At 37.8% G+C, this 72,089-nt stretch overlaps 1 protein-coding gene across 6 annotated transcripts; it reads left to right on the top strand.

Annotated features, from left to right (window-relative positions):
* The first annotated feature begins 20,921 nt into the window (after window positions 1-20,921).
* On the top strand, window positions 20,922-49,360 carry LOC149007803 (zinc finger BED domain-containing protein RICESLEEPER 2-like). Of its 6 annotated transcripts, XR_016175201.1 has the most exons (5): window positions 20,922-21,110; window positions 22,720-24,809; window positions 24,907-24,971; window positions 25,503-25,565; window positions 48,041-49,359. XR_016175201.1 is itself a non-coding variant. In XM_089166569.1 (3 exons), exons 1-2 carry the CDS (start codon window positions 22,598-22,600, stop codon window positions 24,924-24,926), a joined length of 2,232 nt encoding a protein of 743 aa, XP_089022695.1. In that variant the 5' UTR covers window positions 21,125-22,597; the 3' UTR covers window positions 24,927-24,971; window positions 48,041-49,359. The 6 variants fall into 6 exon arrangements, 1 of the variants encoding a protein (XP_089022695.1); XR_016175199.1 differs by lacking the exon at window positions 20,922-21,110 and having other exon boundaries at window positions 21,125-24,809; window positions 48,026-49,360; XR_016175198.1 differs by lacking the exon at window positions 20,922-21,110 and having other exon boundaries at window positions 21,125-24,809; window positions 25,391-25,565; window positions 48,041-49,360.
* Window positions 49,361-72,089: the final 22,729 nt, after the last annotated feature.

Raw genomic sequence — 72,089 nt, 5'->3', positions numbered from 1 at the left:
TTACCCAAGAAGAACTAGTCTCCCAAAACAATGACGTTACCAAGCACATATCAAAAATAGATTCACCCCCTTTCTCCTTTTAAGCTATTGGATGATCATTTTGAAGTGGACACTTATATTCAAATAGGACCAAGTAACCACTCAAAAACCCGTCTCATTTTGTCATTACTTTGTCAACTAAAAATGGAGAAAATCATTTGAGAGAAAACACTAAGAGTCTCATGATCACAACATTGTAGTGACCTCAAATCATAGATTTGCTAGTATCACTGGTTACTGAAAAAGGCTTCTTACGTGTGAATCTGATCAAAGTTGTGTCTGGTGCTGAAAGTATTGAAACAAAAACGAAGGATACATGGAACCTCTTAGGGAGCTTTATTCATTTTTAATTGATAAGCTTGTTCCACCAGTACTACTGTAGTTAAAAAGTTGAGAGCTCTACACAAAGAGAATTCCATCGACGCTTCAAAATCCATTGCTCACCACCAAAATGTTAGGAAGCTCTCTTTGTGCTCTCCATGTTGTTTCCCAAAATCAAATGTTTTTGATGCTAGACTTCTCCCAAGAGAGAGATGCGTTCAGGATAAAAAAAACATAGAAAGAGAGAGTTTTGTGTGTGTCCCAGTGATCCATAATGATAATCAAATAAATATAGTTTAACAATCCACTAAGACAAATCAAGGGAAATTATGAAACAATAACAACGATCTTTTTGATAACTCACCAATTGTTTTTGTTTTGAGAAACACCTAAGGGCCTGTTTGGTTACATGAATCCAAAGATTTCAAATCTCTGGATTCATGAATTTGAGAATTATACCCATTTGGTTGTAAAAATCTCTAGATTCATGAAATTTAGAGATTCACCTTTTTACTCTAAAAACGTGAATCTGTAGATTTATGGGTAAGGGGTGAAATCCAAAGATTTCAAAAAAGCTATACATTTGCACATCATCACAAAAATCACGTCGATCAAATAGTTTTTTGGGATGAATCCACAAATTTCATTCCACAACCAAACATCTAATTTTATAAATTATAACTCCATAGATTTGAAATCTATTATAGATTTGAAATCTCTAGATATTTGAAATCTCTAGAATCATGTAACCAAACAGCCCTAAAGAAACTTTGAACATTTTCAATATCTGAAATCTTTAGCCATTTAATAAAACTTGCTTCTAAAAGCAGAACCAATGTTAACAGGCATTTTAGAAGTAACTAGAGATAGAGATGATGAAGAATAGGACCCCTTTTGTTGATTGGAGCTAGAAATTCACAAGAGATAGAGAATACAAAGAGGAGCTTCAATCACTAGAAATGGAAAAGACGAAGCAAAAGATCCCTATTATTAAGGTTGACAAAGCAATAAATGGAAGAGGTCCATCCCAATATTAGAGGATTTTAACATTATAATGTTTAGGATGTCAAATTCCATCTTTCTAAAATTGTTTCACTGAAACCTAGCATATACCTAACTTTTGCTTTGAAATTGGCACAATAACAATTTGTGGTTGTGTAAAAACTGGTTCTTAAAATAAAATGTTTCATAAATTTCAATTTATGTTATAGAAATCACTAGAAATGAAGCAGTGTCATAAAACGATTTTCTATCATTCTTTTTGGTTTCTCGAAGCAAGAAACATTACAAACTTTTTTTCAATATGTTATCAAATGGGTCCTACATTTAATATGGAAATCTTTTGGGAGAAAAATTTTAACAATAATAAAAAATACGGGGGTTGGTCCAAGTGGTAAGCAGCTTGGTCCGCTTAAGCAAGGTTCCGGTATCGAAACCTTGTGGATGCAAAAAACCCCCGCTGGGAGACTCACCCACCACAGCCAGGTGTGCGACCTGGGTCGAACACTGGATTAGTCAGGGGAAAGCCTTGGAAACCGGGGTTGGCAAACCAAAAAAAAAAAAAAAAAAAAACCTACAGGATAAAAGTTGTAACCATACTAATGGGAGAGGTTATCGCTATGTAATAAATGTGGCTCCCAAGATCAGCTCTGAAATATAGACCCCCTTTTGGATCAGCTATACTCGGATTCAGACATCTATGTGATGCCGGGTCCAGAGAGAAAGTCTACCCGTCTGCTTTAGTCCATTCGAAGCTCCTTTCCGAGCACGATGACATAATGCAGTTAATACAAGCAAGGAAGAATCATAGGGTTGTACAAAGAACGTTATCAAACTAAAAGTGTTACAGGGAAGAGTACTCTTGCGTTCAAAGTAAGCGTCTAGCTGCGAAAGTTTGACCTTTAGGTATTTCCCCAATGGAGTCGCCATTGTAGGCATCCACGGCCGATTTGGGGCACCGGGGTGTGCGTGCCCTTCTCTCGCCGCCTTCTTCTGTGGCCAAGTGGAAGCAGGCCTACCATCTTTCTTTTTCAAGGTTGAGTCCTTTTATGTTTTTTTCGCGTTGAACCGTAGCATTGGAGGGGCCCTTTTTTGGCCCTGGTTTACATTAAAGCTAAACTATCACTGAGGTGGCCGGCTCTAATCTCCAAAATAGTTGTATAGTAAGACTGGCCATTCATCCGATATGAGAATGGAACATCGTAACCATACTAATGGGAGAGGTTATAATTTTTATCTCTAGCATGGTTCAAGTTTTGGTTGAAACTTCTCAAGATCTCAGTAAAATCTCAATTTCTTGAGAAACTGATGAAACCTAAGGATAAGCAAAACCTAGTCTTTAAGTTACTAAGTCACTTGTCTTGTCCAAGAATCGAGATATCTCACTGGCAAGGGCATTGCTTCATAGGGGCCGGGGGGACCCTAGCCCCCTTGGATTTCTTAAAAATTATTCTTCGCTTCTTCATTTCTTCCATATTTTTCTATATTTAAAATATCACTATTTGCCCCTCCTCCCCTCAAATATTGAAAATAATTTCTAAAGATAAGGATAACAGGTAAAAATGTCATTCTCAATAATTATCCAATAGTTATAATTCGAATCCTATTTTTAAAGAAGAAACAATTACATTTCAATTAAAAACTAACTCATGAATCTTTAAAATCACTCCCTATTTATTCTTTCATATCTCCTTCTGGCTACGGAAATTGAAAAAGCTAAAATGTAAGAATTTATTCATAAATTTTCACCACAATCAATTCTCGCAAGAAATTGAAAATGTTAAAATGCAAGAGTTTATTCCTAAATCTTCTCCACAATCATCTCTTTCTTTCTCAATTTCTCCCTATTTATTCTTTCATATCTCCTTATGGCTAAGGAAATTGAAAAAGCTAAAATGTAAGAGTTTTTTCATAAATCTTCTCCACAATCAATTATGGCAGGAAATTGAAAATGTTAAAATGCAAGAGTTTATTTCTGAATCTTCTCTACAATCATCTCTCTCTCGCAATTTTTATTTGATTTTCTATTGCGAATAATATTTGTAATTTGTAGAGTAACAAACTACCATGATTTGATTGGTTTGTATATAGCTTCTTTTTTTTTGGGTAGAAATAACGGGATCACACAGGACCCAATAGAAAACAAAACAAAGAAAAAACTAATTTGGCCCAACCAACATATCAGCCTGATGAAATTCCTCTAATTTCGAAGGTAGCTTTTGTAGGATTTTCAACATTTCATTTCATCACAGAACATCCTTGAACACCAATCGGCTACTTGGTTTCATTCCCTTCTAATGTGAGTGAAACAAACATGTCCATTTGATATGAATCTTGATTGATATCATTAATAATGTTCCCAAACTTTCCTTGAATCTTCGAGTAAGGATGACGAAGCAGGATAGCCTGGCGGGAGTCGGATTCCATTTCAATAGATCATGCTCCTATAGTGAGAGCAATGTTCAATCCTTCCTTCAATGCCCAAAGTTCAGCTTCTAGAACTTCCTTACATCGCACATTTTTTGTGAATCTGCGTCAGAAAGCTCCACTATGGTCTCTAATAACTCTTCTCACTTAAGCAATTTGACCTTGTTTCATAATGGAGCGTTAGTATTGCATTTAAACCAACCCTTTTGTGGTTTAGACCAATTACAATTCTTTGTAATACTTGGTGGATTATGTACTTTTGCATTGCAGGATTCTCATGTTTCCTTTACTATGGTGAAATAATCATCAATTATTAACTTCTCATTTCCAGGTCGGACATAATCGATATCATGCACATCTTTATTATCCAGTTCCACAAAAAATAAATCACACAGATGAATTTCTCTGACCATCTTCCTACCATTTAGAAGCTTCTCCACAAATGTTAAGTTCATACCAAGAGGTTCGATCACAAATATAAAATGAATTTCAACGAGTCGGGTGGACTATAGATGATTCCATATACCTGTAGCAATCATATGCTTTTTTTTTCTTTCTTTTTGATAATATTGATTTCGTAAAACTTTTTTTTCTTTCTTTCTTTCTTTGGTTAACGATCAACATGCTTTAATTCACCTATATTTTGTAAGGGTAATGTCATTCTTAATAATTTACTTATATTATTAATATATGTGAGTCTACATCCGAAGATAAAATAATTCAAAGATAGGACCCCAATGGATTCCATATGGGCCCTACACACAATGCATGGTAAGCCTGACATAGATCAGGGGTGATTTGGACTCCAGCCCCTCCTCCTCCCATGTTAAATTTTGGCTTCACCCTGATCACTGATTTGAAAATTTCGAGTCCTCGGTTTCAACATATACTTGCCCCCATTTTGATGATTTTGTTGGGATTTTGTCGAAAACAATGATTTTTTATAATTTTAGTTGATCTTTAACTCAAGTACTCTAGTTCGGAGAAGACTTACCAATCAAATAACAAAGGTTACTATGTCCATCTGTTTACATTGTTGTATTAAAGTATATCAGACTCCTTATTTGTCTAACCTAGTAATCTGAACTCCACCAAACAATGGTAGAGTCTAGTCAAGAATCATATCAATCATTTTAAGAAGATAACTCATCCATTAAGTGTAGATGCTTTCAAATAATGTGTACACTAAGAGTCAGATGAAAAACCATGAATTAGGTGCCATATGTCGAGATGGATTAGGAAGACTCCCTGATTTGACTACAAGATCTCTGCCAAATCTTGAGTAGATCTTGGTTTCTAGTTGATTGAACCAGCTTCACAGCAAGATTTTGAACCATACTCTCTAAATCACAACATTAGAAGCAATGAAACATCAATCTAGGAGAATATTTACCTCTTTATAATGCAATTCATCAAACAAACATGCCTCTTTTTCTTTTCTCTTTTTTTGGGTAAAATCAAACAAACATGACTAATACATGAAAAATGTCAATTTCTTCCATTCTTCTCTTTAGCAACAAAAACCCTCCATGAGGTTTGAGTCCAAATTTTACCCCAAAAAGAAATGTTTTGAATCGAAATCATTGCAAAATTATACAATCAATCAAGATGAAATAAATTAGAAAAAATACCGAACGAAAACTAAGGAAAACAGCTGGCATGAAAAAGTATATCCTAACAACGGGTTTTGATCCTCTTCTTGAAGAAATATCCCAATGAGTGCCTAATGAAGGTGAAATTCAATGCCAATGAAGGTGAAATTCACACTTGTATACGATATCTTTATATGCTTTCATTGACTTCACCAAGTGTGTACAGTGCCATGGGCCACACTCCAAAATGAGAACACCAATTAATTATAGAAGTACTCCATTTGTCAAAATGATAACCCACCAAGGGGAGTAGCGTAAGAGGACAATGGTTGAACCTTGCGACTCGAGCAATCTTTTTATTTTGTTTATATTATGATAATTAAAGGTAATAGAATCAAATGCCTTTCCTACACAATTCACCATTGGATTTAAATTTGAATTAAAATTTAATCAAAACCCCACCAGAAAGGATTCCGTTCAATCATTAAAAAAACTCAATTTAAACAGGGCAAGATATAGCTACAATCGATAAATAGATTATCTATATCATTGCGGGGTTGGCAAGACCGACACCTCTTATTGAAGAGGTCGTAGGTTCGATTATGCCTGATAGTATATTATGTAATACCCTCTTCCCTAATATATTAAAATTATATGTTCTAAATAATAATAATAATAATAAATTATCATCATATTTTTCATAATAAAATAAATAAATAAAATTATTAGCAACTCTATGGTTTAATAATTAAGCACCCATTTTAGTTTACTAATTTTCATGCCCAAATATTTTATTCTAAAATAAATTTTATTTCGATCTCAGAGTTTTGATTAAAGTCATTTTTAATTACTTTATTCCCAAAAAAACAAAAAGTATTTAATAAGAAAAAACATATATATATATATATTATATATATAAAGACTATATCATATATAGATCTATATATATATATATCTATATATATATATATATATATATATATATATATATATATATATATATATATATATATAAAAAAAAAAAAAAAATCAATCTTTTTAGGACCAAAATGCATTTATGTCTTCTTGATTTTTTTTCTTGTAGTAAATTCAGTTTGTCAGTACCTAATACTAAATTGTCAGTACCTCATACCTCTCTATTCATGATCTAGGCAAGTTGAAGATAGGAATTGAAAGGATATAAATACATTTTGATCATAAAAACAATAATATATTCTTGGTTTTTTGGATATCATACAAGAGGCAAATACAAATTGTCATTTTTTAAAATAAAAATTTATTTAAGCAAAAAACACTTAGGAAATTATGATTGGGAAGATGAAAAACATTAAAAACACTTAGTCTGTGCATGGTTCTATGCATGGTTCAACTTCTCCAAGGTTGTTTTCTTCAAAGAAAACCTTCCCCTCCTTAATTAACAGCAAATTATGATTGGGAAGATGAAAATGCTTGACCCTTGTTGGATTACTTTTTGGATAACCATTAGCATTAGTCCACCAAATTGTTCTAGAAACTTAAAATGAATAATAAACTAAAGAAGAGATTATTGATACCTAAGATCAACACCAAAAGTTAAAGGCAGCTGCAAATTGATATAATTAATTAACCCTTCTTTATTTCTTAGTATTCATTATAAGTGCAAATGATTAATATTTGTTTATTTAAAAAGTGGGTGATTTGACACTAGCACCAATGGAACCTTAGTGGTGCTTCTTGATCATCACACAAAGCATGATGTTGAGTGGCTAGTTTGTATGTAATAGACTCTCTATAATTGATGATTATGGTGAAAATATAATTTATTATGCAACTTGTGTCCAGCTTGCATTCTAGAAATTGAAAAGAAAAAGAAAGAAAGGAAAATCGTTTGGCATATGATCTAAGGAAGCAAAGGAAAGAAGTGATGGGTTGAAAGGAGACAAGGGATATCAAGAATAAAGAAGACTAGCCCCTAAGTTTTTGTTTGTCTTATTACCATTTTATAAACACCATTTTCACAATAAAGCCATTCTTGTAGAGTTAGAAATCAAAAGCAAATCGAATTTTTAGTTACTAAGGTTTTTTTACAAGTAGAATCAGAGAAGGAAAACACAATTTTTCTACATAGTCTTACTCTAATAATCAAACTACTAAACTATTATTTTAGGGAAATCTATATAATAAAGTGAGAGAAAGAAAAGAAAGCATAAAAAAGATGTGTCGGATCAAGACAGAACCATCATTTCCCCTTGAAATAGGGATTCCACCTGGGTTACCTCACTTAGAAGTGAGGGATGTCATTAAAGTCTGCTAGATCATGTAATCAGTGCAATAAAGAACCTTTGAATGCCTTAAACTTTATTGTGATTTGACAATTCACTTTAATTTCTCTTCTTTCTGTTGTAGGCTATAAAACATCAAAGTGGGAGTAGCTCATCTAATAAATTCATCAAATCTAACTTTAAAGTGATTTTGTTCTGATCCCAATCCTGATTCCAGGTTTGTTTTTTGTAACCCTAGCTAGCCATAGATCGATTTCAGTGCATATATATATGAACTTGTTATTTGTTCCTATGATTGATAAACTTCAAAAAAGGGTTTGTTGGAGATGTTTATAAACTGTTCCAAAACTATATTGTGAAGTGTGACTAACCAAATCTTAGTCATCTTTGATACTTTTTGGAGGTTTAATATGGATGGCGAGAAAAGAATGATTTCTTATCAACATGGATGGCGGGAGGAAAAAATGCTGACAAATGAGTTTGGATTCTATTCGTACAGGATAAAGAAATGTGTTCCCTTCCTTACCACACATTTAAGAGGAGGACCCACTTCTAAGTACCGACAGGTGCTCAGGAGGTGGCGCTCCTCTTAAATATGTGACTACGAAATGTGAGGAAAACACAATCATTTATCTGATTCCACTAATTCACTACTGAGATCCCCCACCCCTAAAGTTAATTTTCGGACCAAATCATGAACACTATTAACTGGATCACAGCCATGAATTACTTCAAAACAGATAGGGTTGACATGGGCCAGTTTGAGGTTAAGCCCAGATACAAGCCCATCCTAGATTTGTGTTAGGTTATACTTTACAATTGATAGTTAAATTTCATAATCTTGGTATAAAATGTCTAATTGTATATTGATTTCCTCTATGATAATTTATATTAGAGTTTGATTAAGTATTAGAAATTTTTACAAGCACACCTTTGAGTTGGGCGTGAAACCAATAACCCCCCCCCAATTTATTGTGCTATAAACTATAGGGGTCCATTGTGTCAAAAACCATTAGTGAAATTCAAATTAAATTATTCTCAATTTAAAAGCTATATCTGAAAGATATTAGACTTTAACGCAAGCGAATCAAAAAGAAAGTAGGAAAGAACTTAGTTCTTGAAACCTTGTCATACAACGTGGAAAAGTAAAGGGTGTGTTTGGTCACGTTCTTAAAAAACGTTGTTTGCGTTCTTCTGTTCTTTGAGAATGGTAGAACAGGTTAAAGGGATTTTGTTAACACAGTGAGTTCTTCTTTTCTTTAAGAACGGAATGGTCATAAAAGTATTCTAAAGAACGGCTTTTGCAGAACATCAAAAAGATGTTTTTACCAACGAACAGAAATGGAAGTGATAAAATTGGTTCAATTTTTATTAATTTATTATTTTTATAGTAAAATAAAAGCTTAATATTAAGATAGAAATCTGTAGTGCTGGGGATTTAAAGTTACCAAAAGATGATCTAGGGTAATTCAATAAGATCTTAACAAAAAGATGTGTTAAGGGCCTGTTTGGTTACATGAGTCTGGAGATTTCAAATATCTAGAGATTTCAAATCTATAGCCTTCAAATCTATGGAGTTCTACTTTATAAAATTAAGGGTTTGGTTGTGGAATGAATTCTAAGAAGCTTCATCCTCAAAAGATTTATTTCGATCGACATGATTTTTGTGAATGTACAATTGGTTAATAGCTTTTTTTTTTCGGATAAAGCTTCACCTTTAGATAGAAATCCAGATTGGCCTTTTACACTACAAACGTGATCAGCTGATTTCATGAATCTAGAGATTTCCACAACCAAATGGGTATAATTCTCACATTCATGAATCCAGAGATCTGGGTAATTCAATAAGATTCATGTAACAAAAAGATGTGTTAAATGTATCTGCCAAGCAGAATACGAAGTCTTCAATTGGTTCAGCACTGCCTTTTGGTTACACCAAATTTCATGTATAGTAATTTGGTGTTTCTTCGCATATTCCTGTCCAATCGTAATGGCCTTAAGTAGTGCTTCCATTTCTCCACCATCAGCTATTTGTCCCGTATCCAAGTAGCAGAGACGCCCTTCCAAAACTATCCCCACGCACCACCCTGCTTTCTTTAATAGTTCATGATTTACCCCTGCACATAACATAGTGGTTAGTTGGATCGTTGCATAACTATTAAAAACAACATTATTATTACACCATCTACTAAGTACACTTCCACAAGTGGCTTTAGTGTTATATTCCATATTTACATGTGGCATGGGATCCAATTGTAAATTATTGGCCCATCGATCTATATTATGCATAACCCTATGTGGATTAGGCTGTTCATTTGAAAAACATATTTTGTTCCTTTCCATCCATATAAAATAACATGTTATAATGAAGTAGGAAAATCCACCGTTTTGTCTATTTTGGTGTTGGCATATTTAATATAGCATTTCTACACCAGTCAAGGATTGATTCCCGAGTAATAGACTCAATTCGCAATCCTAGCGTTCCAGCAGCCCATATTCGTTTCGTCCATTCACAAGAGAAGAATAGATGCCAGATCGTTTCTTCTTCCTTTCTGCAGAGGACACACCCCATGTCATTCTCCGCCCAAAGTCCCATTACTCTTTTGACCGGTATACCTGCATTTACCAAATGCCAGAAAAAAACATTAAATCTTGGATGTAATGAGAGCTTCCAAAAGAAATTCCACCACCTTTTTTCCTTGGAGTCAACATGTTGATGGTGTTGATTCCTCACAAATTCTCCCACTAGCTTTGTTGAAAATTCACTAGAGCTTGATAGCAATGAAACCCATCTATCATATTCATGAGTTTGTGAGAGATTGGGCAATTGTGATAACACCAAATTGGAGTTGTTTAGCCCTTGCAGCACTCCCTGTTATATCTGAAAATGTTGATGATGTCAGCTACCGTAGCTTTTGATAACCAACAATCCATACCGGGTTCTCTTTTGCTATTGTTGGGCAATTCTTTCTCCATGGGTCAAACCAGAATGAGGTTTGATTTCCATTTCAAACTTCTTTGAATGTCATCTTTTCAAGAATATGAAACACATTGCACAAACTTTTCCAGGTCCACGATCCACCTTTCCGCTTGACCTTTGTCTCAAAGATCGAAGTATGGGGAAAGTATTTATCTCGAAGTACCTTGACCCATAACATATCAGGTTTACTGATAAGTCTCCATCCTTGTTTTAAAAGAAGAGCCGTGTTGATTTCTTCCATACTTCGGAATCCTAGAGCACCATGACTCTTTGGCTTTGCACAAGATCACCAAGGGATTAGAGTTAATTGTTTGGTTTTCTCTGGATGTCCTTGCTAGAATCTTTGACCAAGCGAATCTATCTGTTTGCAGATTGATTTGGGAAATCGAAAGCATTGCATTTTGTATTGCGCTACCGGTTGGAGGGCCGATTTTATAAGAACTTCCCTTCCTGCAAAAGATAGATTAGCCGCTTTCCAATTAGCAAGTCGATTTCTTACCTTAGTTAACACGCCTTGAAGATTTTTTTATCTTGCTCTTCCACACCACAGATTCATACCTAGATAAACCATATGATCCTTGCCTTCCTTAATCCCTAAAACCTGAGTCAGTTGTGCTCTTAGTTGTTTATTGACATTCCTACTAAAGAAGGCTTCACTTTTCTCAAGATTGATTTCTTGCCTTGTTAGATCAGAGAAAATCTCCAAAATAGCTTTAATGGATAGTAAATCTTCTTTAACTACGTGACAAAAGAGAAACGTGTTGTCAACAAAGAAGAGATGTGACACTTCCGGAGCATTCCGAGAAACTTTAATTCCTTTGAACAAATTCAAGACCCGGTATTCAGTAGGAGGCGAGACAAAACCTCCATTACGATAAGAAAAAGGTAAGGACTTAGTGGACACCCTTGCCTAAGTCCCCTAGATCCATGGAACTAGAGGTACGGCTTCCCATTCAACTTAATTGAAAACGAGGCAATGGAAATAAGTTTATGTACAAGCCGACACCAGTGTTGATTAAAGCCTAGCTTAGAGAATAGGTGAGAAATAATGTTCCACTCTACTCTATCATAGGCTTTAGACATGTCAAGTTTAAGAGCAACATAGCCCATCTTGCCTCGAGTATTTTTCAAAAAATGAAAATTTTCATTGGCCAAAAAGATATTATCCGTAATTTGACAACCAGGAACAAAAGCACCCTGAAGGGGAGAAATGATCTTATTAAGGAGAGGTTTGAGTCGACCAGCTAAAATCTTGGCAAGGATTTTGTAGGTCACATTTACATAGACTAATAGGCCGATAATCCGATACCCCCCTAGGATTGTCTTTTTTTGGAATGAAGCAAATCAAAGTGTGATTGAAATCCGGCGGCAGAACCAAATCAATGAAAAACTGGTTCACAAAACCACCGAGATCTGATTTAATTAGATCCCAATGATTTTGAAAGAAAAAAGCGTTGAAGCCATCTAACCCTCGACGCCTTGTACGGACCCAACGAAAAAACCCACATGCTTGATTTCATCCAAGGAGGGTGGACTACTAATATACTCCAGCTCCGAAAAATTGTCAAGGCAGGGGAAAAGAGGATCAACAAAGGAAGGATCTAAAGGGTTAGACGAAGTATAAAGCTTCATCATGAAGGAAGCGAAGACCTTCGCAATCCCTTGGGGTTCAAGAATCAACATTCCATCATCCTCAACAAACTCTATTTTCCTCTTGTGGTTATGGACCCTGGTGGTTAAATGGTAGAACCTAGTGTTACGGTCACCTTTAACAAGAAATTCACTTCTAGACTTTTGAAACCAAAAGACTTCTTCAGCGTTAAGGGCCCAAGTGAGAATTTCTTTTTTTTCATTGATAAGATTCCAATCCGGATTTCCCTCAACCTCTAGAACTTCAATTTCCATAGAGATATTCTCAAAAAGCCTATTAATGTTTCCAAACACAAACCTGTTCCAACCAACTAAAAAACGAGATAGATTGGCCAATTTCCCGGCCATCCCACTCGTATTAGAATTCCAAACCTCCGAAACGGTGCTGGGAAACTTAGGATGGAGATGCCATGCAAGCTTGTAATGAAATAATTTTTTCCCCGACTGAGGGTTTGAGCATAGCTTAACGAGAAGCGGATTGTGATCGGAGCAAACCGCCGGTAATTTATTAACCTTTACAGAAGGGAAAAGGGAGAGCCAAGCTAGGTTCCCAAACACATGATCCAACTTTTCTTTGATTAAAAAAGGCGGTTTGTTTATTCGTCCAGGTGAAATAATTCCCCGGACCCGATACCTCACAAAGGGCATGATTTGAGGCTAACGACATAAAAGATTGGGTGGATGGAGACAGTTTGAAATGGGCCCCAAATTTACCTTCCGAGCTCAATACTTCATTGAAGTCACCCACAAGAACAAAAGGTTCATGAATGTTAATCAAGAAAGAAGAGAGAGAAACCCGGCAGTCCCGCCTATCCGTATAGGCCGAAGGACCATAAATAAAAATAACAAGCCAAGGACAATCCCCATTACAATAGATGGCTATAAAGAATTGATTAACACAAATAGTGGAAACAGAAAAAGAACGAAGATTTAAAACCAAAAGCCCCCCTTTTAACCCTCTTGACCCCAAACTATTAAAATGAGCAGTCAAATTAAACTCCTTCAGCAAATGCTTTTTCTTATTAAAGAAGTTAATATGGTCAGGGCATTTGGTTTCACAAAGAAACAGGAGTTTCGGTCTATGATTTTCCAACAATTTCTTTAAACATTGGAGGGAGAATTTTCCATTCATCCCTCTAATATTCCAGGAAATAATCTTCATATTCCCACAACTTGTCAAGAATAAAACAAGAAAAAAAAACTAGAGACCCTATCACAGGGGGGCAATCTAGAAGTGCAGAAGAACTAAAATTATCCAGAACCTAATTCCCCAAAGCGATCACTAAACAAGAAGAAAATAAATGAAACCGACAATCTCACACCAATGGTTAACTACAAGCTTTAAAGAATAAAAGTCATAAAAAACTCATAAGCTCATAAGCTAGCTTACCTGTTACAAATCAGAGCAACCTGGAAAAATCCCCAGAAATAACATAAAGCAGGGCAACTAACTTATTAGAAATCCGATAATTTAAACTAGGGATAATACCCCCCCCTTGCACTTTGATTTTATTATACTTATCCCCCGACTTTAAATTACTATTCCAACCTTAACGTCACAATTACTAAGCCCCCCACCGAAGCCAACAATGATGTGGCATTTATATTTTTCAAAATCAAAAAATAACCCACAATTATCTTTTACTATTTGCTCTTTAAGATAATACTACCCTAATATGAAAAAATTAACTTTAATTTCACTTTTCTTTTTTAAAAAAAAACACCAAATAAAGGAAAGATGTGATTTTTTTCTGTAAAAATAAATCACCAAATAAAGGAAAGATGCAATTAAATAGAAACTAAAATATTAAGAAATATCAAATTTAATTGAAAAGAAAGTGAAAATCACCTAATATATCACCATAGATGTACCAAACATCAAAGATCATATGCTAATTTGTTTGTAAAACCATCATGGGATTAGAAAAATTTAAGTGGAAGTGAAAGTTTCAACAATCATAAGTAGTGGTCCCACCAAACCAAAACTAATCTAAAATATAAGATTTTAAGAATATAAATAACAGCAATATAGTTCTATAAATGAGGATAATGCCATATTTTTACTCTTAGTTTTAAGGGCAAATAGACATTTCAAATTTGATGTAACAGCCCCTTAACACCATTAGAAGTGAGGGGGCAATAGCAATTTCACAAAGAAGGGGGTTTGATTAGTAATAAAACCAAAGTATAAGGGGGCAATAGTAATTATCCCTTTAAACTACTATGCTGCCACTTGGTTCTCAACAACCATATTTACCAGAAAAATCATATCATCAAAAGCGGGAAATGAGTAAAATACTAGGGCAGGAAGAATAGAATTAAATCTTATAAAAGCAATCCAACTTTCAGAGTAGCATCCACATAATCCTAAGAGAGAAATGACAAAAGTTTGAATAGGGCAGCATCGGATAATTGCAGTCAAAAGCAGGAAAGTGAGGAAATACTAGGACAAGAAGAACATAATAAAATCTTATAAAAGCAATTCAGCTTATAGAGTAGCAACCACATAATTAATTCAAGAAAAATGGCAAATGCTTGAATAGTGCAGCATCGGATAATAGCAGTCAAACATGAATAAAAAGTAAAACCAGATATATCCTAATAAGAGAAACAAGTTAGCAAAATTCAAAAAGTTAACAAAGGCTTGAAGAAGACATCATCGGATAAGAAGTAACATCATTGGATTAAAGATAGATCCATACATATCCTAATCTACAATACAACCCAGCAGGACAACACAACACACACCTAAGAATATACTAAAGGACTCAAATAGGACACCTCCAGATAAGGATAAACACCAAGGGAATAAAGTAAGAGACCAAGCATAACCAAACGATAGTAGGAAATAGAGAACACCTAGCTTCTATCTAAGCACTAAACCAGTTGCGAGATTTAGAGCAAATGTTGACAAACCAAAGAAAGATAATGGCAAAAAGAACAATAAAATACGCAATACACTGGTCAAAAAAATCGATGTAATGATGGTAAGGGAAGACCTGAGGGGCATTAGCATCCATTTGCACTTCATCCATGTTAGGCATTGGAGCCAAACCCGGATCCTCCTCTGTGTGGCCAAAAATAACACAATACTTTAGCTTCATGGCCTCCCAAAAAATGTGGAACTGTGCTGCCGGTGAGGGGACGAATTAACTAGAGAGTTCACCATGAAAAGGAAAGAGTCAAGAGGTGTTGGCTGGTCCTCAAGTAGTGACATTCATTGTCACTTTCTGCTTGGTAGTCTCCCCTCCTCCTATCCCAAGGTACCGCCTTCATAGAGATCATTCGAACTGTTGCAGCCAAGCTCAACATTGTTGTCTTTGACACACTGGTTATCAACATATCCCTTATCATCAACGTTCCCCTTGTTCCCCTTGTTCCCTTTGATCCCACCATAGTTGTTGTGCACTTGGAAAGACTGAATGTTAAAGACCTGGGTTACTCTTTTTTCAACATCAGCAACTGCAACCTTTTCTTTCTCTTTTTGCTTTATTAACTTCAAGCAATTTTTTTATGGAGGGATCCAGCAGCAGAGCTTCAGGTATCGCATGAATAAGATGCTCAACTTTTTCATTCAAGACACTTAGAGGTTCCTTTCTCTCCGACAGATCCTCAACTTGTTTAGCTAACGATTCCCGGTCACATTGAACATAAACTTGAGTGCTTTACCAACATTAGCAATAGGCCCCTCATTGGACCCAACAAAATTGACATTGCTTCCTCCCATACCACCAACTTCATGAGTTCCAACATTATCAAAGCTACTAATACTCTTCCCTTTATTCATCCACAAATCATTGTCATCAATTCCATCTATTCCATCTAGACCATCCTTCAAGTTTTGTTTTTGTTTTTGATTTCCCAAATCATCCATGCTAGCAGCCGTAGCATCCACAGCATTCCTTTTTGATTTTTGTTGCTAAAAGATTAGCCAGCTCTCGAATTTCCATAAAAGAGTTGTTCACCTTCAAGTGAAACGTTGCCATCACCACTACCCTCCAGGGGTGCTTCATTAGGAGATGACACATTAAGAACATCAGAGAAACTACCTTTATTTTGAAAAGCTGTCACACACTTTGCATCAGAAATAACAATAGGCTTTAGGGAAGATGATGATTCATTCTGGAAGCAACGATTCCTAACACCAGGGAAGGGGAGTGACCCTCCATGCATTATCATTCCACCTTGCTGACATACTACTCCTCTCCTAATCGGGATTGTAGTGATATCAACAAACAAACCAGAGGCCTACGTCCCCGCCTTCATAGCCTCCTCACCTTCATGTAAAGCGCAGAAATTAGTTTCATGTGTTATATTGCCACAATTAGTGCACAAGACAATCACCTCATATAGAACTTTTACATCATACCATTCTCCTTTAATATTATGAATCGCCACTTCAACCTTCACAGGATGGTTAATGTTAAACAAGACTTTTACCCTTGCATAGTTGATTGGTAACCCCAGCTCCACATAGTTCATTTGGACATCTAGCACTTTTCCCAGGGTAAAGGCAGCATTGAAAACTTGCTCGAACGCAAAACAGTCAAGCCTAATCTCCCTTAACTGAACCCATATTGCAATAGGAGGGAGTTCAGCCTTCTTTCGATTCTCTGGAAAATCGTTCACAGCAAGGTGTATCAAGTTATTTTACCACCCGCCACAGTGACAGTGAGAGAACTCTGCTCCTCATATCAGGAGTCACAAACATGGCTTTAAAATTGTCCCTCCCGCAGCAAACGATAGCTTGAAGTCCCAAACTTCCGAAGTCAACGCCGTGACCAAGACATAGCCAAAGAGGGGAAACACAAGCACAACCACAAACCACCACGGGAGATCACGAGACACCACCCCCAGCCCGGAGGAGCACGCGGGACTCATTGAAAATCCCCCCCCAAAGAAAGATGGAAAAAAGGACCGGCGGCCCTGTGGGGACGGGGGAAGGGGGGGGGCAAAAAAAAAAAACAACAAAAAAAAAAAAAACAAGAAGATGGAAAGAAAATGGAAAGCAACAGTTCGAGCAATAGACACACTGGGCTTCGAAACTAAAAAAGGCAAGAAACAAGAAAGCGACCAAGAACAAGTACTGAAAATAAGCGAAAGTACTTTGCATAAGCCAATATGAAGCACAAAGACATAGTAAATTTGACAGAGAAGATATAAACAAACATACCAAAAACAGAATTAATGGTGAACTCAGTGAGGTAGGTAAAGAGTAAAGCCAGAGAAGCCAACTTGAAGCCAATTGAATCACCGTGTTGAAAAACTTGGCCATCATAGAGAGGAATTAAGGCTTGCATCGCCGCTTTACATAAACTCGCACATCATGCCACCTAGCCCCTCAAGAAGAAACCTACACACAGGAGAACCGAGAAACCAAACTGGAACTAGAATAGAAGCAGGGTGAGGAAGGAGTACAGAGACGGATGAGCGCCATTAAGAAGAAAGAAGAAAGAAGAAAGATGGATTCCCAAAACAAAGCTTGGGGAAAGCTAAATTGAAACCTTTGAACGGGTTTATCAAACACCAATTTATTTTAATAGTGTTCTAAAAATATTTTAAAAATGGATTTATCAAATGCCCATTTCCAAGCAAAGAACGGTCTTTTAGCACAAAAACATTAAAAAATAGTTTTGCATAAGAACTGGTCTCTCACAATGGAAATGTTACCAAACGCATACAAAAGGATCTTTGTCATGGAATATAATTATAGCAAGCAATGTGATTTTCCGTTTTTGGGTAAAAATACCAAGTAGGGCGAATGAGTAAAGCTACGTTTGTTTGCTACGGATAATAGGGTGGACAAAAAATGGTGGAAAAGTTGTACCTTTTTTTTCCCGTAAAATTCCATATCATAGTATGTTTGGATGCCTGGGGTGGGAAACTCACCTAACAAATCTTACCATATTGAAATCCCTGTTAGGGGCTTATTTTTCCCACTCCACTCATTCTCAAAATCCCATCGATTTAACGAACTCTACGGGGAAATGAGGGAAAGTTGAAAAGGAGAAGCCTAGGCAGGAGTTTTGCAACTTCATTGTGAGTTCTCTTCATTTTCTATTAACTTTGTTTTTCTCATATCGATGCTAAAAGGGTAAACTGACCTCTAGGGTCATAGTTTTACATGCCCAGGATCTGGTGGGTCAAATTATGCAGCAAGTCTTCCTCGTATGGATTCCATCTTTTTATATAGAGTATCTCCCTCCCGCCATCACTGTTGGGATAATCTTATCATTTTTGCAAGAAACAAATAACAATGAATTGAATGTAGGAGCCATTGAATCCCTAAGGATTAGGGGGATTAGGGGGAGTTATAATGAAAATGAGTCATTTGCCTAGTTGGAGATTTTGTAGCCTCGAGGGTCATCAAGAGGGATTATGTTAATAGGGTGAAGGGTTTTATTCTTCACCCACCTATCTATATGGTTATTTGAGAATAGAGTATGAGGGTATAATTATAATTTTTAATGAAATAAGTAAGGATACACTTATAATTTCATTTCTCTTTTCAATTGAGGGTATTAGGTCATTTTATATCTAGTGTTAACCTCCTTGGCAGCGTGTTAGTTTTTTTCTTACTTTTATTTTTTATTTTTTATTACAAAATAGAATATATTAAAATCAAATGCAAACTCACGAAGATAATTCAGGTACATGGTGTGTTTTCTTTCTTCTTTTCAAGCATGGTACAAAAAGTCGGAGATATCTCACCATGTCAATGGATCCCAACATGAAATCCATGTGTGACATGGGAAATTCCAAAAGTCACCAATATGTCATTGATATTATAAATTTCGGTTGAATTTTTGGCTATTTTTCACTTGATTTTTCCATTTTCTCTCTCTTCTCCAAAACTTCCCAGAGATTCTCTTTCTTATTTCTTGCATTTTAACCCTATTTTTCTTCAATTTTCGACGTCTATGAAATATCTTCCTTCATTATTGTCGGATATTACATTATTTATATTGATCAAGTGGGATTTCACACAAATCTAGAGTTTTCCAAACTTCCAGTTTGCCCCGCATACAGCCAAGCATGGTGCCCATTAGGAACATTAGTTTATGAGATGTTTTAGGCCAAAATAATGCTCCTAGTAGTTTATTGGCCTCAAATTAGGTTACTTAACAAAATTTAAGCCAAATGACCCCAAATACCCCCGGAAATTGGGGGATGAAGTTTTCTTTGACACCACTCCAAAGTCGCCTAAAATATTGGGACATTATGTCAATGGTGTCACCTGCCACCTACACGGTGACATTAAGCGACTTTTCGAACCTTGCTTGCAAGTCTTAATAGGGTAGTATTGAATCTAATGCCATTCATATTCCTAACTGTAAACAACAAAATTGGGGTGAACTCAAGCGGCCAAGATTGACACCCAAACATAGGAACATCATTAGTTAGTTTATTAGAATTTGACCAAATATCATTAGTTAGTTTATTAGAACTTGTCAATTTAGGGTTGGTAGAGTGGTAAGATCCGCCAACGCAAAGGCTGTTTAGTGGTTGAAACCAACACCTCTTAGTGAAGAGGTCATGGGTTTGACTCTCGCTGAGGCATATTAATATCCCCATCCCCCGGCTTAATAAAGCCCATTTGTACAAAAAAAAAAGTGGTAAGATCCATACTTCTTAGTGGAGAGGTCATGAGTTCGACACTTCTTGGACGAGCTCCCCTCATGAGGATGTGATCCTTGTGGCCCACAAAAAAAAAAAAAAAAAAAAAAAAGAATTTGACCAAATATCTTGACAAAAAAAAAGCCTAAATCTGAACCAACTGTCCACCCATAAATTATCCTTTCTAATATTGCTTCTATGCTCGAGGAGCAAGTATGATAAGTCTTGCCTTTCACCTAACAAAGGCACTGACCTTCCTCTACCTACTAATGCTAGTTCCCATTTCCAGTGTTTTTGAGTAAGGTGTTATTTCTAATTAGGTTCTTGTTAAAAGAGTCAAAAGTTATGCCACTATTTCATGTTTCTTCATAATTTGAAGGGGTTTCATTTGGAGTCCGGATCATCTTCTCCTGTTGGGGGAGCACGACTGTTTTACAACCACACACTATGGTGGGGCCCACAAGATTAAGTGATGAAATTTTTATGTTAAATGTTTTATTATTTTTAACTTGTGGGCCCCACCGTAGTGTGTGGTTGTAAAACCGTCAAGAGCACAGAGTGCTCCCCAATGGGGAGATGATCCGGCCTCTTTCATTTGTAGATAGATAACTCTTACTTGGAGGAGCACGGTAGAAAGATATGCTAGATATTCTCTATATTATTTTTTTTTTCCGTAAGAATATTCTCTATATTATTACCACAAAAATCACAAGATCCTTCCAAATTAGACCATTTTTGTTTAATACTCTTTACTAACATTCCATTGTTCAAGACCCTCCACACCCCTATGATTTATGCCACAATAAGGGGGTTAGCAATTTCCTGTCCAACTAGTGGATGTGCAAGTGAAAATCTCTAAATATTAAATTACATACTCTATGAAATTTAAAGATGTTTTTTTTTTTGAACAAAGTTGAAATTATATTAAACTCTCAAGTCGGAGACCTGAGGTAAACAAAGAAGGATTTACAATGCAAGCTGGTGGGGATGCACCCAGGACCTAGGACCTATTAAAGATATTTACAGATTGCTCTCTATGCATTCTAAATTTAACAATACTACCCACTCCCCTTACAAAATGACCAAAGCCTTCTTTACATTCTTACTTCTTAGATTTACTCCTGCTGCCATTGGGACTGGTTAGGGTTTTCTTCACATTCTACACGTTTAATGAATTCACAGCTGCTCATTCTGAATAGCATGGACTGAAACGCATTCTTTCAGGTAAGTATCCTCGTCCTCTGCATTTCTTTTTTTTTTTTTTTGGAATGAATTCCTCTGCATTATCTTATTTGGTTTATTTTTTCATCATTTGCTAGAAACATCTCTAAAATTATTTATTTTTGAATTGCATTGTCTTTTTTTTATTCGCTGCTCTGACACTCTCTGATAAATGAAGACATTTCTGATGTGGAAGAACCTTTTTATCCATTGAAGCGATGTGCGTGATTTTTATATTTAGTTTACAACTGTAAACCCGTTAGGTTATGGGATTGATTAGTTCACACAGAAGGAAAAAGAAGATGAGTAACAACTGCTAGACAAGAATGCAGATAGATTATGGCGAAGACCAAGATTAGAAAGCCCAGTGATATTGCTAATGAGCTTTCGGTAGTACCGACTGTTTTGAATGTTCGTGACTCCATTTTGACTTGTGTGGGTGTAATTGGTTGGATTGGTGGGTTAGAAGCAGTTCAGGAATTTGCTTTCTGTTTCATGAGGCCATGTTTAGAGGCAAAATGATCTTGTTTATGGGGGAGGCGGATACTGATTAACAAATGTGCTAAACATTGCTATTGATTAACCCTTGACGGATTTGTTTTTGGGGTTTGTTGTGTTTTTGAACTAGTTTCTTTTAAGGTTGATCTTTTTCCCCACATATATACTAATCAGTGAGCAAAAGGTTCCTATTTTTTTTTCCTGTTTAATTTCATTGATTGAGAAGAATCGGTGCAAAGTTGCATGGTCCCTGCACCAGCTTGGGGCCAATGAGAGCATGTAGGCATCCAATAGGAATGGGATTCTCCTCATGGGGGGCTTGGGTGGTCATTTCAGTCTTCCTCCTGGTCAGAGGTGCCAGGCGGCCTTCTTTTCTCCTTTAGCTTATAACAGCAAGTCAACGTATGCAAATAGGGAAGAGGATCTTGGAAATGTTAAGGCGTTTCCTTGTAAATGTCTTGTTTGTTTACCCAATTTTAGCCGGCCAGGTCTGTGTTCATTGGAAGTTTGATTGATTCAAGCAAAAATATTACCGAAAGAGCTACTGCACCAAAGTGTAAAATTTGACTTGGGAAATAAAACAGTCCCCTGCAGCAAGTGTTATTTTATGAATGTATATCATTAGAAAATTTTCAATTGACTACTAAATGATCCAAATGTAATCTTGTGTTTTCAGTTCATTGTGGAATAGTTATTTATGGGTTGTACAAGACTGACAACCTATTTGATAAACTAGATATTATTTAATAAACTAGACATTCGCAACAAGTGCTTAATAATCACCTACACATGTGCAATCTCATTCTCGGTTTCCCATTTGATTGATGTCCTGGTGAAAGAAAGCATTCTGTTGCATTCAGAGTTGTGTTATCTAAGCAGCTTAAGATTTGTTTTTCTCTGATTATCTTTTGTTTCCTGCTTCAATATTTATATCTTTTATTGAATAGTTAGGCTTTTAATCTCCTAGTTACTTGCAGTTCATTTCAGGGACAATGAAGCTTTCAAATGTTTGTGATATCTTGGAACTGAATATGAGTTCGGCAGTGACGTACTTTTTAGTAATTATAGTTAAATACTTGTTAGTCTTTATTAAATATTTGTTGATACTTGATAGGCACTATAAGTTTGTGAAGATGGATGAATACCTTCTTTGTGGTTCTGCTTCAGCTCCTACTCCTGGCAACACAACTGGGACAAGTAGTACTAATCCTTGTATTGCCTATGAGAAGAAGGATAAGGAGGAGGAGATAACGATACAAAATGAAAAGGGGAAGGAGAAAGAGTGTAGTTATGTGGTTGTAGAAGCTTTGCAATCCAAACGCCGAAAAACTACATCCAAAGTTTGGAATGACTTTGAAAGAACTATTCATGGGGATAAAAGTGTGACAGCTACTTGCAAACATTGTGGAAAGATCTTTAATGGTGCTAGTACCTTGGGTACCACTCACTTAAACAACCATAAAAAGACTTGTAAGAGGAGGAGTCATAAGGATGTTGGTCAACAAATTTTAGCACTCCCTGAGGTTGAGTTGGTTCCTAAGTTAGAAAGCTTAGACTATGATCCAGAACAGACCCGAAAGGCTTTTGTTCGAATGATTGCCAAACATTGTTATCCAATTGAGATGATCAATGATGGGTATTTTCGGAAATTTGTAAGAAGCATCAATCCCATGTATGAGTTCCCTTCCATAAATACGGTTATAAATGACATCATGGATGTTTTCCAAGAGGAGAAGGATAAGTTGTTTGGGTCTCTAGACCAGTTATCTTCACGAATCAGCCTCACTACAGATTTGTGGAGCGTAGAGGATCAAAACTTCGGTTATTGTGTAGTTGCATGCCATTATATTGACGATGAGTGGAAGTTACATAAGAGGATACTTTCTTATAAGATGGTTCCTACCCCCCATAGTGGGGAGGCTATTAGCGAGCACATAAAGAGTCAACTCTTGAATTGGAATCTTGATAGGAAGATTTGCTCTATTACAATGGACAAAGTGTCTACAAATGATTTTATGATAAATTATCTCAAATTGTGGCTTTGTCATAAGGAAGCCTTGTTGCAAAATGGTCAAATATTTCATGTGCATTGTAGTGCACATATTTTACATCTAATTATTCAAGATGCGTTGGAAGAGCTTAAAGATGTTTTGGTAAAAATTCGAGAAATGGTTAAATGGATTGATGATTCGCCATCTCGATTTGAAAACTTTAGGGATATATTGGTTCAAACCAATTTGTCTAACAAAAAGAGTGTCTCTTTGGATGTTGTAACAGAATGGGATTCAACTTGTGGAATGCTTCATAATGTTTTAGATGTTAGAGAAGCATTTGAACGTGTAGCAGTGTTGGATCAAAACTTCGAGACTTTGCTGACTGCCGAGGAGTGGGAGAAGTGCAAATTGATTGCGCAATGCCTAGAAGTTTTAAGTGATGCTGTGAAGCATATGTCGGACAGCAAGTATCCGACTGCAAATATCTACTTTGGGGATATTTGTGATGTTCATCATCATTTGCTTCAATTGAAAAATAGCCAAGATGAGGGTGTTCGTTCTATGGCTTTTACAATGAGATTAAAATTTGAAAAGTACTGGAAAGCAAATAATTTATTTATGGTGCTTGGGGTTATTCTTGATCCTCGCTACAAAATGGAGCTTATTGAGTTTGGTTTTAATGCAATTTATGGGGATGATGCTGATTACCATATCAAGAAGATTAAGTTTGATGTTGTTGACTTCTATTCTGAGTATGCATGTTTGTATGGAGGATCTGGTTGTTCCCTTGTAATTGGGGATGCTTCGGACCGTGTTGATGGTGATGGAAATCATTCTCTGGGTGAAATTTCTAAGAAAAGAACTTCTGCATTTTGTGAGGAGTTCAAGAAATATATGCAACAACGACATAGAGGTTTGAATAATGTCCAAAAGTCTGAACTAGACTTGTACTTGGAAGAAAGCTTGTTTCCAATTGAAGACAATGAGTATTGTTTTGATATTCTGCTTTGGTGGAAAAAAAATGCCCCCAAGTTTCCGGTTCTTGCTCGAATGGCTCGTGATATCTTGGCAGTTCCAGCGTCAACTGTTTCCTTAGAAACTGCCTTTACCCTTGGAAGTAGATTTACTACTGAGTATAATCCGCTGTTAACTCCAGAGGTTGTGGAAGCTTTAATTTGCTTGAAGGATTGGTTGCCATCATATCCATCTGGTAAGTATCTACTAAATTTCTCATTTTTGCGATTTTATGTTCTAAATGTTAAACCTTTGTTCTCTTACTAATTTGTTTCGCTATGATGATGCATTAGCTACCACTGTGGATGAATGAAAAACGTCTTGGGAGCTTCTGCCTTTGCCTACATATGGAGAAGAGGTGGGAAATCATTTTGTTTTGTATGTATATCTTAATTATAAGTAATGTACTTATAGTAAGAGCTATATAACATTGACTGGTGTAGGCTTATTTCACATTGGTGGGGATGTTTCCGATGAATGTTTTCTCAGTGATGGGCATTGGTTTTTTTATTTTTTTTTTCCTTCTTTTTTTTGGGTGTTCTTGTGTTTTGGGGGTTGGGCAGTGGGGGAGGGGTGCAGTGGAAAGAGCTTGTTGTATTGAGTTTTGTTTCCAGATTGTGGCTTTGAACAATTTATGTTACTAATGAGGTGTGAACATGTATTTAAATTTGTTGAGTTGTGGTAATATTGTACATTGTTAGCTGATGGGATTTTTGTATTGAAACTTAAAGCAGAAAAAAAGAGAAAATTTAATACTTCTGTGTTTTTACCATGCAGTGTATATTAGCAAATAGATCCTGAAATCCTAGTTGAACATTATATCGCACATATATGATGGTTTGGTGTTCAGCAGCAAATTCTGAAGTATTGAAAATCTTTGGCTGAGCAGGAATTCCAGCCTTTGGTGCCAACTTCTAGAAAATAAGCAGAAAACTAGAGCCGCTTCTTTCATGTAAGGTCGCTTGAGCTTGATTCAACTATACATGTTATGCAGCTCATTATTGAAGCTTCCAACATTGTCCTACATATGTATTGGTTTCTGTTTTGTTGTGTTTTGAAGCTCTGACTACTTATTATTATTATTATTATTATTATTATTATTATTATTATTATTATTATTATTATTATTATTATTATTATTATTATTATTATTATTATTATCATCATCCATTTCTGTTAGCTTTGGTAGCAGAAATCTGCCATGACTTGATGTAGCCTTGAGTGTATGAGGGCCAGTTCCAGGATCTTATCAAAACCAATCTTAGCCTGAGGTTCAAATTAGGCTTTCACAGTGTTAGGGTCAGGGTTTGGGATCTATGGCAGCAAGGAATTAGGGTTAGGATAGGTGTTTGGGAATTTAGGGCAGAAAAGGAATTAGGGTTTGGAATTTTTTACAATAAAGGAATAAGGGCTTGGACTAGGGTGTGATTGGTCTGATAGGGCTGAAATTGGGATGGAAGGCCACTATGGTTGGGGGAATGAGGTTCCTAAAGTTCGGGACAGATCTAACGGTTAGATTGGCGTAGATTTGACCTTTAATTTTGGGTCTCTAAAAAGGCCTGAGAATTCAGGAAAAATAAAAAGGATGGTATGAGAAAGGGAATGAAATTAATTGCTGATTTGTTACCTGGCTGTAATTGGATGTGTGGAGATGGAAAGAAGTGGAGGTAGGCTTCAAGCACTTCAAAGGAGAATCCTTCAAACAGAAAGCCTTGGTCTTACTCGATCACATGGATGTCCCTTACCATTGATGAGAAGCCTACTAACCTTGCTCTAAGCCTACTACTTTCACACTCTTTATAAATTATCTTCTCAAATCTGTGATGTAAACCCAATTTTAGGGTTAGAGTTTCTAGGATGGTTTCCCTAAAATTAAGGGTTTGCCCAGAATCTTCCCAGCAAATAAATTAGAAATATCATGGGATGCCTTGGGTATCTAAGAAAGCTGTTGGAAATTCTTAGGAGGGATATGGCTTGGTCCAGGGTTTGATAAAATTATTTGGGAAGAAAAGGGAAGGGAAGATCAGGGAAGGGAAGGGGAGGGAAGGGAAGGGAAGCCTGCGATTGGGTATGGAACAGTTTGGGATAAGGGATAAACACTATAAACAATTTGGAATTAGATGGAAGAGATGTGGGTTGTTATACAGTAACCTATAATTATCTGGGAAGGGTAGGAAACCTGCGGTAGGGAAGCTTATGGTTAGGACGGGAGGGTTCTTGTGATCTTCTTTCTTTTCTTTTATTTATTTATTTTTCTGTTTTTCTTTCTTTTAATTCTGCCGCAAGAACCAGAAAATAAAGAAATAGAAATAAAAGAAAACAGGAAATTAAAAGGAACAGAAACAAGGAGAGAGAGGCTGCTGCAAGAAAGAGAGGGGGGGGTGTTGGAGCTGTTGCAGGGTGGGAGGTAGCTGTGAATGCTTGCGCAAGAAGGGAGATGGGTGGGGGTGAGTGCTTGATGGAGTCACAGGGTAGAGGAGGGGGTTTAGGGTTGCTGTTCTTGTTTGATTGGAATAAAGTGCTGTGGATGCTTGTAGATGCTGGAGATTGGAAGAAGAAGGCTGAAATTCTTGATGGAGATGCTGATACTGAATAAGAGCTCTTAATTACTCAACAGTGGCCTTCTCAACAAGGCCCTTAACTGAACTCAATTTTATTCATAACCAAACTTGAGAAAATACAATAAAAGACTAGGCTTATTTATACCCTACCTAAGATTCCAACCTAAGTGGAATTCCTTTATAGGTTAGGATCTCCCTTATAATTAATCTCAACCATCCAAATAAAGACTTAGACATCTGTTGGAATCTCCTTGAAAATAGATTTCTTCTAAGATTCTAAGGCTCCAACATAATGAAAGGAACTCTTCTTGTAAATAAAGACTCACAATAGTCCTTTAAAGAAAGACTCCTAAGGACTCAAGAACTCATTGATTTAAGTTTCATTTACTGTTTTCTAGTTTACTTTATATTATTTTATTTTATTTTTTGTTTTGATAGACATTTTTGGGATTGTTTTAAATTTTAGTTCTTTAATTGTTAATGTAGGAGTAATTTTTGTTTTTAGTCTGGTCTAGTGTTTTGGTTGAGCAGAAAACCTGCCTATGATGAGAAATGAAATTATAATTTCAGTTTAGCATAAACTTTGGAAAATACAAACAGTATGAGTATGCATATCATTAAGTCCTTGTGCTAGCGTATATTTTGTTTTTTATCCTTGTTGATGTCGAATTTCCCAAGATAGTTAATTGTACCAAGCAAGATTGTTCTGGCCCAGACTAGTTGGATCCATGCTGGCCTGCAAGTAATCTGAAGAAGATCGTTAGGGATGGAGCCGATCAACTTGATTGGCCATCCATCTTTGACAATCAAGTCAGTTGGATATTGAATTAATGAAAATCAGGGCTCCGGGGAACCCTAAGTTCAAAAACTAGAGAGCGGGAAAGTTGCGGGCAGGTTTTTGGTAAAAATGAAATCTCTTACTTGTTGCCTTCCCCTTCTTCCTATTTATAGACTTTACTTCCTGTCCAAGTCTCCTTTGGACCGTTAGATGTCTATATCCCAATCGACGATCACGATTAGTTTTTGATGTGATACATGGTTCGACTTTGCTCCATACTTAGACCGATGGTTGATTCCATACAAACCGATAATTTCATACAAGCCCCCAAGCCTGCTGACCAGGTTGACTTTTATTTAGACTTTGGTTAGGAGGCTTAGATTACATTCTTGATTAGCATGATGGATCTTCGTCAGATTCACTTAAATTCGTTCTAAGCTCGTCTCTGATCAAAAGAGTCCATCAGTACACTGAGTTCATGTCTAATTAGGAGAGTTCATTAGAGAACACTGAGTTAACCTCCGATCCAGGCGTGATTGCCATTTACACCAAATCCTTAGGGGGGGGGCCCCTTGATCTCCTAGGTTTGTGCTTGCGAACACTTGTATCACCAAATCATCCCTTTAAGAGGCTCAAGGATCTAGGATATCTCCCCTAAATCCCTAGGTCCGTCCGTCCGATAAGGGGGGGAACCACCGCCACGCCCCCCCGAAAAAAAACGGAAAAAAAAACTATTCTTGATCATTATCAAGTATCCCTTGCCAACTCACCTCTAACAGTTGGAGGATTGTGAAATGTTTCTGGGCATTTGTTCAATGTTAGGGGCGTAGTCCTTCCGTCAATTTATTTTGATATCATTACACCTTAAAAATTTCCAGAGAGCGTGGTTTTCTTCACTTTGCCAGAAGAAACAGTGGGTGCTGAACTTGGAAATGGCTCTATTTTTGTCGAAAAATCTATCTCTCACGACAATAAAGGTTGGAGGGAGAAGTACTTCTTCTGCTCAATTCCTTCCCCAAACTATCGCTCTCGATGAGGCTCTCATTTGTTGGAATCTTTTGCTCCTTTCAATCAAAGACCATCTCTGGATGCCTATGATCAGTAGACTTGGAATCTATTCCCAACCAGCGAGCAGGTTGACGTGAACGAGTTCAAATCAGACGAAGGACTAGCTCGTAATGGTCTTCTTCCAGATATATTTTTTTTTCTCCATCCAATTTTTATTTTCTGCCTTTTTTTGATCATTTTCTCGTATGTCATTCAGGAATTAGAACCTGGAATGCACCCAACATTTTTGACATCCAACGGGCCGCTCGTGCTGAGAAGGAGGCTGAAGTTGGTTTGGAGAAGAAGAAAAGAAAGAAATCCTCAAGCAGTGCTGGTGCTGGTCAAGTTTCATGGAAAAGAAAATCTAGTGAAGAGGAGAAAGATTTTGACAAAAGTTGTGACAGTTCTGAAGAAGAAAGTGATAATGATAGAAGGGAAAAGAAGAAAAAGAAAGGAAAGAAGAAAATTGATGGAAGAAGACAACGAAAGGCTCTGATGAAGAGGTGGACGACCAAAGTAGGGAAAGAAAGGATAGAGAAACAGAAAAAGAAGTTGACGACATCGAAATTGTTGGTGTTAGGGTAAATGGAATTACTGCTGGAAAATCTTCTAACATAGATTGGACCTCAAGGAGGAGGCTTTGCTCCATGGGCCCATCTTCTGGCCAAGAGCTGACCACCCGAAGAATAAATAAGGAAGTGTGAACAAAATCCCCTGTTTCGAAAGTGAATCTTGGGGGAACTAGGTGTACAGAGGGGGTAACAACTCCTAATCTGCCCTCTGGAACTGTTGTCTCATCCCTACTTTCCCAGTTCATCCTCCTGCTAGTAAAGAAACTGTTCTTGCCATTTGATCATCAAAAATTTTTGATCCCTCCAGTCTTTTTTATTCTGCTATCACTTCCACTGGAGCTAGAGCTTTTGAACCATACGTCAATTTGAAAGGAGTTTCTCCTATTGGAGTTTGCACTGTGGTTATTGTATGCCCAAAAGTACATTCGATAATTCTTCTACCCACTATGCATGTACCAATCGTATTTTTATCCCATTAAGAAGTATTCTGTTGGTTACTTCGATTTGCCCGTTACACTGTGGGTATGCAATAGAAGAGTTTTTGTATTTAATGTGGTCATGTGCACAAAATCCTCTGAATCTGTCATTGTCAAATTGCTTACCATGATCAGTGAGGAAAACTTTCGGCAGACCAAATCGGTATATCACCTTGTTTCGAAAGAATCTTTCCATTTGACTGGTTGTTATTGTCATTAGAGGTTCTGCTTCTACCCATTTAGTAAAATAGTCTATGACTGCTACCTCCAATTTTCTTCTTCTTGAGGCCACTGGGAATGGCCCGAGAATATCCATTCCCCACATAACAAATGGAACTAGGCTTAATATTGAAGTAAGCTGATCAGTTGACTGTCTTTGAATCGGGGTGTGAATTTGGCATTGATGACATTGTTTTATATATTCCATGGCATTGTGTTGCATTCTTGGCCATTAGAATCCTTGTCTTAAAACTTTGTAAGCCAAAGCTCTTCCACCCATATGACTTTCACAGATGCCTTCGTGAACCTTTGCGAATGCATATTGGGCATTTGATGGTCCTAGACACTTCAGAAGTGGACCAGTAATAACTCTTTTGTAAAGTAACCCTTTCTTTAAGACAAATTTCGCTAATCTTCTTTTAAGATCCTCGCTTTTTCTTTATCTACTTGAAGGATGTCATCTTTGAGTTAAGCCACTATTGAATCCATCCAGGAAGGCTTAATGTCAATCTCCATAATCTTTGGTTCTGAATAAGTTGGTGATCTTAGCTCTTTAATATATATTGTTGGAGGTAAAGATGCAAATTTTGCCAAAGCTAATCGAGCTAGGGAATCCACCATCACATTTTGTTTTCTTGGTATTCTTCATATATGGAATTGATCAAACAACATCTTGCATTCAAGTGCCTTTTGTAAATATTTGATCATGCAAGCATTTTTCGCCTCGTGAGTTCCGGTAATTTGACTGACTATAACTCCGAATCACTTCTGACCTCGATGTTCTAAACACATAATGACTTAGCCAAACGGAGTCTAGCAATTAAGGCTTCATATTCTGCCTCATTATTTGAAGTACGAAATTCGAAACGAATAGCACTTTGAATAGTAAAACTTGCTGGACTTTGAAGAATGAGTCTTGCCCCTGAACCTTAAGAGTGACTTGAGCTGTCAACATGGAGAATCCATCTACCAGGATTTACACTGGGATTTCCTTCATCCACGGGTGGCGATACACTCTTAGCGACAAAGTCAGCTAAAACTTGGGCTTTAATAGCTATTTTGGGCTTGTAATATATATCATGCTCAGTTAATTCAATTGCCCAGGACACTAGCTTGCTCGCAAGGTCAGGCTTATGAAGAAATTTCTTCAAAGGCCAATTGGTCAGACCAACTATAGAATGAACTTGAAAGTATGGTCTTAAATTTCTTGCAGCTACTACCAAGGCCAAAGCTTGTTTTTCGATTTTAGGATATCTAATCTCAACAACGAGTAAAGCATGACTTACAAAGTAGATTGGATGCTGATGTGATCCCTCTTCTCTGATCAACACTTCATTTACTGTTGCCATGGAGGATGCAAAATAAATTTGTAGAATTTCCTCCGGGACTGGTCGTGATAAAATTGGAGGACTTGTCAGTCATTTCTTTAGTTCCTCAAATGATTCTTGGCACTCTTCTGTCCATCTGAATTTGTTATGGGCATTCAAAATTTTCAACGCTTCAAAGAAAGCCGCACATCTATTGCCTGACCTGGATATAAACCTGTTTAGAGCTGCCACTTTTGCTATTAATCTTTGAATTCCCTTCATGTTGCTCGGTGGTTTCATATATCCATAATGACCTTTATTTTTTCCGGATTTGCTTCCATTCCACATTGTGTAACCATGTAACCTAGAAACTTTCCAGATGATACACCAAAAGCACATTTATCAGGATTGAGTCTCATTCCATGCTCTCTCAAAACATCAAAACAGTTTCAAATCTAGCAAATGATCAACCTTCAATTTACTTTTTACGAGGAGATCATTTACGTACGCTTCCATGTTTTGACCAATTTGATCGGAAAATAATTTGTTCATGGCTCTCTGATATGTGGCTCCAACATTTTTTAACCCATTGGCCTTACCATGTAACAATAGCTCTCCCGATTGGTCATAAACGCTGTATGAGATTGGTCTTCCTTTCTTATGAGAATTTGATTGTAATCAGAATATGTGTCCATAAAACTCAACATTTGCTGACCAGAGGTTGCATCTATCAGCTAATCAACTCGAGGTAATGAATAACAATCCTTTGGACATGACTTGTTTAGATCTGTGTAGTCTATGCACATTCTCCATTTGCCATTATGCTTTTTCACCATCACAACATTTGCTAACCAAGTTTAATATTCGACCCGCTCAATAAATCTTTATTTTTTAACCCTTTTGACTTCCACCCTTATTGCATCATGCTTCTCCTCCTTTTTCACTGGTTTTGTTGTGTTATTGATCCAAAGGCTATGCTCTGCAACATCTTTGCTTAACCTTGACATGTCTTGTGCTGACCAAACAAATATATTCAGAATTTATTTGTAGAAAATTTGTGAGCAACTTCTTGTCTTCTTCAAATTGTTCCACTCCAATCATGGTTCCCTTCTTTGAGTCATCAGGTTTGAAGAATATTTTCTCAAACCTCTCCATTGGTTCTCCTCTTTGGATTTTGTCTTCATCCCTACCGTCCATGACCTCAATAGTTAAGGCTAGGGCTTTACCTTGAGCCTTTGAGTTCTTGAGGAACATTGTATAACAATGTCTAGAAAACATCTGATTCGACCTGCATTCTCCAACTCCTTGTTCTTATTGCATTCAAAGTTGGCCTACCTAGGATCACGTTCTATGCTGACAAACACCTGATCACCAAGAAGGTTGTCACAGTTGTCATTGTCTTCGGTTGAGTCCCGAGCGTTATGGTTAGCTCAACTGTTCCTTCCACATGGGCTGATTCTCCAGAAAAACCAGACAACCTAGTCCCATAAGGTTTTAGTTTAAGGGAGTCAAGCTTTATTTTTAGGAAAGCTTCGTATGGCAAGATATATACCAAAGAGCCTCTATCTATTAGAACTCTATGAATATCATGATTTGCAATTTCTGCATCTACGACAATTGCATCATCATGTGGCTCTTGAATTCTAGTCATCTTCTTTTCTGTGAAAACAATTTCTTTCATCATTTTGATTCGTTTTGGGACTGATTGCGATTCTACCGAGTGTACGAACCTCGCATGAGCTTTCAACTTGGCCATAGAAGTCAAATCAACACTCCCCAGAATGGCCATAACTGGTGACTTCTTCTGCTGAGGTTTTGGACCTTCACGGTCTTCTAATAGAGAATCTGATTGGTAATCTTTTTTGACTTCTTCTTTCTTCGACTCTTGATTGTTCCATCTCTATGGCTGACCTTTATTTTGTTGTTGACCACCATTCCTTTGCTAGACATAGCAATTCAAATGCCCTTGACTGATCAGCCATTCAATTTCATTTTTCAGAACTCTGCATTCATCTGTATCATGTCCATGATCCCTGTGGAAGCAACAAAATATGTTTGGATTTTCGACAACAATAGAGCGTCCAAGTTTAGCACCCACACTGTTCCTTCTGGCAAAGCAAAGAAAGCCACACTCTTTGGAAACTTTTAAGGTGTAATGATATCATAATAAATTGACGGAAGGACTGTGCCCCAAACGTTGAGCAAATGCCTAGAAACAATTCACAATCCTCCAATTGTTAGGGGTGAGTTGGCATGGGCATACTTGATAATGATCAAGAACAGATTGAGCCCAGGGATTTAGGGGAATCCTTCCAACCTCTAAGGATTTGGTGTAAATGGCAATCACACCTGGGTCAATAAGGAAAACATAGTCATCGGGTCCAGGAATCCAGCCTTTAACTCTGTAGGGAAGCGAAAGTCTTGAAGAAAGGAAGGGAGTTTTCCTTTCCTAATTTTTGCAGGGATGCATTTAGGACCAGATGTTGGGATTAAGCTTGCCAACAGTTTTTTCAGATTCGTAAGGAAGAATGACTTTGTCGTCAGCATAAGGGGTGGGAACCCAATCAGGATTAATAGTTGATGTGGAACTAGGTGCTCTAATGGGTCCAGCGACAGGAGGGTCAACTGGGATCTTTCTTGGAACAGGGTTTGAAGGAGCGTCAGGATAAGGAACTGAGCTTGTATCAATAGGGTTGCCAGTAGGGTCCATAAGAGGATTCTAAAGTAAAAAATCACAAGGAACAGAAAGGTAAGAGTAAAGAAAGGAGACGAAAAGGTTGAAAAGATTTGCACTAACTTGCAAAAGAAAGCTCTGGAGTTAAAACCGACGTGAATGGAAGCTTTCTAGACTTGAACATGATTTTTCAAATCAATGGTTGCATTTAAATTGAATCGACGCTTGAGGAACCAGAAACGAGTCATCCACATTTTTGGAGGAAAACGTCTAAACACATGGAGTCAGCAGATTAGCCAAGAAGGAAAGTACAGAGCCGTACTTCAAAGGATCAAGTGTATTGGATAATCATAACCTAGCATTTATGAGGAGCGTGCCAAGAACTGACAAGGCGGAACTTTTGCTAGACAGTTGAAATGATATGGGGGCTGAGCGTGTTCCCAAGACAAGAAAATCAGGTTTAGAGTGATCCTGAAGCAAGATAAAGACACACAACCCATGATCAGTTTCCATGGAATTTTAGGTGTCAAAGGGTCCAAATTCAGACATTTAGTTAGTAAGAATTTGAAGATGAAGGTTCGATCAGACGGATAACATTTAAGACAAAAAGATAGTTCTGATGAACTCAGTGTTCTCTTATGAGCTATCCTGTTCAGAGATGAACTCAGTGTTCTCTGATGAACTCTCTTGATAAGAGGTGAAGTCAGTGTTCAGAGATGGACTCTCTTGATTAGGGATGAGCTAAGAATGAATTTAAGCGAATCTGACAAAGATCCGTCATGCTAATCAAGATTGTAATCTAAGCCTCCCAACTAGAGTCTAAATAAAAGTCAACCTGATCAGCAGGCTTTTGGGGGGGGGGGGGGGGGGCTTGTGTTATGGGTAAATTGCCAATTATCGGTTTGTAACAAATCAACCATCAGTCTTTAAGTATGGAGCGAAGTCGAACCATGTATCACATTGAAAACTAATCGTGATCGTCAATTGGGGGATAGACATCTAACGGTCCAGAGGAGACTTGGATGGGAAGTAAAGTCTATAAATGGGAAGAAGGTGAAGGGGAGAGGTAAGAGATTTCATTTTTACCAAAAAACTTGCTCGCAACTTTCTTACTCTCTAGTCTTTTGAACTTACGGTTCCCAGGAGCTCTGTTTTTGTTCAGTCAATATCCAACTGACTTGATCGTCGGAGATGGATTGCCGATCAAGCTGATCGGCTCCATCTCTAACGATCTTCTTCAGATTACTTGCAGGCTAGTGTAGATCCAACCAGTCTGGACCAGAACAATCTTGTTTGGTGCGATTAACTACCTCCTGAAATTTAACATCAACAATCCTTGAACTAATTATGAGAACATACCTTTGATGCTTAGTCATTTTGCCTATTTGGAGAAAGTTTATTTTAACTTTGTAGTGGTTGTGATTTCAATTGAATGCTGGAACTTGTTTGATTGTCACTTGAGGCAAAATCCCAGGCAATACAATATCAGGGAGTTGATGTAGGCCTTCTTTGGACTGTCTGAGCCTTTCCAGCCAGCCACCTGTATATATTGATTATTCATACTACACCCCCTTTGAGTTGAATTTAGCATTTTCTTTGTTTTGCACCTAATTTTGATATCATAGCCTTTGTGATAATTTTTCTCATCTTTTTACCCTCATTCACATCATATGCTTGTTGAACTGTTGTTGTGAATTGGATGATGGAATGGTTATGATGAAAGTGAAAATAGGGAGCATAAAATGAACTCGTCTATTTAGAAAAAAGAAAAAAGTGAGTGGAAAAATTTGGTGAGATGGAGCGTAAAATGCACTTGTCCAAAAAAAAAAAGAAAAGAAAAAAGAAAAGAAAAAGGAAATTGACAAAGTCAATAATAAGTTTGGGGATGTATGGAAAAATCCTAGAAAGCCTGCAAATATGTAAAGATTAAGCTTTATTATACGTGTTATGGATGTTTTGAGCCTTAAATTTATCTTTTATCATACCTTGACCTTGACCTTACATTACAAGCTTAATAATACCTTGGCCTTGATGTTGTATTATTTACGTTAGTGGAGAGTGACATGAAAAGCAAGCCTATTGATTTCTTTAATGTTTTATCTAGAGATCAAGATTATTACTTGTTTTCATAAACCGATCCGGATTGCATTTGATTAAGTGTTTATGGGCTATTCACACACACTCTCAAGGTTCTAAAGTGAGATATGGTTGATACCTTGATTTATGGTATGAATTTTTATTTGTTTGTTATTTTGCTTGGTTTATAGTTTGATGAAGACTTTTGTGGCATGTGAGTAGTATACTCACTCATCAGTTGACGTTTTAGTGGGTCAGTTTAATTTGGTTTTTGTTTTCTTTTGCTTGGGACTAGCAAAATGTTAAGTTTGGGGATATTTGATTAGTGGATTTTATATCTACTAACTAATTGGTTTTGAGTTTACATTTTTGTTAGATTGTGAGTATTCATTTGATTTAATTTGTGTTTGTAAATATGTTTTCTCAGAATTAACTTTTGGAAACATCTTGAGTCAAAGCACCAAATCTTATAGGGAATTTCCATGTGGATGGATTAAAATCATACAAGGAAGAGAATTGTTAGGAGATTCGAAGGGTTGCTTTTATCGATTCTCACCTATATGGAAATAGGGTTGGGGAGATCTATTTTCTTCTAGGGAAAGTAAGTGATTCGTGAGGATGTGATTAAGTGGACAAAATAAGAAATCATGGTGGCCAAGAGAGAGAAACAGAAGTCAAGAGAAGGGGGAAAAGAAAAAAAAAGGGAAATGTTGGCTGTGGGAAAACGCTGGGTTTTTTGAAGGATTGAATTTTGGAGATGGGAAAACAAGAAATAAGATTTGGAGCTTTTGGAATAAGGGCTCCCCCCCCTCTCTCTCAATGTTCTCTTTCTTGTGATGTTTTTAATTTTTAGAATGAACTAATTTTATTTTTCTAGGGATAAGATGTAGCCTGACTTTGAGTTTTTACTCTTTAATTCATCAATATAATTCTAAGTATCTTTTTCCATTGATTGAGTATTTACTTCTATTCTTAATGCCTTGGATTAATTGGCCACTAATCAATTGATTTGTTAATTATAATGAATTGAGAGGGGATTTATGTGTTTGGTTCATTGGAGTAAATGCCATGAATTACATATAGGATAGAAATATACTTATATGGTTTGTGTAGTTGTTACATGGGAATCCATAAAACTTAATGATCTCCTAGTTGTTATAATTCACATAGAGATTGGCAATTGAAAGAATTTCTACTAGTATTGGAGGAAGACTAGTAGATAGGGAAGGGAATCTCAACTATCAATCAAAAAAATATTTCAAAATTATAAATATGGAAAAGTGGGAAGGATTAATTATGGTGAAATTTGATCCCTAGGTTTTCAGCTATTGACAAATTTTAGTTTAAATTTCAATTTGCAATTTGATCAATGATAGTTCTCTTTCTCATTAATTCTTTGAACAAAATTGGTTTAATTAGCTTGGTAACTAGTCTATAGTCCTTGAGGGAACGATCTTTATTTCATCATTATATTACTTGTTAATGAAAGCGTAACTTGTGTTGCTATTTTTCACAAGAAGTTTTTAAGCTCCACCAATATTTTAAATATGTTGGGGATGAAGGGAAAGTGCATAAGGTCTTTGAAGAAAAGAGGCCATTCAGAGCCTCTGAATCACATGAGCCATTGTGTTAATGTACGACCAAGAGGCAGAAGCCAAAGAGGACACAAATCTTGGACTTGTGATCGTTCTCACATGGAGTGAGGCAGAAGAAGTACATGGTCTTCATCAATGACAAAAGAATTCAGCCAAAGCCTAAGTTGGGTAGTACAACTGTACAAGGTTAATGACATACAACCGTCTTGCCAACAATAGGGCCAGCCAATAGATGGAAGGTGAACAAAAACTTGTGAAAAATAGCAACGCAAGTCTACACTATCATTAACAAGTAATATAATGATGAAATAAAGATCGTTTCCTCGAGGACTATAGACTAAGTATCAAACTAATTATACCAATTCTATTCAAACAATTAATAAGAAAAATAATTATCATTAACCACATTGCAAATTGAAATTTAAACTGAAATCTGTCAATAGCTGAAGCCTAGGGATCTGATTTCACCATAACTAATCCTTCCCACTTTTGATTCATCTTTATAATTCTAAAATATTTTTCTGATTGATAGTCGAGATTCCCTTCCTATGTACTAGTCTCTCTCCAGTACTAATAGAAATTCTCTCAATTGCTAATCCACTATATCTCTTATGTGAATTATAACAACTAGGATATCATTAAGTTCTTTGGATTCCCATGTAGCAACTACACAAACCATGTAAGTATATTTCTATCTTATATATAATACATGGCATTTACTCCAACAAACTAAACACATAAATCCCCTCTCAATTCATTATGATTAACAAATCAATTGATTAGTCGCCAATTAATCAAAGGCATTGAGAACAAAAGTAAATACTCAATGAATGGAAAAAGATACTTGAATTATATTTGATGAATCAAAGAGTGAAAATTCAAAGTTAGGCTACATCTTATCCCTAGAAAAATAAAATTAGTTCATCCTAACATTAAAAATTCTTTCTTGTCTTCCTTCCGTCATCAGAAAACCAATTAACCCAACATTTTTCCACAGCCAACATTTTTTTTTTCCTTCTCTTGACTTCCGTTTCTCTCTCTTGGCCACCATAATTTCTTATTTTGTCCTCTTAATCACATCCTCACAAATCGCTTACTTTCCTGGAAGAAAATAAATCTCCCCAATCTTGTTTCCATATAGGTGAGAATCAATAAAAAGCAACCTTGCAAATCTCCTAACAATTCTCTTTCCTTGTAAGATTTTAGTCCATCCACATGGAAATTCCCTAAAAGATTCGGTGCTTTGACTCAAGATGCTTCCAAAAGTTAATTTTGAGAAACCATAATTAAAAACACAAATTAAATCAAATAAATACCAAAATCTAACAAAAATGTAAACTCAAACCAATTAGTTACTAGATACAAAATCTACTCATCACATATCTTTAACTCAAACAAGACTTTTACCTAATCAAGGCTCTTTGGTAAACCAAAAAGAAAATCCTGAAAATTAGATCAAGCAAATATTTAGGGCTGGAATGGACCAAACTACCCCTCTAGGAGGGTTCAGCCAGCCCTTGGTGCACTAATTTGGAGTGGCCTTGGGGCCCACACAAGTATTTCGGCCGGGGAGTGAAGTTAGGACTTAGAAACTGGCACGCCTGATGTACTTAACATACAAATCCAAATTCAAACAGGAGTCTAATAACTAAATTTATGAGGACTCATTATCATATTCTAGACTGAGTCAAACATTATTAAAATTAAAATAGAACATATAAAAATACTTTTATGCCCTTATAACTTAAGTGGCACAAAATTTACATAATTAGACCAATTAAACTAAATTAAAAACCTATTTTCGTACTTGACCTAAACAATAAATTTATGGGCCCACAGAGTATGCCCATTACAGAAAAAAACATTATTAAACAAACCCCAACCCTCATAGCTATCAACCTAAGTTGATTTTCAAATGGAAATAGGCCAAGTCGGTATTTGATCTGCATCATGACTTGGGTCAAACTGTCCTGGATTTTGTTGGAGATTTGGCTTGTGAGTGCTGTTGACGGGGATGAGTTTTTGAGATGAAGGATCTTTCATTTTACCTGTCAGTGAGTTAACTGCAGAAGGTAACGGATACTTGAAACTCTTAACTTTTTAAGTAGTTGCATATGCTCTCTCCCCTGTTGTTGCAACGGCGATTGTGATTTATTGACTTCTGAGGGTGGTCTCCTATCAAAATCTACAACAAATCCATAATTTGTGTAACAGATTAGAGCATGGGTACCATGCCACCTTGGTAGGGTCTCCATAATCCAATTTTTGGGTGATTCAAGTCATCCAGTGCCTTGTGCGTAACATTGTGCAACTATGGCATCCCAGTTAACATCCAATGAACTAATTAATTGAGGATAACCTATTTCAGTTCTTACCATCCAAGGGAGATTAAGAAATTAGGTTTCCCAAGCCTGCAAATTTTTGTCGACAGCTTTAACCATTAGTTGAATATTATCCACAGTAGCTTTGGAGCATCCTAGACTGGTGATGCATCGTTCAGTACTGATATCATTTCCTTTGCAATCTACTGAGGACACATTAGGGGCACATGGAACTCATTGTTACACTGCATCCATTAACTAGGTTCCTTTGAGTGGCAAAATGAATAGGGGAAGCATCACTTTCAGTTAGATTCTCCAACAATGAGCAGTAGAGGACAGCCAGGTGATGCTAACCAGCAATGACATCTGCAGACTCTAGTCACTCTACCTAGAGGGATAAGTGGGGAGTGGATGAAACAGGGGGTAGTCAATCGATTTTAAGCTGTAGCTTTCTTATTCAACATGGTGATGGAGAGTCGAGTTCCTATGCTGTGGGTTCTCTACCAGGTCTGCTATAGTAGTCAAGAGCAGAGCTATCTTTGTTCCTTTGCCTTTCCATGCAAGCTGTGCTTAATCCTTTCTATTGTCCTCCATTTCAGTATTTATGCTTGATCTAATTTTTCAAAACTACAAATTATGTTCATAATAGAATACTCGAATGGCAGCTCAACCAGTGATGTAGCCTCAAGTAATGAGGTTCAGTTCTTCCAAGATCTTTAGATGATCAGCAATGAATAAAACTCAGGTTGACTACATCAAGCTGCTGCTGAAACAAAATTCTGACTAGGAAATTGTACTCTCAAACTAAGCCCTCTTTTCTGATTTATAAATCTCTACTGATTTTTCCAGATATATTCTCTGTTTCTGACTTGTTAGTATGATAAACTGCTGCCCTGAACTTCTCAAATCTGGAAATTGGGTTTAAAGGGGACTCAAATGGACATCTGTTTTGGGGTTTTAAAAGTTGGATGGGATATAACAGGGACTGGTTTAGGGTTACAGAGTTAGGGTTAAGAGGCTTGGGTTCGGGAAGGGAGAATTAGGTAGTTATGGGACTAGGGATGCTAAGATCTAGGGTTTAGGATTCTGTTTCAGAATTAGGGTTTTATTTTAAGGTTTGGGAAATCTAAGGCAGCTGGGATTTAGGGTTTTAGTGGAGGGAAAGGGTTGAGGTGGGTTTGAGTGTCAGTGGCTGTATGGAGATGAGGGATCCTCAAGGGCATGGTTATTAAAGCGGCAAAGGACCAGGGAGTGGGGTCGCTGGCGATTAGGCGACAGCGGTGTTTAGGCGGCAAAAAGCGACAAAGCGGTTAGCAATATTTTAATATAACACAAACTATTTTTAATACAAATATTTTTTATAATAAACAAAGTACTAAACAAACATTCAACAACACATTCATAAAAATAAAAATAAAAAAACATTCAAGAATCACAATTAGAAAATTATCCCAAAAAGAATAAAACGAACCATCTCATCAAGCATCAAAGATTCAAATAATAATTATGTAGTATGTACTATACCCAGAATCAAGTGAAAATGAAAATGAAAGAAAAGAGTATGAACTAGCGAATCATTGAATAGGGCCATGCATCACATCTCCGACAGGGCCCAACCGAAATGGCTCACATATTTAAATTCATATACGGTATTCTAGAATAAATTATGATTAAAAAAAGAAAAAGAAAAAGAAAAAATAATATGCATAAATTACAAAATGTAAAAAAAGCGGTTGCTTTAGCATCTAGGCGGCAATATGGCGCAAAAGGCGGCAAAGTGGTAGTGCCTAAGTAAAAAGAGGCAAGAAATCAGCTCGTTAGTTAAGCGGTTCAAAAACTTCTTTGCCGCCTAGGCGGACGCTTTGATAACCATGTTCAAGGGTGAAGAATTCTAATGGAGGTTTTAGAATTTCGGGTCCTAGGGTTCATGGAGAGAAGGAGAGAGCTGAATGGGGTAGGGTTTGTAAAACATCAATTAAAATATGGAAGGTGAATGGTATCAATGCTAACTTGTTACATACCTATAACACAAGTCTTGTAAGGGACTGAGATAGTGATGGAGTAGTGAAGGCAGGTTGCAAGCACCGGCAAAGGAAAATCCTTTAAATAGAATAGGTTACTTACTCGATCACATGGAGGCCCCTTACCATTGATGAGAAGCTCTACTAGCATCTACTCTTAGGCGGCAACACTCTTTATTAATTGTATTATGAATTCTGTAAATCTGAGATTTGTAACAAGCACTGGCCTTTTGTTTATAGCCCTAAAATGGACTCTCCTAGTTGTACTCAACATACTAATCCAAATTCAATTAGGACTCTTATAACTGAACTAAAAGGACTCCTTATCATATATTAAACCTATTTATACTCCTAAAGCTAAATAAAACTTAAGAAAAAGATTATTCTTTGCTTATAACCTAAGTTGGGAAAAATACATAACTAAATCAATTTGAGGCCTTTTTGGTATCAATTTTCACTCTCAAATTTGCCTATTTAAAAGAAATCAAAACAAGGATCTATTGATGTGAACCAGAATCCAGCCCCTGGCTGAATCCCTAGGAGTGGGCCCCACGGCCACTCAAAGTGACGCACCTAGCGCTGGCTGCCAAAACCTCCAGGAGGGGATATTTGGTCAATTTTAGCCCTAATTATCTGCTGGAATTTAATTTCAGAATTTATCACTTTATTCCGGAGTCTTGATTTGTTTTGTGAGTTGAGTTTTAAGTCATTAAGAGTCTTTCTTTTAAGTTGGACTCTTTTAGATAAGTTAAGTCTTTTATTTCAAGAAGAATTCTTTTAATTTAGGTGGTTGTAAAGTAGTCGTAAAAGGGTATTCTAACTGATAAAGAAAACCCTAGTTAAGTTGGTTTTTTAGTTGAGTCGAAATAGAGTATTCCAGTTTGAGTTAAAGTTCTTTATTCTTGATCTAAGGCTATAAATAGGCCAGCCTATGATTGTAAACTTTAGTCTGCATTTGAATAAAAATTGAACATTGTTTGTGGGAACCTCTCCCCACCCTCTCTCTTCCCCCCCGCTTTCTGTTCTTTTTTTTCCTGAAACTCTGGGAAAACTGAAATATAAAAAAAAAGAAACGAAAAGAAAGAAAGAAAAGAAAAAAGAAGAAGAAAGAAATGAGAAAGAAAAAGAAAAAAGAGTAAGAAAGAATAAGAAGAAAATCAAGATTCTTGAAAGAATTCAGCAAGAACACCCCTTCCCCGTGCCGCATGGTTCCCCTACCCCTCCCTTCCCAACCGCCTCCCTTTGCCGCAGAGATCCTCCCTCCCTCCCTTATCCAAGATACTTCCCATTCAATTTTAATACTGCATTCCCTTTACTTTTCCTTCCTTGATTTTCTTAACATCTCAAATCCCTACCCATACCGATTTTGTTATTCCTTCCCTTTTCCAATCAACCCTAAAATCTTCTTTATTTTTTTTTTTTTTCATCCAAGAAGCATTCCCACAATCTTTCCTAAACCGTCCCATATCAATTCAATTAATCCGAGGATAATTTTAGCCATCCAAAATCATCCCACAAGAATTGTTGTTGTTGCTAACTTTTCCCTACCCACTCATTTGGGTCCAATTTTATCTCCTTGTCCTTCCCACAACTCCTAAGTATCTCTCCATATATCTATTCCATCCGTAAGATTTTGAATTTCTTTTCTAGAATATTCTGGGTGAACTCTTAACTGTAAGGAATTTGTGCAAGAACCTTGACCCTAATAGTTTGGTAAGTTTTGTCCAGAATTGATTATAGAATGAAAAACAAATTTGGCATGTCAAATGAAAAATTGTGACCCTAACCCTAGAAATCAATACCAAGTTAACCTCATGTTCTTCCTTCTCCAAATTGATTTATCTTGCAAGCCAAACCCTAAATATATCTTCAATTTCCAAGAAGAACTACCTCTGTTGAATGGATTGTTCGTTTTGTTGCTCCAAAGAAGAACAAAGTCTAAAATAATATTGATTGTGATACTTAGAAGTCTGATTAGTGGATAAACTCACTCAGATGAATATCAATATTTAAGAGTGTATAGGGAAACTGAACAATAATCTGAGAGATGATGCAAAACAGAACTGGACAGTAGAAATAGGATTCTGATGATCTGACTTCAGATTCCGAATTTAAAGCCATAAACGGATTCAGGACAGAAATGAAATCTGGTTTGAAGTATTGGGTGTATTGAAAGAGGAACATAAGATTTTCTGTAACTTGAAAGTTAATAAACTGAATATGAACAAGAAGCTAGTTTTTTTTTGGTTGTTGTTGTTTTATTTATTTATTTTTTTCCTCTCCCTTTCTTTCTTTCGGGGGGGGGTGAATAGAGGTTCAACACCAGATTCCTGGCTTATGAGCTCCACCAAATTTCAAGAGAAAATCAGTAATGGGGGTAAAAATAGTGTGAAGAGGATGACAAAGAAGAAGATGGTCAATCGAATGCTTGTCACCTGTTGATCTCCCGGCAATGGCAAACAAAACCCATTGAAGATGAAGTTCTTCTCTATGCAAAGGTGGATTTTTGGATTTTCTTTTGGCGGTTTAGAAACTGCAACTTTGGGTCATGGATCGTGTGGAAAGGAGAGAGAGAGAGAGAAAAAGTTATATAAATCTTTGAAGCAAGAGCAGCCAAGAGCAGAGGTGCAGAGTTATGAGAATAGATTTGGAAGGTTTTCATAAAGACAATGTACTTTTGCTATTATATCCTATATTTGAATTGGGTTTTGAGTGATCTTGCGCAAAAATCAATAGAATGGGGTTTTTCTATTTTTTAGATGAAAATAAGATTCACAATAGACACCCTCCGCCCCCCCCCCCCCCAAAAAAAAAAAAAAAAATAAAAAAATGAAGAATTATGGGAAAATGAGAATGAAATTTTGATGTAAAACCTATTTTGTACTTGGCATAAACACTGAACTTATAGGCCCATGACCATATAAACCTGCTTAACGAAGGCCCAACACCCATGTCTATCAACCCTAAGTTGATCTCAAAGGGAAATTGGCCAATTTGGTGTCTGACCTTCATCAACCGAAGTAGCAAAAGCCGATTGGAGTAAGTTCCGGAGGTAGCATCAGGGTTGGAGGCTGAATCTTCTCAGATGTAGTGAAGGCACTCTCTTATTGATGCAGAATTGGCAGCATATACAAGGAAGAGAAAAGCCCAATGGTCAAGCCCATCAAAGCCTAAAGATATGATCCAAAACAACCCATGGCTTGCATGGGCTAGGACTATTGGAGTGGGTTAAAATGAGCCCATGGTTTCATAGGCTTGGATCACTTTAGTGGAAGAAGAACAACCCACCTATTTTAAACTAAGCCCAAGTCTAGCTTTGAAAAGTCAACAAAAGGAGCTAGTAGGTGGTGTTGGTTAGTGGTATGGTAGGTGGATGTTTCCATTATTATTTTGACTAATGGTGTTGGGTAGTAGTTGGATGTTTCCATTATTATTTGTAGTAGGTTGTGTTGGGTAGTGGTTGGATGTTTTCATTATTGTTTTGGTCTCTTTAGAGTGCTATATAAGAAACTCATGTAAGAGGTGAAAAAACAACTTATGAATTGAAATCAAATTGCTTGCTAGCATTCTTCCTCTTTGGAGAACCCTTGTGTTTGATCAAGGTAGGTTGGTGTTCGATCCAATCGATCCACCTTGCAGTGTGAAGCCCGGGTGTTACATGTTACATTGTTATTGTCACTTTCTTCATTATAGTTCTGTCCTTATTTGAAGATCTATTCAGCCTGTTATAATAACATTCTAGTTTCAGCCCTTATTCCCCTCTAAACTCTGTTTCACCTTAAGTCCATCAAATCTGAAGTTGATTCCCTGTGAAAGGTCCTATTTGGCTACTGTTTTGATCATTCAAATACAGTACTACATTACTTATACTAGACTGTATTTTCCAAGTGAATGGTGAATTGTATGTCACAGAGACGCACACAAAGACCATGTTATTGCAATAGCTGTTGACTCTTGCTCACTCGTGCTTGAAATGCCCATGCCCAGCTTGGTCGTGCCTAATGTTCCCCATGCCCATTGGATGCACTGCCTGATGCTGGTCACAACCTGGTGCATTTATCTATACAAATGACAAAATATGTCTACACTAAAAATTTTTTGTATAAGAAACATCTCCTTTCTAACCAACTACTTGGAGGCTTTGATATTTGCCTCTTGTTATTTTTTGTGTAGTCCAAACACTTGCTATTTAATTGTATATACTTCATAAAACAATCATAACTATAGGGTGAGCTAACTAATTAAGTGAGAGAACATATATCATATCATGCCCATGAATGTATGAACAATGCTACGATGATGAATCATCATGCTATTATAATTACAAAATCTGAAATCTGATAGAGATGTAACCTTATTAATTATCATGCATTCATGTAAAGATGGGAGTACCAGTCCACTTTTTTTTTTAAATTTTTTCTTTTTCCAATTCTGTTTTAACCTTTCAACTCCCTCAACAATATGCTGATATCTGCCTTAGCTTTACTTTTCTCCCTTTCTTGTCTCTCCTATCGTCATCCTCTTGCCATGAGTCCTCCTTATCCTAACTTGCCTGGGACTGTTGCCTGATTCTACTTAGTTGATCTAGGATGCATTTAGTAATGGTGTCGGAGAACAGTTCTGATGTCCTTTTGTTCTGGAATGGATTGTGAGTGTTTGTTAAAAGGGTTCATTCTTTTGTTCTTAAAGAACAAGTGAGAGAAGTGGTCTGAAGAACAGTTTTTGCACTTACATGTTCTGTTGGGGGAACAGAATCTTGATAAAATGGTCTCAACAGTGAAAGTCCTCTTGAGACCATCCCCACCCCCACCCATGCAAACCCTTCCACCTTCCTCTCCTGTCCCATGCCTTTTCTTGTAAACCAGAATTTTCAGATTGTTGACCTAATTGGAAAATATTTCCTGAATGGGTTCATCAAATATGGTATTCTTACATGGTATCAGCTGTATGTGTTTTCCTTCCTACTGCTTCCAACTGTCTTTATCTTATCTGTGATATAGAATCTCCTCTTCCTGTTTCAACTAGTGTTCCATGGTGCAATGACATTAGTTTAGTTTTGGGAAGTTGGTGACAATTAAGCTTATGTTGTTGGTAGTTTGTATGTAAGCTTCACCTTCAAAATGGAAGCATAAGCGTTTCAGCATGTGATTGCATGCATGATCACAATAGGTCCTGTTTGGTTTGATTCTAGTCTAATATCTGAGTGTGATTTTATCTTTTTGGACTATTGATTTAATTTTGTAACTTATCTTTCGAGAAAGAAAATCAAACTGGACATTAAGATAGAAAACATGAAATGATTGAGGATTTATTTCCATATTGTAGACTGATCTGAATCCAACCCTGTCCGATCAGGTTTGGGCTGTTTAGATACTTGTTAGTTATGATTTTGTTGAGATAGTGAATCAAATTGAAAGTGACAATCATCAAAACTAGCAGATTAATTCTCTTGAAACCAATTCACTTGAGTGAGACTCAAGAAAAAATTTGCACCACATTGGATGATTTACATCAAAGCTGCATAAAAAAGGATATTGTGGTTATAAAACCTTTACAACCTCCCAATTTACAAAACTGATCTTTTAATTGTCAAAGAAGATACATTTGATCCATATCCAATTTGAACCTTCACATGGATTCTATGCTTAGATTTATGTTATGATGCAATGAGGTAAATCATTGATCTGATCAATACATTTCTTCATCCTGCTTTTTTGCTTCTTGAGTATTCTCTAAGCATCTCCATTTATTTCATCATCTTTTAGTTCCTCTTGATTCAGGAAGCTTTTCTGTAGATGCCTTGCTGCTCTCCTGCATACAAGAAATTCATAGGTAGCAATAATGTCCTACAAGAATGAACCTGAAACCACTAAGACAAATGAATGTATGAAAGAAGCTCCATCCTGTATGCTGCTGTTGTATGATGGAAGAAGATCTTGAAGCACTCTCCGTTCCACTGTTGCAGCTGAAAGAAGATGATAGAAGCCAGGTTTCTTTGAAGGAAATGATTGAAGGGAAGAACATGGAACATGAGATGACAACAGAAAAAAGGTGTGAAGGTGATGGAAGAATGTAAGAAAGGAAAAATTATTAGGATGATGGAAGAAAGGAAGAAAGAAACTCATTTAGCTTTGAGTACAGGTTTTTCTTCTGAAAATGTATTCTTATACTTTTAAATTGATCTAATTTGAAGGCTAGAATCCATGTAGTTGACACCATTTTCTTGAGGAGTTGATGAAATATACACCATCAGGTTTATTTTGGTGGCACTTGAGAATTGTTGAGAAATGATAAGGTGTTCCTGAGATTTAGATTGCTAACAAGGAAACTAGAAAACAAAAGAAGAATGATGACTATCTACCATTGAAGAGATTCCAGGAGACATACCTGGATGCACAGGTGACTGCTCGGAAGAGGTGCATTACGATTGTCTGTTTTGTAATCAACCAGATCAGTAACACCGAGCAAGGAGAAGAACTGCTTCCTAAAGGTAATTAGTAGCTTCATCTGGCACTCATATCCAATTGCTCTAGTCCTGCATAGCTTGCCAACTCTCATAGGCTTGCACCAAAACAAGTTGCAGAAAAACAAGTTGGAGGTATGATAAATCTCCATCCTGGGATTCTTTTAGTTTACTAATAATACAGATCGATCTCCTTTGCTTGGCAAACCATAAACAAAATAGTTGTTTATTGAAGTATTAGTCACTAGAGAGATTATTTTTTGTGGTTGGGCTACTATGTTTATGTATGTTCTGGGTGAGTGTTAGTATTTGTTGATTGAATCATTTCCCTCAGTATTGAAAGTGCCAAGACAGTCTTTGAAAGTTTTTGGAAATAATTTTGGAAGAAACTTTTAGACATGATTCACCTCTGCTTTCATTTTCAGGGAATTTTTATTTGGGCCCTGAGGTTTTGATCTAATTAAATCACTTTCTATCCAAGAAAGATGAAATTTTGTATTTGGCATTCCTTCAGTATCTGAGGAGGACCATTAATCACTAAACGGTTTTCGTTACTTTAGTCATTTTTATGATTAAAATATCCTTCTACCCTTTCTACAAGCACCAATGGACGTGATCTTTATACAGTGGTGGCAGCTTCTTATATTAACGCAGTAAGACCAAGGAGGTGCGGAGTCGAACTTTCGTCCTTTTACACCTACTCGGTTACTCCCACGCCCTTCCCCTCCTTTGATAATTGATGAAAAATGAAAATGCGAAAGATGGTAAAAAGACAACAGCAAAGAAGGATAGAAGAATCTATTAACCACCACAGAGTGAATGAGTTCACTGTTAAGAAGCACTAGCAGTTTCTCCTCCATTTTCAACCGGTAAAGCCTGAGTTGTTCTGGCTTCACCAAGTCTGTACTGATGTTATCATTGAGATTTAAAAAAAAAAACATGATGAGGGCATTTTGGTCATGCTTTGCCAAATCTGCAACGATGGTATCATTAAGATGCAAAAAAAAAAAATAAAAAAAAAATAAAAATGATATAACTGTTATAAAATGGAGAATAAATATTAAAGATTAGGAAGAAAATTAAGTAAAAAAGAATCAAACTTAAGACCTCTTTGTCGAGGATTGTTGATTTTTCTAACTGAGCAACGCTGCATTACATATTTATAGAAGTAACAGTATTTGATATGAAAATATTAGAGTCTACAAGAAAATATAATATATGAATTTTGCACAAAATAATGTGTTCCTGATATGGATGGATATATTGTTGTAATTTTCAGTTAATATGGGAATGCCGATCACCAAGTTTGTACACTGAGGTGGTTAAGATTTTCATTTGGAAGTTACATCATTTGGTATTATCTTTTCAGGGGTGATGAACATCCACAATCAATATTATTTATAAACTCCTCTTTGGATGTCCATTAATAGGTAATATATCTCGTTAAAATGTACTAAGAAAAAACCCAGTGGAAAAAAATCTTATTGAAGGAAAAATAATATACGTATCAAAATAATACGTCTTAGCAGCTATCTCATAAAAATTTTAATTGGAAAACCCAGTGGGACGAAATCTTGGTGAAAGAAAAAAAATAGTGTAATACGTATTTTACTCATCCTGATGATAATCTCATTGAATATCTTTAAGTCACATCCCAATCTCATAAACCAACTTCTCAAAATTTGAAATAGGCAATGGCTTTATTAAATAAATATACCAAATTATCACTTGAACGAATTTGTTGAACATCGATTTCACCATTTCGTTGAAGGTCATGAGTGAAGAAATTCTTGTGAACTATGTTTTGTTTGATTTCATTTGATATATCATTCTTTTAATTGACATACAACATTGTCTTCATAAAATATTGTTGGAACTTTTTTTTCAAATGGAAGATCGTATGCTTTGTAGATGTGTTGGGTCATTGATCTTAACCAAATGCATTATCGATTTGCTTTATAAATAGCTATTATTTTGCATAATTTAAAAATGTGACAGCTATTTATGCTTTGTTGAATGTTAAAAATAGTCGTACTTCCATTTGTGAATAAATGGTCTATTTGAAATATAGTTTTTTGTGGATTAGATAAATATTTGCTTCTGCATAACAAGTAAGTTGATTTCATATTCATTTAAATAAAATAACTCCATGTTAATAGTATTTCAAAGGTATCGAAATATATGCTTAATACCATTCCAGCTCTTTGTGTTGGACAAAAACAAAATCTTACTAATACATTTACAGAAAATGCTATATTTGGTCGTGTACTATTAGCAAGATACATTGATGCCTCAATTGTGCTTAGATATGATATTTCAAGATCAAGTTTTTCATTGTTTTCATAGGGTTGAAACGGATCTTTCTTTATGTCGAGCGATTTCACAACTATCGGGGTATTCAATGCATGTGTTTTATCCATGCTTCAAAATTTTCTTTGTATAAGTTGATTGATGAATGAATATTTAATTTGTCAAATATTCAATTTACAAGCCAAGACAAAATTTTTTTTCTTCAAGATCTTTCATTTCAAATTCTTTGAATAATCTACTGTTTTTCTCTTTTGGAAGCTTTTCTGGAATTAATTGAAATTATCAATATATATACTTATTATAACAAAGCTAAATCCATATATTTTAGTAAAGACATAATAGTAAATTGGGTCATTTTTGTACAATTTCTTAATGAATATTCACTATGGCGATTATACTTGATTGCTTTAATCCATATAATGATCTTTGAGTCTTATTGAACAATTTTCCTGAAAATTTTATATGCTTCAAACATTTTGAATATTTCAGGTATTTTCATACTTTTGCATTTACCACAAAAGAATATTTTTTCATTGCCATGCCTTTGCTAAAACCTTTATGTTGAAATATAACTTTTCACATATCATATTTGCACAAAAATCAATTTGTATCCCACTAGTTTTCACCTTCAGGTGTTTGAACTACAGGTTCAAAAAATTAACTTTTTCAAGCAAATTCAATTATGCTTGAATTATGTTTTTTTATTTTTTTATTTTAGTCAATCGTTTCTTCATTTACATTCATCAATAATTTAGGTTTACTATCTTTGTCTTGTTTCATTATTCCAATAATAACATTATATGCAAAAATATTGTCGATAATTATACCTTTTTGGTTCCATCTTTTTCTTGTAGTGACGTAATTAATAGAGATGTCTTCATTTTTATTATTTTTTTCATGAATAATTGTCTCTATATTATAAGAATCTTGATAATTTGCTCATTTCTTTTTCTAGAATTTTTATCCATAAAACTTATTGATCTTGCACGTTTTAAATGTGTTTTAGTTTTATTTGCAGTGATAGATTTTTCTGTTGGGACATTAACCCGAATTAGAGCATTTGCAGCTATTATATGAGAATTAGTAACTCTTGCCAGGTCAGTAAATCGGCAGTTAATTCGTAATATCTTGTAAATGTATTACTGAACTTCAGGCTCACATTACTCAATGCAAATGTTTAAATGAGATAATGATAGTGCATTTCAATTATTCTCTTTTTCCAACTGTTTCTCACCCTCATGTTAAAAAAATTAATTCATCAAAATGATAATCAGTGAGTCTAACTTTAAATAAATCTCCATTCATGAACATTTAATTGGTTGAATTTTATTTTTTGGAATTTAAAGATGCATATTAAGTTTAAGCAATTTTTTTTGGGTGTGTTTTAAATGCATGAATCCCTGGTAATACCATTTTATCTCAGGGGACAACACATCAATCTACTTGTATGTTTTGTGGCGGTTGTTCAGAATCAATCTAGCACCTTTTGTTTCTTGTGGGTGGGCCAAGCGAATCTTGGCAGCGGGACCTTTGGGATTGAGAGCCGAGTCTCTCACTCAGAGATCTTTACGTCATCTTTGCAATAGTCTTTTGAGAAATTTTTTTCTTGATAAACCGTCTCTTCATTGGATGTTCTCTATTATGATTATTACTTGTTACTTTATTTGGTATCTTCATAAAGATGGATCATTCAATAATCAAAGTCGTGACCCGGAAGAGTCCTCCAATATGTATCAAGATGGATGGCGGATTTGAAGACTAAGTCCCTTGGGCTTGATAAATATCATCCACTGGGCAACTTGGCTTTTAGAGACTGTTTCGTAGTTCATAGACTAATCTAATACATCTCCATGATCCTATTTTAATGTGTGCAGGGGTTCATCGGCAAGCTGTGTGGAATTGGCTGAAGCAACTGAGGTGCAAACCATTACAGTACAAGAAAATGGATCAACAACGACACTTTGCCTAAGGATATAGTGGCGCTTTTAGAAAATGCTATAGTATGTAACATATAGCGTAGCGGCGTTTTCATAAAAACGCCATTGTATGGTAATATATAGTGGCGTTTCATAAAGTGCCGTCGTAAGTCATTTTATCAAGAAACACCCTTGTATATTGCTTTGTCACGGCGTTTAATATTTCATCATGAAGAGGCATGGTGTTGCATGGGGGACTCTAATTCCCATTTAAGTTGGGTAGAAAAGGAAGGGGGTAACCGTAAAAATAAGAGAGGAATTCAAGCTTTTTGGGATTTTCTTGACCAATGTTGCTTGTTAGATCTGGGGTTCAATGGGCCACGATATACATGGCATAATAGTAGGTCAGGGATGGCAAACTTTAAAATCAGTCTAGACCAGTGTTTAGCTAATTCAGCCTAGAAGATCAAGTTTGATGATGCAACTGTGTTTATTAAGGCAAGGTTAGCTTCAGACCATAACCCACTTATTCTAGATCTAGAAGGTGGTGTTGCTAAAGGATCACAACCATTTTGTTTTGAGGGAACATTGCTCAGGCACCCACAATGTAGAGATGTTGTACAAAAGGCTTGGGAACAAAAAATTGATGGTGATGCAACACATATATTGGAAAGCAAGTTGGCCAGTTGGGTAGGTGCAAACATGATATTTTGGTGTGGAATAAGGAGTGTTTTGGGCATATTCAAACAAGAATTGCACAACTTAAGGTAGAGCTTCTTCTCATCCAATCAAGAAAGGTTAATCATGGCTATATGAGATTGGAATGGGAGGTGCAAAATGAGCTTGAGGAACAACTTAATAGGGAGGATATACTATGGTGTCAAAAGTCTCAAATTGATTGGATTTGCGACGGGGATCGGAACTCAGCTTTCTTCCATGCAACCACCAGCCAGCGTAGGCAAAGGATTCGTATCCTCAAACTCAAACTTCAGAATGGCGAGTGGACTCAGTCGCGTGATGAAGTGTATGCTGAGCTACTAAATCACTTTTAGAAACTGTGAGTTCGGAAGGTGTGGAAGATAATGACATTGAACTGGACCTTCAAAGTGTTGACTCAGCGATTACAAATGAGGTAAATGAATTATTAGTCAAAGTACCATCTGAAGGTTAAATTTTTGCTGCACTCAAATAGTTGGTTCCTCTTCACCTACTTTCTTTCACCACTTTTGGTAGGTTACTAAAGATGACAATTAGGACCGAGCGTTTTCTGGTGCCTTTCCTTAATGAAGTCATGTTTCCTAAAAGAAAAGAAAAAAAGAGGTTTTATACGAATATTTCTGTGGATGTGCTTTTGGCACAATGGTGGCAACTTCTTATGTAAAGACAATAAGATCAAGGAGATCCATGATTTGGAACTTTAATGTTTAATCCCTCTACACCTTCCTCCCCAAACCCCCTCCTCTCCACCCCCTTCCCATCCTTTAACCTGGGGACCCCAGTCCTTGTGATTGGTTTGATGATCACTAGAAAGAAAAATATGAATCTCTCCCACACCACTATTATGTCAAGTGATACTTTCATGGTTTTTTTATTCATTACCAGACAATCAATCTAGATACATTTGAACTTTAGTCATTGATGAACCAAAGAATAAACATTTGTATTGTAATGACAAGTGTCCCTTCAAATACAAGGTTAAGGTGATCCATTTCGTACCTTAAATTCAACTAGTAGTAACAGATTAGGTAGTCAATGAAAGAAGATGCTTCACTAATACACATAAATATAGATACAATTGTACATTTGTACCATGTCCTTAGAATGACTAGGTGTATCTAATGTAGTGTTCATATGAAAAGGGTGGCTCTATGGAAAAAGCTAGTCATACTACAAGGTACATGTAAACTATGAAATACTTTCCTCAAAACAATTTTAATAGTGCATGCGAATAAGAAGTTAAACTCAGGAATCAAAAGTTTAAGTACATAATTAAACCAGACAAATCCAGTATCGGGATCTAGATGCTGCCACCCTAATGTCTCGTCCACCACACATTTAGGAGAGAGATCCACCTATAAACACTAGGAAGGATGGGTCCCTTTTTCTAAACCATACTTCATTCAAAAGAAGAGCTGGAAAAGCTCAAGGCTTCCGCAGTACAAGACTCCGAGTCAAGGAGTGGAAATAGACTAGTCGATGCTCCCTGCTGAGGAGACGGCCTTCCTGGCTAGCGAGTGAGAAATCTTGCTGCACTCCCTAGGAATATAAGAAAAAGAACATGAAAGAAAATAAGAGGACATATGAGATATGTCTTCCACCACATTGGCTACATCCATAGCAGCCTTGAACTGAGAGTTGAGCATTTTTATCTAAGCTTGGCAGTCTCTTTCAACAATCACTCTATCAATACCTCCCCTTAGAGCTGGCAAAAACCCCTCTTGAACACTTAGAGATTCAACTTCGAAAGGGGAAGGGGGAAGAGAGAATGATAGGTATAGATGTAGTTGCGACGAGGACACCTACAGATCCCCTCAATAGGAAACCCATTCCTCCCTTGCCTTCTTTAAAAGCCGCATCTGCATTAATTTTGACAAAACCTTGTGATGGAGGTCTCCAATCTGATATATCTCTCTCCTTTACAGAGGGAACTACCTCGTTACTTCAGGCAACTATAGTGAACTTTAGAAACTTAGAGAGATGCATAACAAATAGTTGAAGAACGTCCATTGGGGAGGAAGAACCTGCATATAAGAGATTGTTTCTATTCTTCCATAAATTCCAGCTGATAAATGTGGCCAAATGAGATACTCTGTCCCAAGAAGACTTGTCCTCTGCCACTCTTCTCCAAGCTTCAATAAAACAAGACAAAGATATATTAGAAGTTGGAGCAGAAAATCCCAATTCCAAAGAGAACCACACAGCTCTAGCTATAGGGCAATCAAAAAGTATATAAGCAATATCTTCCCCTTGTTTCCCACAACTAAAACAAACTGAGTCCACTTTAATGTTTCTCATATTAAGTGCTTTTGTAGTTGCCAAACCCCCAGATAATGACTCTCAATAAAAAGTGTTGCAGTATAGGAGGGGATTTGATAGTCCAAACTACCTTCCACACTGACTTGGGAATCTAGGATTGTTGTGGCAGCCCCTCTCAAGTTGTTACTCTCTCTATCAACCAGGTTACATAAGATATGGTAAGCTGATTTTACAGAGTAAATACCATTTGATGTTGGACCTTATATCTGCTGTTCTTCCTTGGGGAACAATGCTAACCTAATTTGAAGGATTGCCATAACATCCTCCTCATGGAAGCAGTCTCTAATAAGGCCCTCCTTCTAGATCCTAGTTTGCTGATCAATTATAGAAACCCAAGTAACCTATGAACTTCTGAAAGATTGATGTATGACCTTATAGCCTTCATTTTAGGAATCCATTGATCATCCCAAATGCTGATGTGTTCCTTTGTACCAATGCTCCATGGTAGACCTTTCATAAGTACCTTCTTACCTTCTAGGATAACTTTCCAAGCCCATGAAGAATTAAAGTCACATCTAGCTTCTAAAAAATTTCAAAGAGGGAAGTAAATCTGTTTAAAGAAATTATCCCAATGAGAGTTATGGTTAAACCACATTCTCCATGCCAATTTACGAAGGAAAGCCTTATTTTGAAGATGTGGATCCTGAAATCCTAACCCTTCTCTATCTTTTGCCCTGCTCATTCTAACCCAAGAAACCCAGCATAGGTTCTTGTCTTCCTCATTGTTAGCCCAACATAAATGAGTGATAGCAGTCTTCAACTTTTTACATTGTAGTACAGGTAATTTAAAGTGAGAGACCACATAATTGTATCCAGTAAGAGCCACTGCTTTGATCATGACTTCCTTTCCAACATGTGAGAACAAATTACTTTTCCACCCTTGAATTCTTTTATGAGTCTTTTCTTCTATGTCCTTAAAAACTTCCTTCTTTGATACCCAAAATTCATTAAGTAGCCCAAGGTATTTTTAGGGCCCTCTCCATATGAAAATTTTAAAATCCTCGAAAACCATTGTTTAATCTTTGATGGAGTGTTGGGGCTAAAGGTGATGCAGGACTTTTGAAGGTTAATGCTCTGTCCACTAGCCATACAATAGAAATCTAGGCAAGCTTTTAGGTTATGTACTTCCTCCAAACCAACCTCAACAAATAAGAGATTATCATCAGCAAAGAGGAGGTGAGATATGGGGGAACTTCTATTCCTTAACCCGAATACCGTGGATAAAACCTTGTCTCTCAGCTTTAGGCAACATAGTACTTAGGGCCTGAGAGCATAAGACAAATAATGCAGGGAAGAGAGGGTCACCCTGTCTAATCCCTCTACTAGGTGTAATGGTAGGTAAAGGACTACTACCTACCATTACACCAATACACTATAAGAGATTGAGGAAATACAAGACATAACCATCTGGACCCACTTCACAGAGAAATGTTGGGCTAAAAGAATCTTTTCTATGAATCGCCACTCTATCTTGTCATAGGCCTTGCTCATATCAATTTTGATGGCCATCAGTTTCTTTTCTCCTTTCTTTTTCTTTTTCTTTTTGATGTAATGAAAAGCCTCATGGGCCATCAAAACATTATCGGATATGAGTCTTCGGGGAATGAAAGTTGATTGGGATGGGGAGATGACATTTTCCAAGAGGTCCTTGAGTCTCGTAACCATGATTTTACTCATTATTTTAGTGGTCACATTACAAAGACTTATTGGCCTAAATTGATCCACAATCTCTGCTCCACCTTAGGTCTGAGGCAGATATGTGATTTTTGATGTCGGATGCGTACTACAGAAGTGAAGAAATCCAGAGATAAAAGCATAGACATCATGACTTACCAAATACCATAATTTATGGAAAAAGAGAGGTGGCAGTCCATTAGGTCCTGGGGATTTCAATGGAGCCATAGCCCATACTGCATTCCGAGTTCCTCTTTCGATGGTTGGGAGCAAAGGCTTCTGTTTTCTACTTCATTGACTGAGGGAGTAATGGAAGATAGAGCAAGATTAAGAGCTTCATCATCTATGGTTTATGAGGTATAAATCTTTTTATATTGTTCCTGCAATAAATTTTGATTTATCTGTGGAATGGGACCAAATCCCCTCTTTGTTTTTAAAGCCGGAATCTTATTACTTCTACTTCTTTGCAGAATGCACGAGTGGAAAAACTTAGAATTTTTGTCACCTTCTTTTGCCCAACGCAGTTTGGATCTTTGTAGCTAGAAAATTTCATCCTTCAAATAGGCCTGTTTAAGCATTTCCTGGAGTTCTTTCTCTGGGGATTGATTGGAACCTGATGTGAGGGCATCTTGTAACAGTTCCACCTCTTGAATCATCTCTTCTATGACTCCTGAAACCTTCCCAAAAACCTTTTTGTTCCAGTTCTTAAGTTGCCTTTGACAGTTTTCCACTTTTATACGTAGAACTTCACTAGCTGAACCACTATGGGGAATATGCCAAGCTTGATCAACAACTAAAGCGCATTCTTCGTGAGTCAGCCACATGGCCTCAAATCTAAGAGGTTTAAGTCCTCTTGGTATTACTCCAATGGCATCCGAACTCAGGTGACTGTGATCAGAACCGTGGCAGCATGGACTCTTTATCTCAGCATTATCAAATCTCCTAATCCAAGCATCATTGGCAACACTCTCTCCAGCTTGATCTTAATTTTAGCTTCGCCCTTTCTTCTGTTGGACCAAGAAAATTTTGGACCATGAGACTTAAAATCAGAGAGATGACAAGCATCTAGGAATTGCCGAAATCTGTTTATTTCCCTTGAGTTGTTTTGAAGTCCACCTTGTTTTTCTTTCCACTGGAGAAAGGAATTGTAATCTTCAGCACAAACCCATTTTGCATTTCTATTTTCCCCAAATCTTCAACTTTTCTCCGTATGGCAGGTATATTTTCTTTGATTGGTCTCCATACACAAGTGTTAGGAAAAAGAAAAAAAAATTAGCTTTAGCTTTGGAACTCACCTGAGTATCAATAATTTTGTTATCAGCATAGACCACATGAAGGTTTATTTCATCATGTTAGATAACCGTTAGTCCACCAGCATGCCCTGTTGGAGGTATATAAAATTGATTCTTTATTCTAAGCTTTTACAGAGTGAGATTACTGTTTCTCTGAACCCTTTGTCTCCATCAAATAGATAATTTTGGGTTTGATGCTGCGAGAGAGCCATTGAAGAGTGGGAATTGTCAAGGTGTCCCCATGCCTTGGCAATTCCAAGAAAAGATTTTCATTGCTCTCCTTGTGGCTGTACTCCCATAGCCTCCAAGGGGTTGGAGGATAAAAAATGTTCCTCCAAGTCAGGCAGGTCATGCTCCATATTAGCTGAATCATCAGAAGCAGAGGATTTAATTCTCTTGTTTCGGATCACATTCTTCGTCAGGGGGGCTTGTAGAATTTGAGGCAAAGAAAGGGATGGTGGGGGATGCTAGAGAATTTGAGGAACCCCGATACTAGTGTCATTGGGTGAGAGGTTAGGATAGTGGTGGCTATCTGGTTCCAAGGGAGACTGCAGAGAACTTGAAACAGAGTGGGTGAGAAGAGGTGAGAGAGTTGGGCTTGGTGAATAGTGGTTTGTTCGAGAGGATGATAGGGATGATGTTGTGTGGGCTTAGCAGAGGAGGTATACATGTTATGTGGGCTTGAGGGGGCTCTGATGGGTTCAGAGGGAGAGATGGACCTGTGAGGAGAGTGGACCTTGAAGTTGACTTAGAGCATGGTAATTGGAGGTAGGTTCCGGTGGGCGATGATGGTTTGGGCTGACCTATATGTTAGCCACCATAGGGAGAATTGGACATAAGGTGGTTAATGGTGGAGGAGTCTTGGCAAATGTGATGGTGTAGGGCTCATCGGGACCAGCTTGTGCGCACCTTGATTAAATCCTCAAGGGAGACCTTTGCCGTCCATAGGGTTGGTAGAATGGTAAGAAACATACTTCTGCAGCGAACTTGATCTTCCATTTTTAAAAAGTGGTTTTCACATTTTCACAGTGCTGCACATTAACTGAAGTTGAACTCTGGAACTGAGGGCAGTTATTCCCACTACATCAAGCATGAGTTTTGGAATGAAGTTAAGTATCATAGAGGGCCTAACATCTCAATTCCTCATGATTAAGGCAACCACAGAAAGCACAAAATACTGGAAGACGTTCATACTGAACAGAGAAAATCATCGAGCTTCCATTTCTGTGATAAACCTGGATCTCTGTTTGAACGGGATTTTGTATGTCCATCTGAATACATCTAGAATAACTCTTTCAATTACTCACATTGTCACCTGAGATAGTCATGACTCTCCGAGGAGTTCCAACCGCTGAGCAAGTTTCCATCCCCTCTCAAGCGTAAGTAGTTCAACTGGAATATCATGGATTTGGTCCCAAATATCTATGAAATGAAATGTACATAACTCAGCTCTCAGTCATTGCTCCAAAACAATGAGGTTTCCAGCTACAGACCATGGTTCTCCCTTCAGCACATTCTCCATTATTTGTTCGGTGATTGAAGTGAAACGAGAAGTAGTTATCGTAGACTTGGTTAGTGTGAACTCCATGGATAAGGTGCCAGGCTTTGATTAGTTCCTTAGATATTGCTTGGTACCTAAAAGGTCTTACTTCAAGGACCTTACCCATAAGAAGACAAACAGCTTATTGATCAAGGTGTTCCTTCCTCTTCATCTGGCTCGAGGAAGAAATGTTCTGATCGAAATGGTGGATCTGGCAGAAACGTTTGGGGAGAAGAGAACAAGAGCGAGGGTTTTGGGAGGAAGATGATGCGCCTCTCGTGATGCCACGCTTACTTGACTGGGCAGAGGGTCATCAACGGGCACTCTGATGAGTAGCAACTTAATCTCGCGTTGCTTTACCTTCTTCCCTACTTCAATGTATGGCAAAAAAGGGTCTGATTTGTGGATAAAGGGTCAAGATAGAGGAACTGAATCCACAAATCAGACCCAAATGAAGTCGATGGACACAATTATCATATGAACTATGGTGGGGTTCGAGTCCAGATCGGCTCCCTCGACATTGTTGACTATGAATTACAAGGGGCACACAGTGTTTTGGTGATGGGTTTATTTTTTTTTAATGTTTGATTATTTTTACTTGTAAACTCCACATAATTTGTGATTGTAATACCATCCGGGGAGCATAGTTGTCAGGGAGATGATCCACACTCATTGGATTCTACTTAGAGAGATCTCATTGATTTGACATACACTTTTTTATTGGGCATCACGTTATATGACAATACTGGAGCATAGATCAGGGTTTTGCCCCTCTTTTGATAGGATTTGATTAACCGGTGGACTGAAATCAAATCAGCTAATTGAATTACAAGTCACGGCACATGCTTTTTTATATTTATTTTGGTAAAAGGTCACATGCTTTATGTTGATACGGAATCTCGCTCGTCCTTCCCTGTCAAGAACCTGCAAGATACGAGCTCGACCTTGGAGGGTCGAGGTACGTCTCCGACGAACAAGTCAGTACCAATAATCTGATCTCAACTACTCAATAGAGAATTCAAGTAATTGATCACAAGAAGTATGATTACCTGCCTCATAGTGTTTTACCTGAGGTGTTTATATAGAGTATAGTGATGGAGTTATATTTGGAATATGACTCTAATGAGAGTTGCCATAGGAGAGTAACTCTTTGGGAGAGTTCTTTAACCTGACTGGAACTCCTCTGTGGTTGTTGGTCGGTAGGACTCTACCTTTGTGAGGTTTCTTATCCTGTTAGGTTGATGCTGTTTATCACTCTGGTCGGTCCTACCATGAACCGCCTGGTCGAACTCTACTAAGTATCGAACCTGGTCGGACCGTTCAACCGCCGGTTCAGACCGGGGATATAGAATGACCATTTTAGTCATTAACAGAAGCCCCCCAGTCCCTTGTGCCCGAGAACTTTATGCTCGGCTCAAGGGAGTGTATATCTTCCCGTGCACATGGTATTTGGTCGAAACGACCATAACACCCTACCTCGAAATCTCTAACGTCCCACTCTTATGTAGCCGCCGAATTTGCGCGCATAAACCAATGCACGTTTCTCAAGGCTCGTTCGTGGATGACACGTGTCGTTGCTGTCTCTTCATCATAAATGATTGTCATTATGATGAAGAGACTCTTCATTTTCCACCGTCCACCTACGCGTATCCATCATCGTTAGATATGGATTTTTAGATTTGATGAATCTTAACCGTTGATGGTAGTTTTGTATCTACCCTTAGATCGGAATCTACGGTTTTATATATATCTTCCCCATTTCTTCTCTTCCTTTCACTTCTGCTTCTGCATTTCATTTCGTTTCTGCCACTGTGAGCTTCGTGCGACTTTGCTGTTCTTTCAAGCTTGGGTTTTGTGCTTAAGGGTGCTGCATTACCTGTTTTCTTCTTCTTCTTCTTCTTCATACGATCATCAACAAGTAAGTCCCTAGCACCTTGTCTCTCTGTTTCTTTCTGTTTTTGCAGTAGTTAAAGCTGAGGTTTAAAAGCTTGTGTTTTTTGCTTTCTTTTGTCCCTCTTTTCTTTTGTCTTTGGCACGTTCTTCTTTCTGCTTAGGGTCCTTCGTTTTAGTCCCATAGAGGTCCATGGTTATAGTAAGGAAGGGGTCCTCGTCTTTGAGACGTAGGAGAGACTTAGAAGCAGAGCCCTCTGATGAGCCCGATCTGTCATCAGAGCCCGACCAGAGTAACGATGCCAGGACCGAAGAAACCCAAGAGGTTTTCTGTGGTCGAGAACCTCCCAGTAATGATGGTGAGGGAGATGTAGAATCCCGTCCACGTGCAGCTCAAAGCGCCCGAGCTCGTTTTAAGGCTGATAGACGACGTTGGAAAGATAGTTTATCCCTAGAAGAGTACACAATTGAGCAGAATAAAGATCTCACTCCCGATCACATAGACTATGATCCATACTCTTCGGGTCCTGACTTCCTTCCATCATCTATGACCGAAGAGAGGTTAGAGTACCTGCGTCAAAAATATGACATCCCCTCCGATCATATCATTCGTGTCCCGAGCCCTGATGAGCGGGCAAATTCTCCAAGGCCTGGAGAATTTGCTCTTTATGAAGATGCTTTAAGGAGTGGATTTCGTCTTCCCGTCCACCCTCTCCTCAGAGAAATTAGTGTCCATTTCGGTATGTGTCCTGGAATGTTCGTACCGAACAGTTGGAGAAATGTCATTTGTTTTTGGGGTTTTTGCCAGGGGAGGAATGTTAACGTCCGACCATCTCTTGCTCTTTTCCTTCATTTTTTTATGACCAAAAAGCAAGAGCAGGACGGGTGGTTTTATTTGTCAAAACGAACAACCTCCCAATGTGGTTGGGAAGGTAATTTCGTCGGGACTGGAACCCTCCCGTCCAACACTAGAGGGTGGCGTCCCAAATACTTTTTCGTCCGACCTCCTTCCAAACCTTCTTTTCCAATTTACTGGGTCCGAGGACCGCTCAGTGGCTCAAATGACATTCCTTTGCCGACTTCGGCCGAGGAGCGTGCTAGGGAGAAGATTTGCAATCTTCCCTCCGAAGATAAAAACATGTTTGCCGTTCACGGGTACTCGCTCCGGAATACCCCAATATTTTGCGTCATTGGGGGTTCCTTCCCGGTGAGTGGTACTTCTTTTTATTTGGTTTATAGACGAAGTCCCTCAGCTCGGGATTGACAGTGTGTACATGTTCTTTCTTTTTTGCAGTGAGGCTTAACCGCAATGTTGCCGAGGCTGCTGAGAAAGATGCTGCTGAAGCCGAGGACAGGGTTCCGACCAAGGTTGATCGGAATCGCTCTAAAGGGAAGCAGACTTCTGTTTCGCAGCGCAAAAAAAGGCCCTCAAATGAATCCGATCTTCCTCCTCGGGCGGCGAAGAAGAAAGCTCCCATGTCATTTATGGCCGGCTCACTTGAGGGGGATGTATTACCCTCTGTTTCTGAGGCTGCTACAGTATCCTCTCCCGTGCTTAGACCTTCTTGGTCGCTTACTTCATCCTCACATGTTTTAAGCAATCACAAGAATGGAACTGAGGTGGCTAAGGATTGGTTGCCGGGAGTCACTCTTCCTGCCGACCAGAAATTTTTGCTTGGTGTTGGCTCCTCTGGCACTCAAGATATGATGACAAGGTATCTTCTTCCCGATCAGGATCTTCCTTTTTCCACATTTATTGTGTTTTGTTTTTAACTTCCTTTGCCGTTCGGGTTGGTGCGTGCTTTAACACAGGCATGGGCGGGAAATTTAGAGGTTACCCGGAGAGACTTGTCTGCCATTCATATGCTGGAAGACAAGGTCAAGGAGTTGAGCCTTCAGGTGGAGAGCTTGACCAGTGAGAAGTTGAAAGTTGATGCTCGGGCTGAATCTGCCGAACATCAGATTGACTTTCTCAAGGGATCTTTGGAGAGCAAAGATCTGAGTCTTGCTGCTGCCGAGCAGGAGAAGTTGGAGAAAGATCAGTTTATCAAAGATCTGACCGATCAACTTGCTCGAGCTTCTCCGGCCACCTTTGCTGATCTTTCAAATGATTTACGGCATGAAGTCATCCGTAGGTGGGTTCAGACTAAGGGGTGCCAACAATTTGTTGCAAGAGTGGCTGCCCCTGGATTCAGGTATGGTCGGCGTGCGGCTTTCTCGAGCATCATTGGTGAGTTCAAGGATCTCGATTTATCTAAGTTTGAGAAGTTCGTCGATCCGGCCATCTATGATGATTTGAAAATCCCTCGACCTTCTTGGGCGGTGGGGAAAGAATCATTCGGTTTGCCCAAGGATGTGCCCGTTCAGGATTTTCTTCACTCCGACTGGGAGCCGGCCCCTGAGGAGGAGGATGAAGCCGGTCTCACGCCGATCACTGAGCCTTCCATGCCGAGCACCGAGCATGCGGAGCCGAGCACCGAGCCTGCCGAGCAAATCAACTCGGATGATGTAATTGCTGAATAGCTTTATTTCTACTTTGTGCAATCTGTTGTTGCTGTTCAGCTTTAAACAATGATGTTTTTGTAATAGATAATTTATCATAGGTTATTTTGCCTATGTAAATTTTTGTTAATCAACCTGTATTTTCTTCCAAGTGTACTTGTTCGGTCTATATATCATTTCTGGCATATTCCCCTCCTTTATACAAGTTTACTTGGTCGTGAGAGTATCTGTGTTCGGTATAGTAGGGTTTGTTCGGCCATGAACTTGTATCATTCCAAGCCATGCTGTTCGGTATAGTAGGGTTTGTTCAGCCATGAACTAAATAGGTGTTCGTCAACATCTGTTCGTCCATAACCCCTACCTCCCGAGCATGATAACTTGGTATGTCTTTTGAAGTATTCGTGCCTAATGAATGTTAGGTCTTTATTGCCTATTGAGTGTAGGTCTTTTTCTGCCTAAGTGATATCTTAGGTCTTTTGTGCCTTAAGATTCGTAGGGCCTTCCTCGGAATCTCAGGTCTTTTTTGCCTAGGTCTTTTCTGCCTGAGATTTTCAGGTCTTGTCTGCCTGAGATTTTCAGGTCTTGTCTGCACTCGAGATTTTCGGGTCTTTGTCTTTTGCTCGAGATTTTCGGGTCTTTTCGCTCGAGATTTTCGGGGTCTTTTCTTTGAGCGTCATGTTGGAGTTGAATAATAATTTGTACGCATGTCTTTATTTATATATAAAAACTAGTATGACTTCTTGGGATTATGAATCTCCCATGTTGTCTACATACTGAAATAAATGGCAAAAATAAAACTCTCAAAATTTGTCGTGTTTACAACATTCTCACATACTATTCTTATTGATAGTATTTCCTGAGATTGTTCGAATTCCATGATCGAGGGATCCTGTCGTTCGTCTCCGGATCTTGTAAATGATATGCTCCGGGAGCGACTTGTCGTATGACTATGTATGGTCCTTCCCAATTGGGGGATAACTTTCCTTGATTGGTCGGATCTGAAGCAGCTGTTCGGCGAAGTACTAGTTCGCCTGGCAAGTATTGTTCATTTCGAACCTTGGCATTATAATATGTCGCTATTCTTCTTTGATATTCTTCAAGACGGAACTGGGCTTTGTCCCTTACTTCGTCAATCAGATCCAGATTGGTTCGCATTCCTTCGATGTTAGCTTCTTCTTCGAATTCTATTTCTCGAAGTGATCCAATTTGGATTTCTACTGGGACTCTAGCTTCTGCTCCATACGCTAGTCGGAATGGAGATTCTCCGGTGGTCGTCCTGGGAGTTGTTCGGTACGACCACAGTACACTAGGTAGTTCATCTACCCATCTCCCTTTTAGCTGGTCGAGTCTTTTCTTGAGCCCGTCTAGCATGGTTCTATTAGTAACTTCGACCTGGCCGTTACTTTGAGGATAAGCTACTGAAGAAAATCTATGCTCAATCCCTTGTTCTTTGCAAAATGTTGAGAATGCTGCATTCTCAAACTGCTTTCCATGGTCGGTTACTAATATTTTTGGAACTCCATATCTGTATGATATGTTATGCTTGACAAAACGCTTCATCTGCTCGGTACTGATAGTTGCAAGGGGTTCAGCTTCTACCCACTTTGTAAAGTAGTCTATTGCTACTACCAAGTATTCTCTTCCTCCTGATGCTTTAGGTAATTTCCCTACTGTGTCTATTCCCCATCTTGCAAAAGGTATTGGGGATAGAGTTGATGTTAAAGGGACTGCGGGGATATGGGAGATCTTTGCATTTGCCTGGCACTTGTCACACCTCTTGACGAAGTCTTTGGCATCTTCTTCTAAGGTCGGCCAATAGAATCCTTGGCATATGATTGTATTAGAGAGTGTTCGGGATCCTACGTGAGACCCACATGTTCCTTCATGAACTTCTCTTAACACTTTTGTAGCTTCTACTGGTCCCAAACATCTTAGAAGTGGTCGGGTGAAGGATCTTTTGTATAATAGTCCATCCCTGATCGTGAATCTGGCCGCTCTTTGTCTTATTGCCCGAGCAATTTTTTGGTCTTCTGGAAGCTGGTCGTTGTTAAGATAATGTATGATCGGCTCCATCCAACCCAGGTCGGTTGAAATTTGCATGTGGTCGACCTTGTTTATGCTAGGGCTATCCAGTTCTTCAAGGTAGATCACTGGTGTTTGGACATTCATTCCTTCCGTAGCCAAGCGAGATAATGAATCGCACTGGTCGTTTTCAACCCTTGGTACTTGAGTTATTTCTAGCTCTTTAAAGTCATGTTTATAGTTGTTGACCAGGTTCAAGTATTTCTCCATCCTTCTTTCTTTGGCTTCATAAATTCCCTTCACCTGATTTACAATCAGCTGTGAATCACTTTTGATCTCCAGATGTTGAATGCTTAAAGCTTTGGCCATCCTGAGTCCTGCTAACATAGCTTCGTATTCAGCCTCATTGTTGGATGCTTTGAACTTGAAACGAAGGGCATATTTTATTTCAAATCCTCCAGGACTCTTCATTAATAGGCCTGCTCCACTTCCTTGTGAGTTGCTCGATCCGTCCACGAACAGAGTCCATCTTTTGATTGATTCTACCCCTTGCTCGTCCTCCTCTTGACTTGTTTCTTGTTTTTCAACAATGAAGTCTGCCAGGGATTGAGCCTTGATACTTGGTCGGGGTTTGAATTCTATTTGATGTTCGCTCAATTCCACGGCCCATGTCACCATCCTTCCGGCCGAGTCTGGTCGGTGAAGAATTTTTTTGAGTGGTAAATTCGTCATCACCGTAATGGGATGAGATTGGAAATATGGACGGAGTTTTCTCGGCCGCTATAACCAAGTGCCGGGGCTTGTTTGTCCACTTCGGGTAGCGAGTCTCGGCATCATTCGAGACATGACTAACATAGTAGACAGGTTGTTGTATGTTACCCTCTTCTTGCACGAGAATCGCACTAACCGCTACCAACGAAGCGGCTAAATATAGCTGTAGCTCCTTCTTTCTGGTCGGCATAACAAGTAAAGGTGGTCTGGATAGTTTGTCTTTTAGATCTTCAAATGCTCCCTGGCATTCATCATTCTAGATGTTTCCTTTCTGTCCTGCTACCTGCTTTAAAATTTTGAAAAATGGCAGGCATTTCTCCCCTGATCTAGAAATAAATCTATTCAAGGTCGCCACCCGACCAGTTAGGCATTGAACTTCTCCGACGGTTTTGGGTGCTTTCATATCCAAAATTGCCCCGATTTTCTCAGATTGGCTTCGATTCCTCTTTGGGATACCATGAACCCGAGGAATTTGCCCGAAGATACCCCAAAAGCACACTTTTCAGGATTGAGCTTCATATTGTATTTCCGGAGTACCTTAAATACTTCTGCCAGGTTAGTCAGATGATTTTCTTTTGAGATGCTTTTCACCAGCATGTCGTCCACATATACTTCCATATTCCGACCAATTTGATGTTTGAAAATTTTATTTACCGCTCTTTGGTATGTTGCTCCCGCATTTTTTAGACCGAAAGGCATTACTTTATAGTAATAGCTGTCCCTATCAGTCATGAATGCCGTATGCTTTTCGTCATCGGGATGCATAAGGATCTCGATTGTATCCCGAATATGCATCCATGAAACCGAGCATTTCGTGTCCTGCCGTTGCATCTATAAGAAGGTCGATTCTTGGTAGTGGATAGTGGTCCTTTGGGCAGGCTTTGTTGAGATCTGTGTAATCAGTACACATCCGCCATTTCCCGTTTGCTTTTTTGACCATTACCACATTAGCTAGCCATTGCGGGTGGTCTGTGCGTTTTATAAAGCCAGATTGTTTTAGCTTTTGCACTTCAGTTCGAATGGCTTCATGTTTTTCAATGGCGAAGTTTCTTCTTTTTTGAACAACCGGAATTGCTTGTGGATCAATACAGAGTTTATGCTCAGCCACCTCCCTGTCGATCCCCGGCATGTCTTTAGCCGACCAAGCGAAAACATCAGTTTTAGAAACTCAGTGAGTTCTGATTTGAATTCTGCTTCTTGCTCGGAACCGATCATGGTACCTTACTCATTCTGGTCGGGATTGAAGTGGATTTTTTCTAGTTTTTCCACCGGTTCAGCTCTTTGCAAGGTTTCTTCATCGCGGTCGTCTCTAACTTCAATGGTCATGGTCGACTTCGTTCTTTTCTTTTTCCGCATGTAGTCGTTGTAACTTTGCCGGCTACTTTTCTGGTCGGCTAAACATTCTCCAATTCCCTTAGTGGTCGGGAATTTCATCTTCATGTGTAACGAGGAGACCACTGCTTCAAGTGCACAGAGGGTTGGTCGTCCTATGATTGCATTGTATGCTGATAAATCTCGTACGACCATAAAATTAGTCTGTATGATTCTATCTCGTGGGTGCTCTCCAATCCGTAGCTCTAATCGGATCGTTCCTTCTGCTCGGGTTGATGATCCCGTGAAACCATAAAGCTGGGTTTCGCATGGGACGAGCATGTTTTCTTTTAGCTTCATCTTTTTGAACGCATCTAAAGATAATATGTCTGCTGACGATCCAGTATCTACCAGCACTCTATGAATTTCAGTTCCTTCCAAGAGAATTTTGACTACCAAGGCATCATCATGAGGGATTGTGATATCCCGTAGATCCTCGGAAGAGAAAATTATTGGCTCAGTAGATATATTTTTATGGGTTTCAGTATTCCCAATATATCGTACTTTTCTTTTTGCTTGTGGATTTGATTCTTCTGTCGGACCACCAAATACAGTATAGACTGGAGATCTTTTTCTTTGTTTTTCATCCGCCTCAGGTCGGCGTTTGGCCGGACTTCTTCTTTCTTCTCTGTGGCTCGACCTTTCTCTCTTCGGGATAGAGTTGTCATGTGGTCGGCCATCTTCTTTAGATTGGATATACTTCTTTAAGTGTCCTCGGGAGATTAAGTTTTCTATCTCCGTCTTTAGATTTTTGCAATCATCCATCCAATGGCCGTGATCTTTGTGATAGTCACAATACTTTCGTTTATCACGCTTTCCTGGCGGTGCTCGGATTTTATCCGGCCACTTCATATGTCCTTGATTTTTGATTTGCATCAAGATTTCGGATATTCTTGTATTCAGTGGTGGAAGATTACTAATCTCCTGCTTTTTTGGAGATTCTGCTCGACCTTTCTTGGTCGAGCTTATCCCTAACATCTTGGTCGGTTGAGCCCTTTCTCGACTGCTTCTTCTTTCGGCCCTTGGTTCTCTTTTTCGAGATTCTATGGTTTCCGAAATCTCTGCTTGTTTGTGACATCTTTCACTCAGTTCCGCATATGTTTTTGGCATATCTTGGAGCAGCCGCTCTAGCAATCCTTCATGAGTAATTCCTTGGTATAACGCATGAAAGGCAATTTTCTCGTCCATGCTTTCAATTTGCATGGTAAGATTATTGGATCTCTGAAGGAAACTACGGATAGATTCCGTTCTACCTTGTTTTATAGAAAACAAAGTATCTTCTCTTTTCTTCAATCCGACTCCTCCTTGGAAGCGCAGCAAAAACACTTGTCCTAGTTGATCGAAACTCACAATCGAACCGCTTGCCAGTGCCAAGAACCAGTCCAATGCGGAACCGGTTAAAGAGGCTGCAAAACTTTGGCACATGGCTGCCTCATTATGCTTATAAATTGACATGGTCGATCTGTAGCGAGTGATGTGATGTTTTGGACATTGCGATCCATCAAACAGTATGAAAGTTGGGCACTTGAAACTCTTTGGTATTTCCGCCTCAGAGATAGCTTGGATGAAAGGATCCTCTTTTAGAAAAGCATATAGCTCTTCTTTCTTTGGATCGTTTAACTTGTTTACCTTCTCGTCTAACTCTTTGATTTGTTTGCTCAAACGATCTTCCCGCTTGTTCGGTCCGGACTCAACCCTCTTGTTTTTTGGTTCTTTGAGAGGATCGTTGCTACTTCCACGATCATGATCTTCATTGAACAGAGGATCTTTATTTGGAATTTCTTTCTCAGATGCCCGGGATTTTTCGCCTACCTTCTCTTTTGACTTCTGTCCGTCTTCTAGAGATGGTCGAGGCGTTTGATCAGGAAGGACCGAGTGGTTATTCTTGCTTCCCTCCAATATTTTTTGAGTATTTTTAGGATCTGCATTAGGGGCAATTATATGACCCACGGCCATCCTGAGTAGTTCATTCATGGAGGATAATTCCTCCCGAAGCTTTATTTGTTCCTTTCCGGAGTGTCTCAACTTGATTTGCTAATGCTCCATGATTCGGGTGCTCGGGGTTTTTCTTCCCTTGATCGGTATTTATCTCCACCTGGTCGGAATTAATTTCCACCTGGTCGGGAATTACCGATTTTTCAGGTTGAGGAATTCCCTTGAAGCATCATCCTCCACCTCCTTCCGGTTTCTGACCTTCACTTTCGATCGCACCATGACTTTTTGATGCAATTCCCACAGACGGCGCCAATTGTTGATACGAAATCTCTCTCGTCCTTCCCTGTCAAGAACCTGCAAGATACGAGCTCGACCTTGGAGGGTCGAGGTACGTCTCCGACGAACAAGTCAGTACCAATAATCTGATCTCAACTACTCAATAGAGAATTCAAGTAATTGATCACAAGAAGTATGATTACCTGCCTCATAGTGTTTTACCTGAGGTGTTTATATAGAGTATAGTGATGGAGTTATATTTGGAATATGACTCTAATGAGAGTTGCCATAGGAGAGTAACTCTTTGGGAGAGTTCTTTAACCTGACTGGAACTCCTCTGTGGTTGTTGGTCGGTAGGACTCTACCTTTGTGAGGTTTCTTATCCTGTTAGGTTGATGCTGTTTATCACTCTGGTCGGTCCTACCATGAACCGCCTGGTCGAACTCTACTAAGTATCGAACCTGGTCGGACCGTTCAACCGCCGGTTCAGACCGGGGATATAGAATGACCATTTTAGTCATTAACACTTTATAAAAGGGATAATTACTATTGGCCCCCTGTACTTTGATTTTATTACTATTGTATCCCCTGTATTTTTCAAAATTACTAATCCAACCTTCAACTTTGTCTATAATTACTATTGCCCCCCTACCGTTAAGTTCCGTTAGTTAACTGATGATGTGGCATCTTTATATTTTCTCAAAAACCCCAAAATACCCTTATACTTATCTCTTTATTTATTTACCTTTTTGTCAAGTTACATTAGTACCCTTAATTAACTGTGGGAAAAAAAATCCGTTTTATTCTTTAATAAAAAAAATAAAAAACAAA

This window comes from Hakea prostrata, chromosome 8 (genome assembly GCF_041222555.1).
Source record: "Hakea prostrata isolate BN-2017 chromosome 8, UWA_Hpros_2, whole genome shotgun sequence".
Taxonomy (NCBI): domain Eukaryota; kingdom Viridiplantae; phylum Streptophyta; class Magnoliopsida; order Proteales; family Proteaceae; genus Hakea; species Hakea prostrata.
This window is presented reverse-complemented; position numbering and strand designations above follow the sequence as displayed.

What these genes read in the sequence shown, in the direction of transcription:
- LOC149007803 (XM_089166569.1), top strand. Translation starts at nt 22,598, where the DNA reads ATGAAGCTTTCAAATGTTTGTGATATCTTGGAACTGAATATGAGTTCG. An exon ending in GTTGCCATCATATCCATCTG is followed by an intron (nt 24,810 to 24,906) that starts GTAAGTATCTAC and finishes ATGATGCATTAG; the next exon opens with CTACCACTGTGGATGAATGA.